The sequence below is a fragment of the Pimephales promelas genome, chromosome 6 (genome assembly GCF_988280905.1).
Source record: "Pimephales promelas chromosome 6, fPimPro1.hap1.1, whole genome shotgun sequence".
In the NCBI taxonomy this organism is placed as follows: domain Eukaryota; kingdom Metazoa; phylum Chordata; class Actinopteri; order Cypriniformes; family Leuciscidae; genus Pimephales; species Pimephales promelas.
Window position 1 is genome coordinate 33,509,057 of NC_142774.1, and position 72,089 is coordinate 33,581,145.

The 72,089-nt window shown below is 37.6% G+C and overlaps 1 long non-coding RNA gene across 1 annotated transcript; it reads left to right on the plus strand.

The window, feature by feature from the left end:
• Positions 1 to 15,578: 15,578 nt before the first annotated feature.
• LOC120481130 (uncharacterized) lies at positions 15,579 to 33,133 on the plus strand. Its single transcript, XR_005623257.2, has 3 exons — positions 15,579 to 15,837; positions 16,575 to 16,705; positions 32,735 to 33,133. It is a non-coding gene; the product is annotated as an uncharacterized LOC120481130 (long non-coding RNA).
• Positions 33,134 to 72,089: the final 38,956 nt, after the last annotated feature.

Consider the following 72,089-nt stretch of genomic DNA (forward strand, 5'->3'; position numbering starts at 1 on the left):
CAATCTAAATTGAACACAAGGGTTAAGTTGTATTCACATGCACGGTTGTGTGTGTCCCTGAGTGCATGACCTTTAAAACAGTAGGGACACAGCGACACACTGCTGTGTTCAGAAATGCATACACACAGCTGATTTCACGCCTCCCTGCATCCCACCAGTGCAAAACCTCCAGTGTGTGCGGGTTTGTGCGTATGAGGGTTTAGAAAGAGTGATACAGTATGTGAAAAATGAATGGGACGGAATGAACAGGTAAAAAAAAAAAGTACAACACAGAAAGAAAGAAATAGGGCATGAGTTGAGTAAAGGGACATGTAAAGACATTGAGAGGTGATGAAATTATTATCTCTCTCTATCTCTCTCTCTCTCTGGTGTGTGTGTGTGTGTGTGTGTGTGTGTGTGTGTGTGTGTGTGTGTGTGTGTGTGTGTGTGTGTGTGTGTGTGTGTGTGTGTGTGTGTGTGAATAATTAAACTGAGGGCCCATGGGGAAGTGGTTAAGGGGTGTTTGCGTTTGGCTAACGCTGCTTTTCCCCCACTGCTACTGTCACACTGCCAGAGTAATTTCACACTGGTTTCCCCTCTCTCGGTCTATCTCTCTGCTGTTACTTTCTGTGTCCTTCATAAGCAGTGTTCTGCAGTCTACCTGCTGAGAGTGCCCACATGTCTTCCACATTTGTTTTCACTTGACTTTTCCTATCAAATAGGATTTCAGAGTTAAAAACTGATCTGCTCTGTTCAGTATTCTGCTTTTATGTGTTCATAGTCAGCATAGCATTAGTCAGCATGTGAATTCTCGTTCTGTGGAAGATGAATATACATTGATTGCTGGTTTCTGTTTATCAGAGAAAAGGATAGAAAGAGAGGGAGACTGGCAAACTTGAACCTCACTTTGCAAAATAATGCTTTCTTGTTCCAAGAGTTCTTACATTTCGATCTCAAATTCACAAAATTGGATTGAAAAATCTACTTGGAATGCAATTCTGACCAGTATTTGTTTCTTCTTTTCTAAAAAGTTCATGTTCATCCCTTTAAAGACATGAGCATATATTATTTAAAAATCATGCAAACACATGTGATTAAGACTTTAGTCATATCCAGTCATATTTATTTATTTTTTATTTTAAATGGAGCTGTTCACTTTATGGAACCTGGCATTTTGAGATCACATGACCACATGGATACCACTGGCTTTTTCTCAGTAACTCACATCCGCTACAAGATAAAATCATTTGTGTAATACATGTATCATTACTGCAAGTAGAGCATTGAACCTAAATTTTACTTAAATATTATTTATATTTATGTAAATTTTAGGGTTTGTGAGGCACACTAACCCGGGAGGAAGCTTGTGTAGTCCATACCAGACATCTTTGTAGTCCTTAACAAGCGATTTCTGACAAAGAAAATATCTCACTTTGCTTTGATCTTTGAGCGTTGTAGCTTTGCAGATGTTGTTTATGCTTGAACAGCAACATTACACACTAAATAAAGGGGAAAAAAGTGAAATCATAATCAACCACCCCTTTGAGCCACCATGTATCATGTCATGGGATGTATGTATGTGTGTGTGTTTACTTGTTTGTTTGTTTATCAGGGTGTATGAAGCACACTTTTTGATTTATATCATGATTTTTCCATCTGAGACAGATTTCTGAATTGTAAAAAGTTGCTCTTATCCTTGGGCAAAATCATGAGTCTTGGATCAGTGTGTGCCAAGCTCACTGAAGGAGGAATTGCCTGGGGGTCGTCGGACGTTTTCAAGCACAGTCCTGCAGTATGACTGTTGCTACGATGGCCGTCTAATGAAGAACAAACTGGAGCACAGCAATTGAATGACTGTCTGTGAGAAAGCAGTCTGTGAATGCTTTTGCAATTTGCTCAGGAGACATTTTTTTTCCCCAAAAAAAACATTTCCGACATTGACATAAAAGCTTGTTTGGGCAACTCGACTTATCCTCGATAATAAAGTCTATCTTCTGGCATAAAAACCCCAGGACTTTAAGACTGATTTTTCACCAAGTTGGCAGAAGCCACAACAAATTGGCGTAGTTGGCAGGATTAAAGATAATCTTCACTACAAAAAAAATGGTTTTATTTTTGATAGACTCTACCTGACACCAGACCCTTCTCAGTTACAAAGCAATTGCAAAGGACAGAAAAAATGAGAGAGAAAGATGAAAATATGCTAGGAAGAATGACTATACAGTCTAATGTCTGTGATGGTTTGCCTGTTGGCTCCACACCCCGTTTGGAGTCCGCAGCAGATGGACGCTATGCTAATTGGTGTCAGATCAATGGGCATACAGCTCTTGAGCAGTTCAGAGCTCAACCCTTCTTCCCCACTGCTCTTCCCCAGCCATGTCCACCCATTGTGGGCCACATGTGGCAGCCAGCCCCCTCCCAGCCCTGGAGCCTGACCCTGCCTAGCAAGTCTTTACTGTTCAGGACACAATGCAACATGAATACAGAGCGCTGGAGAATTGGCCTGCATGCCCTTCCTGTTGGTCGTCAACAGATTGCCCTCCTCTCCCTCTCTTTTTCTCTTTGTAGGGTCCAAAATTTGTTCTTTGGCCTTTCCTGCCTTCCATTCTTTCCTCTCAGCACTCTTTTCATTCTGAGCTCCACCCCTCCCTCTGTTTGTCTCCCCCTGTCTTATCCCTCCGGTCGGAATGAGGCAATCATAGTGTGCAGTGAGGGAATGCAGTTTGAATTATTCAGCCTTGGCATTTTGGAGCTCGGCTAGTTTTCCCTGGCCAACCTGTTTTGTGTGTTTGTTATTATTTGATGGTGCCTGACGCGATGATCCATTATTCATTCCTTTGGAAGGGCACGATGGGCCGTTCATGACAACTCAACCACACAAAGACCTTCTCCTCCTCTAATTGTCACCAATATCCAAGTCCCTGCTACACACATCATCAAACACTAAATTATCAATCTAAATGTATTCTGTTTTGGCTGAGGTTCAGGCTTCATTTGACCATTTTGAGAAGAATTAATCCAGTTGAAACAAATCGTGCAATTCATTTTCAGTGTTATAGCTCAATTATTTGAATGCAGTTAGAGACAAACAGGTATTGTATCAGATGAATCAGCAGGGACAGTTTAGACTTGATGAGAAGTGCACGCTCATATGATTTTTGCTAAACACATTTGAAAAAGATCATATGATATGAATGTAATGTATAGGCCTACAGATGTGTGTATTTTAGCAAAGACTGCCTCATAATTTTAAACCAGAGCCTATAAAAGCGACACACTATGCACTTTTGTGTCAGTGTGATTTTTTTTTAAAAGAAATTAATAGAATTGTTCATTAAAGATGCATTAAATTGATCAAAAGTGACAATACAGTACATAAATTTATATTACAAAAATATAAATAAATGCTGTTCATTTCAAATTTCTAGTCACAAAGACAAAAATAATAAAATGTATTATATTTTCCACAAAAATATTATTAAAAATACAGCACAAATGTTTTCAACGTTGATATAATATGTTCAAAACAGCACATTATAATGATTTCCGAAGGAAAATTTGACATTGAAGATTGGAGTAAAGACGCTTAAAATTCAGCTTTTACCATATCAGAAACAAATCACATTTTACAAGATAAGTTATTTTAAATGTTCATAATAATTAACAACATTACTGTTTCTACTGTATTTCTGATCAAAGCCTTGGTGATTTCATTAAATAAACTGAATCAGAAATGTATGAGGATTGCAAATAAACTGTTCAATATAAAGTGTTCACAATTCACTCCTGAAGAAAAGTAGACATTGCTTTACATAACTTTACATTTAAATTCAGCAGGAACCCAATTTTGCCTTTATATAGTCTTCCTACGCTCGCATAACATTTGGTTTCCCTGTGTGCATTTGGGTCTGATCTTAGAAACTGAGTTTTTAGGCAAATACACTCTCTTTGCTAATGTCCCACAGTCAACATACCGCAGTATGGCTTATTTTACCATCCCACTGTCTATGAATACCAATGACTCCTCTCATCTTTGAGTAAAACCCAGCCGTATGTTTTGTATTAATTAAACACTCTCAATTAATTGTCATTTAAGTCACTAAATTTCAGGAGAGTTGCATATCCCCCACACTTTTTTTGTAAATAATTTGTCGCCTAATTAATAGGCTATTCACGAGGCAAACTGATACATTTTTAATTGCCCGATTAATGTCGTTTAACCACACACATTTAGCTACAACAATGACCTGCATACACAACCCATAACCTAAGTTATTCTCCTGATAACTTTTGAGGACAATGGGAACAGAACTGATCTATGTAAGCTCTTTAAATGACACCAATTAATGTGCCAGCCACAGTTATGAGTGCAATTTAGCTTCAATCTCCTGTTTTCAGTGACTTGGCGGTGTCTTTTGAGTAAAGACACGGCAGGTACAAATCTAATTAAAGCCCACAATCCCTTCCTCTGTACTCTTTAGCTTTTTCACTCAATCATCAGACCGGGGAAGTGAAGGAGAAATAGATCTGTTTGGACATAAATAGACAAGTCTAATAATCAAGATTCATATTTGCGCTTTTCTGTAAGCTGGAAAATAACATTGATATTGAATTTTCAGTGTTCTTTTTTTAGATGCTAATCCCTTTAAAATTGCTTGCTGTCAAAGATTGTCAGAATTCCAGAGTTGCCGGCATTAGCCAATAGTTCTGTCTTGTCGGTGACATCTGTTTAAAAGTGCTTGTTGGCACTTTGTGATTGATGTCCTTGACATACTAGACAGGCTAGTTTAGCTCTTTCTCCCACGAGACATGCACAGCTAGCATGTATCGGCCATATTGTCACAGATGTTAGCTTTAGCTTTGACAGCTTCTCACACTGACTAAAGACAGGCAGCAATACTTTCCGTGCTGTACCCACTAAAAATGACATGTGATTAGTGTCCAAACATTTTAATTAATTCATCTCTACCCTTCCCGATGTTTTATTTTTTTTTGTGTGTGTGATTTTTTATTAGGCCTACACATTTTGCAGCTCTTCTACACCTGCTAGCTTGGCAGTAAAAAAGCTAACTATTAGTTTTTCCGCTAACAAAGTCATTCTATCCTCTATGCTCGGCCAGTTGGCAGTGCTGTTGCTCCTCTCTACCCAGTAAACAGAGTCAGATTTGGGCAGCAGATGAGTCTCTCTGCTGGCCAGATGGTTCTCACTTCCAGCCGTCTGAACACTAGTCTCCGCCAGACCTAGCCATATGAACCCACCTAAATTAAATATGAGCTCTTCCTGGATACAGAGGATCCTCATAACACACTGCTGTCTGAAAGCCAATGCTCAAGCGAAAGAACTCTCTGGAGAGTGTAACAGGAGTTTATTTGCGTTGTGTGTTAAAACCTGGAAGACATACCTGTGTAAATGCACCTGTAAATAAGCCCTATCATCAGCTCAAAGCACTGCGTAGGAGGCCTGCTTTCCTCCGTCTGCTCAAAAAGAACTGCTGGCCGCTATGCCAGAGCTAATTTACCACCACTGCTTGTATTTGTATTTATCAACGCTAACATGCCAGGCTTTTGGATCATAATAACTATGTGTCTAACTGTCACTCAGAATGTGTGATAGAGGTATCCAGCCATAGATTTTCATTTAATTGCATGCAAGAGAGCCTTCTGGACTGCTTTCTTGCGACAATTAGAATTAGCTTTAAATTGCTTGCGTTTATTGAGCACAGATGTATAAAGGTTGACCTTTCAGTGTTTTCAGCCATAATTTTATTTTTGATCGCATCAGATTATTATTAGTTTAGTTTACCCTATAGTGAAAAAAACCCAATACCAAAATGTACAGTATTTAAAATCCATTTATTTCATATACTACAAACCTATTGACATATTTACTGACCTATCGCTTGACAACTACTAATATAAATATTATAATTAAACTTTTTTGCAGTACTTTATTGCAAAATGCACATTTCTTAATATTAAGCCTCACATGTGTTTTAATATCACTATTAGAAGGATAGTGTGATCTCTGTATAATATCAGTGTTTAAATGCAAGATATTTAAAGTCTACCTAAAGTTCCACTTTTGGGGGAGAGAATCAAGGTAGCTATGCCCACAAAGACATATCAATTTGCCATTGACTTTTCATGAATTGTCTATTCTATTCTAATAAAATATATATTCTTTGCACATTTTGTACCTTAACTTTTTGAAGTGTTTTCAATTATTTACTATTTAAACATATATAGATTTATGTTTCTACTTATTGTAGAACCATTTTCAGTAAATATGGAAATCTGCTTTTAATTTAAATTGATCTTGTTTTAAGGATGATTTTATATTTGTTTCTGTAATATAGGATCAAACTACTGAAATATTTGTTTTTTAAGTTGTTTTTTAAAAAGTTGTTCTTTTCCTAGATCCCCTTTTGAAACTTTGGAAGAGACATGTAAAAATTAATAGGGCCTTTTTCTCTGGAGAAAAACCTAAGATGCAGAAGACTTAATTTAGTTGTCTCTTCATTTATGTCACATTTTCATAACTGTCTAGAAGAAACAATTGAGACGTCAAAGCGAGAATGTGGATTTTTCTTAGTCTATGCAGTCTCGTATCTGTTGGGTGTGAAGTCACAAGGTGAAGTAATACCACTTGCTTTTACTCTCCTGTTGGAGCAGATTGAGTCATCTGGTTCTCCCAATCTCTGCAGGCTACAGTGCCTGTGGCAGACCCTATTCTCTATGGCGCGGCATCTGATATACTATCTGCTTATTAGAGCCAGAGCGCCTCTGAATCTGATGTATGTGTGTGTGTGTGTGTGTGTGCATGTTATACCAGTAAGTCTCTGTTTTCAGAGCTGGCACTTGAATGTACAGTGTGACATTGTCTAGTTGAGGCTGACAGATAACACAATGTCTCTCTCCCTCTCTCACTTTCATCATTTTTGTTCCAGACCGACAGCCATTTCCAGCATGTCTACAGTTGTCTTTCTCATTCCCCTCTTCTCTTTTTAATTGAAGGCAGTGCTGTCTGGAGTGTCAGACAATGTGTGGAGCTCCCAACGGCAGCGGGAAAAGCCTGGGATGTCCATGGCACCGTCTGACACTCGGCCCACTGTGGAAATTCTTTATCCCTGCTCCTGCATGTGAGTATGTTTTAAGTCTAAGTTTAAGTGAGTGGCAGTGGGAGGTTTGTAATCTGTGAGATAAGACACGTTATTGTGCTATCTTCAAAGATAAAGACAATCGTGAGTCTGTAAAACAAACATCAAACTTTTTAAAATTGATTGTCAAGTCAAGTTCCCCTGTATGCACTTGATATTAGGAGCACTATTAATGTGGTCTGCAAACTTGCTGCCTATGAAGAGCGTAAGCCCAGACAGAGTCTGCCTGAACTTAAAGTTCCATAGATTTCCACAGACTTGGGACGTTGCACATTTAAATGTTATGCACTTCTCCTTCCCCTTGTGTTTTGTTCAAATACACTCATCTAAAGGATTATTTGGAATAACATACTAATACTGCGTTTGACCCCCTTTCGCCTTCAGAACTGCCTTAATTCTACGTGACATTGATTCAACAAGGTGCTGAAAGCATTCTTTAGAAATGTTGGCTCATATTGATAGAATAGCATCTTGCAGTTGATGGAGATTTGTGGGATGCACATCCAGGGCACGAAGCTCCCGTTTCATCCCAAAGATGCTCTATTGGGTTGAGATCTGGTGACTGTGGGGGCTATTTTAGTACAGTGAACACATTTTCATGTTCAAGAAACCATTTTGAAATGATTTGAGCTTTGTGACATGGTGCATTATCCTGCTGGAAGTAGCCATCACAGGATGGGTACATGGTGACCATAAAGTGATGGACATGGTCAGAAACAATGCTCAGGTAGGTTGTGGCATTTAAACGAATTGGCACTGAGGGGCCTAAGGTGTCCCAAGAAAACATCCCCCACACCATTACACCACCACCACAATCCTGCACAGTGGTAACAAGGCATGATGGATCCATGTTCTCATTCTGTTTACGCCAAATTCGGACTCTACCATCTGAATGTCTCAACAGAAATCAAGACTCATCAGACCAGGCAACATTTTTCCAGTCTTCATCTGTCTAATTTTGGTGAGTTCTTGCAAATTGTAGCCTCTTTTTCTTATTTGTAGTGGAGATGAGTGGTACCCTGTGGGGTCTTTTGATGTTTTAGCCCGTCCGACCTCAAGGTTGTGCGTGTTGTGGGTTCACAAATGCTTACTGCATACCTTGGTTGTATTGAGTGGTTATTTCAGTCAAAGTTGCTCTTCTATCAGCTTGAATCAGTCGGCCCATTCTCCTCTGACCTCTAGCATCAACAAGGCATTTTCGCCCACAGGACGGCCGCATACTGGATGTTTTTCCCTTTTCACACCATTCTTTGTAAACCCTAGAAATGGTTGTGCGTGAAATTCCCAGTAACTGATGCATTAATGAGAAATTGAACAGGTGTTCCTAATAATCCTTTAGGTGAGTGTAAATTCGCTAATACTGTATGATAATGCTTTCAGCTTTTTTTCAGAGTGCAATTATTCTCAGTTCCGTTTAACTGATTGCACCATGTTTAATCCGCAAAAATCCACAGATTTTCCTTCAAAGTCAACATAGAACATGCGAGAAAAGTCCTGCTTATGAGATTTCATGAGGTTAGAATGATGTCTCAGAAGGCATCTGCCTATGGAGACAGCAAGACAGCTCACTAGGTTTTGGAACAGAGCTTGTGTAATCTCATGTTGGCTGGCAAGCAGAAATGTGCTGTAATACTGACAGGTCAGTTAAGTGATCAGTAATTTTCTCTTTTTCTCTCCAGAACAGGAAGAAGAAACAGCCAAATGCACTGCGGTCCAAGTTTAATTGACTGTGTGCTGGAGTTCATTGAAGTTGCTATGGCATATGGAGACACAATTTTTCAGCTTTCTTTTAGTCACGCATATAGACCACCGCTCGTCTCATCCACAGTGGGGGATGCGCGTAAATGTCGAGGTATCTTAGTTCTTTTGTGTGTCTCTGAATATGAACTCCCTTCAAAGTGTTGTAAAGCCACCAGACTGCTCCTTTTTAGGCTGTCCCCGCGGCAGCTATAGCTGGGGTGCGATGTTGGCATCAGGAACACTAACCGAGCCCCTCAACAGCTGAATGGCATCACTGCCCTTAACTTTGCCAAAAAAGGGGGAGGGTAGTGTGTTGCTTGGTAACAGTTCCAGGATATTCAGATGAGGTCTGATATGGCAGTCGGCTGAGGATTGAAGAGCCGAGAAGGGTGTAGAGCTATTTATTCATTTAACCGGCAGCTGCTAACCTTGGATAATTATATGGATTTTGAAATGAGCGGCATTTTCGCATAATCCTTAAGCTCCCTCACCAAGCTAACCATGAACTTGTCACACCGTCACTGGGTTTTATTGTCATTCTGAATAATCTGTTAACCTCTTTTGTCTTGTTCCTCAGAGCTTATACCCTACCTCGTGCATCAATGAAAAACAAAACTAATTCTGGCATTCCAATGAAAATGTCATGAGTGAGTCAGGCCTTAGTCATGGCAAAGCAAATATCAAGTTGGTTAGAATAAAATGTCTGAGTCTAATTAGCCCACGTAAATAAACAGTTGAGTTCCAGACATAATGGCTCAAGAGCGGTGCTAAGTAGTTCACCCAAAAATACAAAATCATTTACTAACCTTTATGTCTTTTCACACCAGTATGAAACACACAAAAAATATGCTTGGTAGAAGAATGTTGGTAACCAAACAGTTTTGGTGACCATTGACTTTTACCAAATGGAGGGAAATGAAATCATATTATCTTCTTTTGAATGCCACATAAAGTTATGAGCAAAAACTCCACTCCACTTTTTTTTTGGAAATAGGCTCATTTTACAACTCCTCCAGAGTTAAACAGTTGAGTTTTACCATTTTTGAATCCATTCAGCCGATTTTCTGATATTTTCTGATATATCTGTAAACAGACATTTTCTGGTCTCATTCACTACCATAGTATATATTTTTTTTTCCTATTTTCATAGTATGGAAGTCAATGAGACCAGAAACTGCCTGGTTACTGATATTATTCCAAATATCAGAAAATCGGCTGAATGGATTTGAAAACGGTAAAACTCGACTGATTAACTCTGAGGGAGTTGTAAAATGAGCCTATTTCCAAAAAGTGGAGTATCCCTTTAATATATATATATATATATATATACACACACACTCACACACACACAAACTTTACCTAAGCTCAAAATGAGGTTAGTTTTTGTTCATAACTTGTAGAACTATTTTTAAAAGCAGATAGTGTATTTCAATTCCCAACAATTAAAAAAGTCATTACTCTTTTTCATTTCTTTACAAATCTGATGGCATTTATATCTTCTGCAGAACACAAAATAATATATTTTGAAGAATGTTTTTGTCCACACAAGAAAGAAAGTAGTGCAAGTTTTGAACAACATGCAGATTAGTAAATTCATTTTTAGGTGAATTTTGCCTTTAACCGGGATATTGAAGGGATGTGCAACAGAAAGCCTAGAAGTTTGTGATCCCTAGACGCAGGGATCTGCTTTGTCAGTATAATAATGTCCAGTAATGATCAGGCCAACAGCAAAGTGCTCCCCTTTCCCTCATCAGCAGTGTGATTTAATTCATTTTGACAGGTCTAATGAGCTCCACACCCACAAGAGGAACAACGCTGATGAGACACAAAGCATCTAATGACTTCCGACCCCTGCTATAGGATTTATGTATACCTGACAGATAATTTCTGTGCTTATCCTCTTTTATTCAGGAAGGCCTTGTGGTGTATATTGTTTTAAAGCATTTGAGATATCTTTTCCCCTCCCACACTATGAGGACTGTTTACAGTAGTTGCAAGTAGTCCCATATAGTCAAACCAGAGGTCAGTAATAGGCATTGCGACACACAAAGAGGTAGCATCAGCATGTGAGCGATAACAGTGGGAGAGTAAAATAAAAATATTTGTTTCATATATTTTTAATATTTTGGTTTAAAATGTAGTGTAACATTTTTCTGGTTTTATTTTTTTAATATTTCAGATGCAGATGGATGTATGAATAGATATAGTAGATGGATGGATGGATAGAGTAGATAGATTTAGAGTAGATGGATGGATGGATGGATGGATGGATGGATGGATGGATGGATGGATGGATGGATGGATGGATGGGTGGATGGATGGGTGGATGGATGCTGGATGGATGGATAGATAAATGATGGATGGATGGATATAGATAGATAGATAGATAGATAGATAGATAGATAGATAGATAGATAGATAGATAGATAGATAGATAGATAGATAGATAGATAGATAGATAGATAGATAGATAGATAGATAGATAGATAGATAGATAGATAGACTTCCTTTCTTATGTGTTGTTTGAATGATCTCTCTCTGCAGAAGAACACAGCTTGTGACACAAATAGTAATAAATCAAGATATTCAACCAATCCTGCATATGATCCTTAACATTCCATACACCAAACACAACCACAGCGACACTCTAAATCACATCATTAAGAGAAGAAGCTCACTCTCAGTTCCCACCACTTGACAACTAGCTCATATATAACAACAAACAAGGCAATACCAGTGCGAATAATGCTGAAAACAGTAAAAAATAAGCAACAGTGAGACAGCAATTTGCATGATTTATTCATGCTGTGGTGTATGCTGTGTGGGATGGAAAAGGAGGGTGATGTGGCACAGTAATTAACAAGAAAAATTAAGCATTTGCTCTTTGTGTCAACAAGGTTGCCGTCTCCTACTTTTGACTATCAACTTAAAGTCTATTCCACCTTGCAGCTTAAAGGTTCCAAGAACCACCCACATACTGCAGACAGGAAGAGTCTGCCATTTGAATGTGGAATATGCATCAAATGGTTTGTGGAAATTGTATTAAAAAGAAAAAGATATGTTTCATTTTGCACATGAAATAAACAACCTTATCCAAATCAGAGACCATTCTGGTATACTTCACCACCAGTTGACATTTTTTTTTAGCATTCCCGTTTTTTGTGCGATAAATCACACTAACACATACACCCCAAAAAGTCCCTCAGAGTTCACTGTAATCCTCCACTTGAGAGCCCAGTGTTTCAGCTTGACTGAGTCCACCTCTGCACACACACACATAACCAGACTCATCCAGTGAAGCACTAATCCATCCGGAAGTTTCCTGGCTGAGGTAGCCTGTACACGCGTCTCTTTATTTTCCAATTTACACGCTTCTCAGTTTATGTTTGCGCTACTGAGGAAGCAGCTACATCTGACAGATGGTGGTGCATAATTTACCCCCCCCCCCCAACCCCCCATATAAGAACTGTGGATGGTCTTAATATTTTACTGAGCTCTGTCGCCCCTAGCGACTGATGTATTTTTCATCGGGCACTGGGCAGACGGACCTTGGGAGCATTCAGGCCGACGTAGCCTCGGGCAGGACCAAGAGCCTCAGAGGACTGAATGAGAGAGAGAGTAAGATATCTAGATGTGCCTTGAGGGGGTAGAAAAGTACAAAGATAACATAGAAGAGTGATAAATCTGGGTAAAAAGGGTGGATAGAATGAAAAAATGAAAGATGAAAGTATATGTGGAGGAAAAGTGTGTCGGGGGGTTCCCTTTAAATAATTAAGGCTGTCCACAAAGCAAGGGGGGCATTGACGTGTTTCCCTTCAACCAGACGAGAGAGAGACTTGCTTTTTCTCTGTGTTCAGACTCTAGGTGTCGTCATCAGTCCAGACATCAGTCACTGCAACACACACAATCACACTCAATATATGAGATTAGAATACAGTATACATGTCAATGCATTGGTGTTTAGTCTACACTTGACTAATGATTAATGATGACATATAATAAGTAATGAAACTTGTAAATCAGACTTGTAAATGAAAAATGTCCAGCTAAAATGTGCATGTGCTGCATGAGCTAATTACATATGCTCATTCCTGAATGAGAAGTTTATTTTTTATTCATTAAGAAATTGATACTTTCTTCAGTATGCATTTAATTGATCAAGCCTTTAAAGATATTTATGTTTCAAAAGATTTCAATCTCAAATAAATCCTGTTTTTCAAACTTCAATGAGTCCTGAAAAAAAAAAAAAAAAAAAAACTTTCAGGCTTTCACATTTTCCACACTTTAAGAAGCACAACCATTTTCAACTTAATTATAACCCAATAAGCACAACCTAATAATAAGAGCGGTTTCTTGAGTACCAAATCAGCATGAGAATAATTTCTTAAAGTCGCAATGTAACGGTAGTTAACATGTCTTTTCTTTGGGATTGTGATGCACTATATCGAAAAAGGAAACAAAATGGATTGGATGGAAGTAGATATGAATGTGAGTTGGAATGTGATATGAATGCGGACAAAATGATTGGAGAAGCCCAGCATACATCACTTCATACAGACTTCACTTGATTGAGTTATGACATTTTGATTAAAAATTACAAGGTCAAAATATAATAATCAAAAGTTTGGAAGCTATTTTTTATGTTTTTAAAAGAAGTCGCTTATGCTCATCAAGCCTGCATTAATTTGATAAAAAAAATACAGAAAATAATATTACTAATATATGACAATATCTAATATTATTATTAAAGATTTCTAATTTAGATAAATGCTGTTATTTTGTAAACTTATTATTCGTCAAAGAATCTTTTTAAAAAAGTATCAGAGGTTATAAAATATATATTAAGCAGAAAAACTGTTTCCACCATTGATAATAAATCAGAATATTAGAATGATTTCTGGAGGATCCTGTGACACTGGAGACTGGAGTAATGGCTGGTGAAAATTCGGCTTTGCACCGAAGAAATAAATTATATTTTGAAGTATACTAAAATAATAAAACCAATATTTTAAAATATATTACTGGTTTTTTTTTTCTGTATTTTTGAAAAAAATATATCATCGAGTGAACATTTTATTAGTGAACATCGAGGGGCCATTAAAATAGAAAAGCCCCCATTTCCCAATCTGTAACTTTTCTGCCTGTTTCCGCCTGAAAAAAAAGTACAGTACAGTGAAAACTGGCCCCAAACCAACCAATTATATCGGGGCACAAAGGACGGCATAATTTTTCTTCACTTGGAAAAGTTTTCAGAAAAACAACATATCAGTTTGGCATGCTGTCACACTACAATCTTCAGTGCAGTGCGGTGAGATTTGGGGATAAGCAACATCCTAGAAAAGCTCAACAATCCACACCATCACATAACACCAAACTAAAAACACTTTGAGCACCTTGTAGCAAGAAATCAATGCACACACATTTTCTTTAAGAGTCTTTTTTATAACAGGCGAAAATGATGATTGTATATTTCACCGAGGTATGCAAACTCACTGCCCCAACACATTCTTATCCTAGGGCATCATATAGTGACGCTTTTGACAATGCGTATACATCCAATACACATGGCACCCTTTAGCGTCAATATAACACGCTTTGGGTTATGGGTAGGGTTAGGGTTAGACCACTAGGAGGCGCCTTCTGGCTATATATCTATATATGTATACATATATATATATATATACATATGCGTTTCATATTGACGCTAAAGGGTGCCATGTGCATTGGATGTACGCATTGTCAAAAGCTTCAGTATATGGCCTTGGAATGAGAACGGGCTTGCCCAGTTTACTGTACTGAGGCAGTATAGCAGCCTTGACAAATGAGAGAGATCGAGTTAACGCCTTCAAAATAAAGATCACCGCCTTATTCAGTAAACATTTATTTCCCCCTTCAAAATTACTACTCTCCTCTAGGCATACTGCATGTGTGTGTGTGTGTGTGTGTGCTTTAGGAGGATTAAGCCAAGATTCAATTAACTCCACTGTGAAATCCAGCACCGGGGGAAATCAGTGTGTCTGAATAAACTCATCATGTCAAATGTCTCCATATAACTGTGGGTAAACAACACACGCACACACACTTTTACAACAGAACTGTAGGTGTCATTGCAGAGAGAACTAAGATCACCTCTCTCATTATGTGGTAATTTGAGTGTAGTGACAGTAGAGGATAGGGAACATTTACACTTTTTAATGAATTTCTAACAAACAAAACTTTTCCTGCTCAGACATGTCTGGGTTGCAGCATTTGGTCCACCTGTTGCATCACTACACATTTGTGTAGTTAATTTAAGAATTGCTTTTCCATTCCTCATTAACCTCACTATATGATAATGCTAATCCTGCAATTCCTGTCTGACATTGGAAGATTACATTCCGAAAATGGAGCTACAGAAAATTAACCTTAATCTTGATAGCAGCATTCGTCGAACTGTTTCATACCTGATTGGTTACCAGCATTCTTCAAAATATTGCCTTTCGAGTTCCAAAGAGGAAAGTGATACAAGAGAGAGTGTGAGTAAATAATTATTGAATGTTTATTTGTATTGATAACATTATTTGTAGGTAGTGTGCAGCAGATATTTAACAACTATTACCATATTTACAAATATTTAACAAATATTACCATATATGTGATACCATCAACAGTCAACAGTTTTCTGATTGGTGTGTTGAGTTGACCGATCAAAGTACCGCGAGAGCGACGTGAATATAGGTCAAACAGGTTCGGGCATCGCGCTCAGGAATCGGGATTCATATCGTCTGTCTGCCATTTCTCACTCAGTAAACGAACAACTCTTTCTAATAGTAGTTCATACGGTGGATGTGTCCGCAATAATTCATCAAAACAGCGCAAGACAAAGTGGAAACTTACTGGCAAATTGTCGACGACCAAACATGCGAATACGATTGATTCTGTTTATTATTTCAACACCTGCGCGTGGAGCTTGTGAAGACCTGTAGGTACATTTCCTATAAAATATAAACAAAACATGACAAGTTTATTATGTTTTGACATGTACATTGGAGTAGCATTAGGCAGACAGTAACGTTACATGAGAACTGAACTAATTTAATATAGCCTACCATGGTCACAAACGCTATACCTCGACAAATGTGTCTGAAAATGTCAATATGGGTCTATGGCCTCTAAAAACAACAGTTTGTTTCTGTGTGTGTAGGAGGCCTGCCTTACTGTACTTGGTTTAGGGAGAATGGCATTGGTTTAACGTTATATTTATGAACGGAGGTCAGATATTGCTTGGGGAGTTATTTTATTATAATAAGAAGTGTCATGAATACAAATGGGGTGGTGGTAATTTGAAATTTACGGAGCAGGTCTGTTAACACCAAGGTTGCAAGGTGAATGCTTACGAGGAAACTCGGATAAAATGAGGTTAGAAAGATGTCACCACTGCTTAACCCAGATTTCTCCAGAGGGACTGTTGACATATATTGGGATGTGCTAAAAAAAGTTTAGACCAATATGTTTTAGTATTATTATGCATTTTGTTTAATATTGAACTTAAGCTGACATGAGCTACAAATTAGCTTGATAATTCTTGTGATTTTATGAAAGCAAGAAAATCTGACCATTTGTACATTGTCAATGTGTGGATTTTGCTTTAATTTGATTAGTAACTTGGAAAATGAATTCTTCTTTATTTTATTAAACTTATTTTTTGTTTTATTCCAGGTATAAATGAAGGAAATCCCATTCAATGTGATCTCTGAGTTTTGAACTCCTACATTGACCATCCAATCCACCGGCAGATCAGCATGCAAAACACAAATGCAGGTGACCGGCATTGACGACCTTTTCAGTCGGTAAGCAACCACATACCTCTATAATACGCCTGATTCGGTTTCAGTTAATACTTTCAATTGGTTTCTGTCGCCGCAGTGACATTTCTATACAGTTACTACAGTATGCCATGGTGTCCAACGTTCAGAGGAGACCAGAACATTTTGATATTCAGCTCTCAGCTCTGATGTACAGGCCTGAAAATGTGTGTGGATGTTCACGGTGCATTGCTTTCTAATCACCGTGACCATGAGTGGTCATTAGGTCGTTTACAACATAACATGGAATTATTGTTCATAGGCAACATAGGTTAATTAGAAGGGCTTTCCATTGTGTGTGTGTGTGTGTGTGTGTGTGTGTGTGTGTGTGTGTGTGTGTGTGTGTGTGCACGCGCGCGCGTGTGACCCACAGGATGTTGAATTGAATTAAATGAAATCACAATAACACAACAGAGGAATTTAGTAGAACACAAGATCAGTTACTGTGTGACTAATTTAAATACAGTAGATTTGTATATGAATTTATAGTTAAATAATTCAGTTTACTGTAGTGAAATGACTTGCAGTGGATTGCAATTGCATTTTTTTCATTCTGTTTACTGCAAGTTTTTGCTCCGTTTTGCTTCATAGATGTGTGTGGTTTTCAAGAGGAAAAATAATAGCAGTAAAGAGGCGAAAAATCCTGTCTAAAAATAAAGTGTCGGCCTGCTTGTTGAAACAAAGGCTTGGATGTGCAGTGATAATGTCCCTGAGATGTGAAATTACATCTGTTTGATTCGTTTTTACCTACATCTCTCTCTCTCATTCTGTCACTCCCCCTCTTCCACTCTCTCTATTGCTTTATTCTTGTGCTATTGCTTTTTAATAGGAAAACACAAAGAAAATGCCCTCTAGATATGCATTTGATGTGGAAGTCGAAAAGATCCTATTATAAGTAACACAGTTTTGTGATATTAGAACACTCCCATGAAAATCAATAGTCCCCTATTGTTTTTGTAAGTGCGTACGCCTCGTTGTGTGCATGTCTGTGGCTGTTTGTGTGTTTACCTCATGGCTGTAGCTAAAGGCCCTTGCAGTCTCTATGTTTATTGCATTTTCACTTCTCTGTTCATTTATGGAAAACTGTGCAGAAAAACTTTTATAGTGGAGCAAAACAGCACGCTTCATTTGTGTGGATATTTGTTTCACACTGTGTAGTTTCTGTAACTCTCTGATTGTTTGAGAAAGCCAAGCAGATCTTTATGCGCAGTGAATACGAAATACGGGTTTTGAGTAGATGAGTGTTGTTTATGTGATTTTTATATGGACAGTACTGTATATGAATTCAAATGTTCAGCCGGTTGCACCTGTAATTTGATTTTAAAAAATAAAAATACAGGAAAAATGGTAATATTTAAAAAAATATATATTACAATTTAATCAAAAATGTAATTTATTTGCAAAACTGAAGAACAACATTATTTGAAATGGAAATCTAAAAAAAAAAAAGAAAAAAAAAGAGAGATTGTCATATTGCATAATAGTTGTGGTTGGAGTCAATTGTTTTATTTGTGATAATGCAATGAAACATACCAAATTCTGCGGACATGATATAACCAACAATATAATAATAACTGATTATAATAATAACTGATTACACTTAGTGTCCGTGCTTTTTCCATTGACATGTTTTGCATATTAAAATAAATCCTGTAGCTATATTTTGGCAAATAATTTTGTCAGATAAATCTAAAACATATTGCTTATATTTTGATAGTTTAATCAAATCCCCTTAGGAGATCTCTTTTGTCCTCAACTTTGTAAGGACTGCAAGCATTATAAGTTGGTTTGATTCATGCACTAAAGTTTACTATAATCTCAGTTCCGCCTGTGTGCCTTTTTGCCCTTGAGCAAGGTACCTTATCACGGGATTCTCTAGTGGGACTTTCCTTGCAGTTTAGAAAAAGAGTTTAGAAACAAGGAATAAATGCACACGATCCTGTGGATCTGTAATGATGACTGACTTGTTTGAGTAGTTGAATCCATATGTGGTGTTTTAAACACAGTGGCACAAACAAAGTATGGTTTAAGAAGACGGGAAGCGTGGTCAATAAATGTACACAGGGTTGATAACAGTAGCAGCAGTCCAAACGCAAACTAATCCAAATCCGTAATCCAAAAATCGTGGTCAAGAACAGGCAGAGAAACATACACGTGGCAAACAAACAGGTTACAGAAACACTCTGTAAAGACAGGGTAAACTGGCAAATAAAGTATTATTATTATTATTATTTTTAAATAAAGAACTGTTGTTTGGATGAGTACAGTGTTTTCTTTATTTAAGAAACTCTATATATAAAGGCAAATGTTTTATGTATTTGAGGTGTGGAGAAGTGTGTCTTAAATAGCATGCGCAAAGCATCTTATTATTTTAAAAAGTGTTGTTTTTTTTGTTTGTTTGTTTTTTCTATTTCCTGAAAGTATCAGTTATGGACATACAAGGTTTGCGGTTTACAGTGGCTATGTGGTCTATTTGCATATATTTTAACAAAAGCATTACAGTCGGCTTACAGTCCACAGCGATGCATTTCAGTTGAGCTTCAATGTGACGTAATGTGTTCACACTAGACATGTTGTTGTCTTCTGCCTGCACTTGGGTTTAATTACATTTCCAAAATCTTACCATCTATATTTTGCTATGATGGTGAGAAAAAAAAGAAAAAAAAGAAATCACTGAAATGAGTTGTACTTCATAGGCATGAATGCATTTGTTTGTTTACCTGTCTATATATATTTTTTGTTTATGTTTACCTATTTATATATATATATATATATATATATATATATATATATATATATATATATATATGAAGAGTTCAGATGCAAAAGCCTCTAAATGCCATTTGAAATTTTCTTCTAAAATGACCATTTTTATCAAGCTTGTATATTTATGTTCAGTAATTTCACTTAAATGACAATTAATAGGTAATCTTCATTGCCATTTAAGTGAAATTACTGAACTTAAATATACAAGCTTGATAAAAATGATCATTTTAGAAGAAAATTTCAAATGGCACTTAGAGGCTTTTGCATCTGAACTCTTCATATATATATATATATATATATATATATATACACACACACACACACATTTTTTTTTTCTTCTGGCAACCCTCTTTTCATGCTGTACTGTACAGAGCTGTACTGAAGAGGCCTGTCTACTGCATTGATTGTAAAGATTTAGTGTTAGGTGTGTGTGTGTGTGAGAGAGAGAGAGAGCGAGAGAGCGAGAGCGAGAAAGCGCGTGCATTATTATATAAAGATCATGTGGATCGTCATGTGCCTGTGTATTTTAAGGTTCAGGTGTAGTTCAACTCTCTGTACGCACTTCACGTTTGTTCTTTATCTCTGCTTCATCAATATGGAAGATCAAATCTAACATCCTAATATCAAAGCTGCACTGGCGCTGTACTGTGTAAGTGTGTGTGTGTGCGTGTGTGGACAAGATCAATAATAAGATCGGCCCTCCTGCCCCATTCTCACAGATATATAGTCAGTCTGTTCAGTCAAGGGGCAGAGATGTGAAATTGAGTGAGTTGACCTCTCAACCCTTACACGCACTCACCACATATTCATTGTTTATATCAGAGGAGCACACAGTAAGCTTTATTTCATTTATTGGCTTATATGTGCGGTTCAGCTGTGAAAGGTGCACTGAAGATGGGATTAAACGTGTTGTAGATCAATGAATCCAGTGTGCTTGGGATATACAGTAATACTACAACAGTTGACTATGGTACTTGCACATTTTTTAAAATACCTGCAATAACTCCGCAGACAGTTAATTACCACATCACATATTTGGGTTTAGATATGCAACTTGGGTTGGATGAGGTAGGTTTGAGTATGGATTTAAGAAACTTCTCTACTTATTTTAGGTTAAGCTTTATTATTTTCCGGCTAACTATATTGAGCTATGAAAACTTTTTATATGAATAAGGACTTTATCGTAAAAACACCAAGTGGTCTTATTGTATTAGTCAAACTTCTCTACTTATTTTAGGTTAAGCTTTATTATTTTCCGGCTAACTATATTGAGCTATGAAAACTTTTTATATGAATAAGGACTTTATCGTAAAAACACCAAGTGGTCTTATTGTATTTGTCAAATACTGCCTTTGTTCAGGTCATGGAAAAGTTCCCCTTCATAAGCCTCTGCATGCACGTGTGTACGAATGTGTTCAGATATCCTTTGTGGCACCACAGTGAATTGATCTGCCTCCAAAAGCATTTGGCAGATAAAGTTGTGTCTAATGTAGACTTCCCCACGAGAGACACGAAACGCTTGCAAAACTGATCCTGAATCAGACACAGTTTGATCTCCAGAGGGCCAGAGAGCAGGTGGAGTGTTATGAAACTGATCTAAGTAGAGCACTGGAGTTGTTTGTTTACAGACAGTGGCCTTGATGGTGGAGCCTTTAATGACTGAATGGGTCATGGAGGTACAGCATTGAATAAAAGGCAGAGATGGATGATGGATAGAGAGTTACAGCAAATGAGAAGAAATGAAGGGAGGAAGGGAAGAGAATATTAAAGTTGTGGAGAGAAAAAAGTAACAAAGTTTGATATATTTATCATCATTCAGGAATGAATGATCCTTGGAGAAGAGGAGGTGGAATTTAGCCATCTCTCTCTCTCTCTCTCTCTCTCTCTCTCTCTCTCTCTCTCTGTCATTATTTGTGATAAACTAGGCTTTTAAAACAACATTTTAAAGGGTAAGTGATTAGATAAATATAAAATATGATAAAGATTCACTCAATTTGAGTTCATAGTAGTTTAGATAAATGTATGTGTAAGGATGTATTAAATACATACATATTGTGTATGTGTAATGATTGTATTAAAAAGTCCCTGTGTAGTCAATAATTGTATCCCTTAACCTATTTAGGCCTAAAACGCCTGCTAAAAAAGGTCTGCTCTTCTGAAAACCCCCTCCCAAAACCTTAAGGTTTCCAGAAATATTTGTCAAAATTTTTCAAAGCCTACTAAAACCTTCTTTTCTCAGGCTCAAGATAAAAACTTTTTTTATCAGATAAAAACATGGAATAAAAAAGCTGACACCACTCAAAATGATGCAGACGCATTTGCTGGGCCTAAAGGTCACTACGCACAGATGCACGATCCGGTCTTAAAAGTAATGTGTGATCCGGTTTTAATGGGTTAAAACTAATTTTTGATCACCAAAATGGCATTTTTTTTTTTTTTTTTCGTGGGGAAAAAATGATTCATCCCTTAAAATAGCTTGAATGTAACTCCACACCCTTGCTTCATTTAGTGTACTCTGATCTTATGAATATGCAAATGAGCCCCACCTCCACTCACTCATACCGGCTCATCTACAAGTCAATGAATCAGAATGGTAATGCAATTTATGTATCGCTCTCTACAACGTCGAACACATAACAGTAAATAATATGATTAGCCTTTTGCTTGACTACGTTATCAAACAGCTAACAATGATTCACAAATAATGTTCCGATTTGCCCTATCAGATTCAGATCATTAGAACATAATTCACCCGCTATATTGTTAAAAGTACACTTTTTTTTTAATACACCGGGATAATCTGGCTTCTCTTGAGACCTTTCTGCTTCAGAGAATAGTTAATAATATGCTTAAACCTGCCCGCACTTTGACGTGATTGATCAAAATATAGTTTAGGACGTAAGAAACATCAGCGATTTCGTGCTTTTTTTTTTTCTGCTATTCAGAAAATACTCCGTAATGGTTTTGGCTTATGAATTTGCTCATGGTTTCTCTTAAAGCATATTAAAAACCCCACATAGACAACATTAAAAACTTGATTTTCATCACAAGGGGTCTTTAAATCTTGGTTAGTGTTTTCTAATCAAATTAGAACATCACATTAGATCACAAAATCACACACACACAAAATCCTTAGTCAGAACCTAATGCACTTCAAAGATTTAACACATCCTTAAATAACTTTCTAAATTGATTGCATGTTCCACTACAAATATGCAGTGTCTAGTTGAGCCGGAGTAGAAGGTTACTCTTTATGCAGAATGACCCGGGTTCAATTGCCATGCTAGAATAAATGAATTGTTTTAATAAATCAAGTAAAATCGCAGCTCTGTGCCAGTGGATGTATTTAAACTAGTGATTTCACTGATTTGATTAACTTGACCTCAAAGCTGTAATGAACTTGCTATTTTTTTTGTTGGCTTCACTTGAACTGTTCTCTTACCACTGTTAAATATCACTACTAGTGTACTATAAATGCATTTGTTCTGCACAAAGTCGACACTGAGATAATTATAGTGATTTAAGTGTATGGACAATCTTTAATTACTAAAGATTTGTAGATTTACTCTTGTAAATGAGTTTCAAACCAGTATTGAAAAGTGACATAAAAGTGATAATTTGACTCATTTCTTTTAGAAACTAGTATTTTTAGTAACTCTGTCTTTATAGTTGTTACCTTGGTGTGAACATGCCTTTATCCTTACTCCTTTTCTTTCTTTTTGAGTGCCAGCCTCTCTTCTGAAGCTCTGAAGCTAGTAGACGCAGTCTGAGTCAGAGGACAAAAAGCAGCAAAACATGTCGTATTTGCTCTCTTCTACTCATGTTTGTTTTTCGCAGTTCCTTGAACTGTGCATCCAAAGAATGTACAAGTATTTGAGGAGAACTTTACATGTGTATTTAGGGCTCACACACACACACACACACATACGCTGCAGTGTGTAGGGGCCATCTGTTGTTGGGCACACTGTTGACGGGTGAATTGCAGAGACACAGCTGTTCGCAACTCTGTGCCACGCAGGGTGGTGCCCGCGCTGAAATCACAAAGCACCATCTCTCTGCCCCCATTGGCTCCCACTGAGCCCATATCATGCCCAAGTCTGTCCAGGGTGCCAGGGGCCTGGCCCTCTACCAGTTTCTACCACCACCTATGACATGTGAGAGAAAAGACCACCGTTAGAGACCCTGGCCCTCAGCCAGACATGCAAACACGCATTGTTTAGCCTCTCTTCCAGAGTGCACAATTAGGGTAGTCTTGCCAAGATTAGCCTTATTTCCACCATTCTGAACTCTTCACCTTTCTATCTGTCCATACGAGTGTGTTTGTTTGGATGCTTATGCCACTCATCATTATAGCTTCTGTTTGGATAAATGCATTCATGTTCATGTCTGCAAAACATTTTTTTCCATTTTTGTGCTGTGAGCAGAATGGGCTTCATAAAGTTTTAAAAACCCATTAACACGATAGTGGTAAAAGCATGTTCTCTCGCTTTCGGTCTCTCACTTTCTGTACTGCAAGTACTATTTGTATTGCTTTGTTTTCCTTATTAAAGTCAGGCTCCCTGTCCTTTAAGTGCGTGTGTGTGTTAGATGAAACAGTTATTCTATTAGTAACTATTACACAAGCTGTACACAATAGCAGTGAGCTCTCTTCTCTTAGGAGACAGGATTTTGTGCTCTGCTTTTATATCTCTGCTGAGACACTATAAGTCGGCTTTTACAAAGACAAGCATGACTGTACTAAATGATTTCAGTTACATAAAAACAAAAAAAGCTTCTCTTTGTTATGCCTAACTAACAGTCTGTGGTTTTGTCAAACTATCTACAATTCTATTTTCTGTCTGTTAATATATATATATATGAAGAGTTCAGATGCAAAAGCCTCTAAATGCCATTTGAAATTTTCTTCTTTAATGATGATTTTTATCAAACTTGTATATTTAAGTTCAGTAATTTTCACTTAAATAACAATTAATAGGTAATTATCATTGCCATTTAAGTGAAATTACTGAACTTAAATATACAAGTTTGATAAAAATCGTCATTAAAGAAGAAAATTTCAAATGGCATTTAGAGGCTTTTGCATCTGAACTCTTCATATATATATACTCACCTAAAGGATTATTAGGAACACCTGTTCAATTTCTCATTAATGCAGTTATCTAATCAACCAATCACATGGCAGTTGCTTCCATGCATTTAGGGGTGTGGGGTCAAGACAATCTTCTGAACTCCAAACATGGAACGAAAGGCGACTTAAGCAATTTTGAGCGTGGCATGGTCGTTGGTGCTAGACGGGCCGGTCTGAGTATTTCACAATCTGCTCAGTAACTGGGATTTTCATGAACAACCATTTCTAGGGTTTACAAAGAATGGTGTGAAAAGGGAAAAACATCCAATATGCGGCAGTCCTGTGGGCGAAAATGCCTTGTTGATGCTAGAGGTCAGAGGAGAATGGGCCGACTGATTCAAGCTGATAGAAGAGCAACTTTGACTGAAATAACCACTCAAATCAACCGAGGTATGCAGTAAGCATTTGTGAAGCCACAACACGCACAACCTTGAGGTGGATGGGCTACAACAGCAGAAGACCCCACCGGGTACCACTCATCTCCACTACAAATCGGAAAAAGAGGCTACAATTTGCAAGAGCTCACCAAAATTGGACAATTGAAGACTGGAAAAATGTTGCCTGGTCTGTTGAGTCTCGATTTCTGTTGAGACATTCAGATGGTAGAGTCAGAATTTGGTGTAAACAGAATGAGAACATGGATCCATCATGCCTTGTTACCACTGTGCAGGCTGGTGGTGGTGGTGTAATGGTGTGGGGATGTTTTCTTGGCACTTTTTAGGCCTGTTAATGCCAATTGGACATTGTTTAAATGCCACGGCCTACCTGAGCATTGTTTCTGACCATTTCCATCCCTTTATTTCCATGTACCCATCCACTGATGGCTACTTCCAACAGGATAATGCACCATGTCACAAAGCTTGAATCATTTCAAATTGGTTTCCTCCTGAACATGACAATGTGTTCACTGAACTAAAATGGCCCCCACAATCACCAATAGAGCATCTTTGGGATGTGTTGGAACGGGAGCTTCATGCCCTGGATGTGCATCCCACAAATCTCCATCAACTGCAAGATGCTATTCTATCAATATGGGCCAACATTTCTAAAGAATGCTTTCAGCACCTTTTTGAATCAATGGCACATTAAGGCAGTTCTGAAGGTGAAAGGGGGTCAAACAAAGTATTAGTATGGTGTTCCTAATAATCCTTTAGGTGAGTGTGTGTGTATATGTATATATATATATATATATATATATATATATATATATATGTATATGTATATATATATATATATATATATATATGTCCATCTTATATATGTCTATCATTTGAATGGTCTATCTGTCTGTCCTTCCGCCCGCCCGCCCGCCCGCCCGCCCGCCTGTCTCTCTGTCTGTGTGTCCTGTGTAGTTTAGATCTTGATATAATTGCAAAGATTTGTTTATCATGCAGTTTTGTGAAACTTTTCATCAGTCTAGACAGTTTGCTGTTGAAATGGAGGGAACAGGTGTTGTGTATGTCTCCTAATTTTGTGACAGGTACAGACTCATTAGAGACTTAGAGAGAGAGAGAGAGATAGAGAGTGGGAGAGGGAGATGCATATAATGAGTCATAGCACAGACAACACACACACACACACACACACACACACACACACACACACACACACCATTCCTCACTACATTGATGCATGCATTTGCACCAACCACATCTACATATTTACATAGACACCAGTACTAATGATCCTCCAGTCTTCCCCTTTAGCAGGGACAGAGAGCGGGTGAACGAGCCAGAGAGAAGGAGGAGGGAGGATGAATCCTCCCTGATAATAAGATGACAACATTTATCCATCTGTTGGTCACTATGTTAATGGTTGTCTCACACCCCTCCCTTCCTGTTTCCTCCTTTTTGTCATGTACTTCATCATTAGCCTTCTTTTCCTCCTCCTCTTCTTGGTGTGATACCAGACATCCTATAATAGCAAACAGTGCATTATCTCTACCCAGGGATTTATAAAACTGTATATCTGTATATATCTCACTCAGTACTGAACCAGTCGGTGTTCGCCCTCAACAGTATTGCCCTGGGGCCCTACACTACACTTCCAGGGCACTGCATATGAGCTCCTGTAATATATATACTTGTACTGAGTTCAATATGTTATGCAGCGCTCCGTTTGAGTCCCAAACATGCCTCTGGAAAAGTGCAAGGGTCACTTAGCATTCATTGTTGTTTCAAAAATTAATCAAGAGACTGAACTGACTCTCCCAATTGATCTTCACAAACCACAATAAAATGCTTTGAAATTAACTATTTTTCAGTTCAGGGGGCCATTAACATCTCTTTCTTTTAAATCCCCATATAGTACATCAAAAGAATGAAAATTCTGTCATCATTTACTCACATCATGCCATTCCAAACTACTGTTTTTAGAGCCCAGTGTTGTTCAACCATCTTTCATTCTACAAAGAAAGCAAGCCATGCCATTTTGGACCAACATGACAGTGAGGAGATTATGACAGAATTGGAATTTTTGGTTTAGTTATAAATGGTCTAACAGGCCAAACTATTGCTTAAAAGTTACATGAAAGATGTTTTTTACTGAATCAAGAATGATTTCCCATATCCTGCCAGTCATTTCAGTTTGATTTAATATCAGTATGATTAACTACTGTCATATTATGCTATATTGACACCTGTATGTCTCCTCCCAGACACTCTGCTCATATTATTCCATATTGTGATGGTTCATTTAAAAATACAACAAAATGCTTCAGACCTAATGGCAGTTAAAAGTGTATTTGTGTGCATTTTAATTATATACTGTTGCTTGGCTATTTCATACCTGTGTCAGACCATAAGTCAAGAGATTCTTTATAAACTTGGAGGTCATGGTCTAAAAGGTACACATTTTTATATTTTTTTTAATTTTTTAATTATTATTAAAAAAATATAAATGAGAAAACTATGAGCTTAAGGGAGGCAAAAGAGGTGCTTTCTCCTTCTGAAACTTAGTGAAACTTGATCTGATAAATATACATTATTCAATCATATTTGGTTGTTTTCTCCTTTTTTTATTTTTATTTTTTTGAGGTACTCTTGCCTCCTTGAAGACCACACCTCTGGGAGAGTGAGGATGGGTGTTTCTAAGCCAGTGAAATGCCACTTGTGTAGTACTGAAATTGCAGAGGATTTGGTCTAGTATGCTCTGGAGAATCAAGCTGCCATCCTCCTCTTTTTCTGACCCTCCCTGAACACTGTTTTGGCAGACATTTCATTTTATTCCACCAATCAAAGAGCTCACAGCAGAGCAGACAAGAGACACAGTGCTTTCTGCATATATTAGTTTCATAATGCCAGTGTCCTTTCATCTTCAAAACACGTAACCCTTTACATCATACACAAGACAGACAACTTGAAGTCAAATACTTTCTGTACCTTCTCTAATACCTATTATGCAGATCTAACAAAACTAGTTAAAGAGAAAGAAAAGAGAGATGGCCAGTGCTGTGTGTGTAATGTCATGCTCCATTTGTTCAACAGAGGGCGCCCAAGCTACATTCATGTCATATCTCCAGCCTCAAAACACTCTGACTCACCCCTCTTCCTCCTCCTCAACTCCTATTAATCCCTTTTCCAACAAACCACCTCTCTTCTGACCTCAGATCAGTTAAGTTGCCTTCTGTCTGTACACATGCAGTGTGGCCATGTGCAGCAGAACGGGCCTGATCCGAGGTCAGAGACGTTTCTTCTGTATGTATACTTCAATGAAGCCTTTAAGAGATTCTGAACTTCAAATACAGAAACATTTTTTGGGTCTAAGGTCCAAGTGAATGTGACCTTTTTACATTTAGCTATGATGACTTTTGGGGCTCAACAGTCAAACACAAACACACACAAACACAACTATACTAATGCACATGACGAATCATACTAGTCTAGCAAATAAACATGCAGCCAGTTGGTTGATGCAATCGCTCACGGATTTATTGATGGATTCCAGCAGGAATGTTTTCAGTTTTCCTATGCCCTTCCAAGCAGGGCGCAAATGAGTTAGGAAAGATCTGTCAGCAACTGCCAAGAGAACACACATTCAATTACTGCATAGTCTTTCATCTTTCATATTTGATTTTAGAATTGATTTTTGCAGCAGAGCTGAAAACTTGAAAAGGACTGCCACAGTCTTAAGTGTTATTCAGAGGTTAACTTCAGTGGTTTCTCATGACATGCTGGTCAATTATTTTTAGCGTTATAACAACTCATTTTATTATAAATTAATCAAATTAACATTGCTGTTTGGGTGTAACTACTAAAAGCAGTAAATCTACAAACATAACAACATTAAGTAGTGTTACATAAGCCAAATTGTTTTACTATATCTCTTCACCAGTTACAAAAAGCTACTTCATCCAACTTTTTGTTATTTAAGAAGCAAAACTATTGTAAAAACACATTTTAACTTAGCCATTTTTAGCCAAAAATTATCCTTAATTTTGAATTAATGTAAAATGCGTTGCGGCAGCATGCTGACATAGGCAAGACGGCTCGCGTGCCTTTCAACTGCAGCAGCCTATCGAGAGAGGCCCTTGACGTCAGATCCAATGGGGGCGTGCCCGCTACGTCACGTCCCGCCGAAACGGGCGTGGCCTGGGGCTGTAAATACAGCTCAATGGGCTGATATAATCAGAGTTTTCATATCTTCAGCGAAGCTCATGCATCACTGGATCCTGAGTGAAGAAGCTGCACCGTCTGAGAACAAGCCTTCTGCAGGACGAGCCTTTGTACCTAAAGCCGCTGGCCTTCATCTCGCCGTCTTCAGTCGCTGCAATAATTTTCGGCGCATATATCCTTTTAACTCTGCTGAGGACTCGCCTGGGATTCTTCTCAGAGACTGCACCCTCACCCGTTGTAGTGGCACACCCACATTCACTCACAGACATGTTAAGCCCCACAGGGTTTGCCCCGCTCGCTCTTTCTCAGCAAACTGTTATAAGGGAGTTGAATGCGGCCAGGCTGCCCGCCATGGGGGCCAAGCGCATAGAATCTGGTCTCTCGACTGAGGTCGTGGAGATCATCCTCCACTCCAGAGCTCCGGCCACTAAGAAATGATATGCCTTGAGGTGGAAGATGTTCACCTCTTGGTGTGGGGAACACCAGTTGGACCCAGTTAACTGCCCGGTGGGTTCAGTGCTAGAATTCCTTCAAGAGCATTTCTCCACAGGGTTCAGCCGGGTCAGGGTTTACTGTGCCGAATCAAACTGTACTGTCCTGTACCGCTCGGGGGACACGAGCCATAAGTTACACTAATTGGATTTCTGTTCAGGCAGTGTGAGCTTTTTTTGTTCGAACTAGCCTCAACTCATGCAGATTGCAATGTGTCAAATGGTGTTTATGGAAAACAAATACATGTCTGGGGTTAGTTTTATAATTGTGTCTTATATACCACATGCTACTGATCCCAAATTAATACTGATGGGAGAATCAACTGTAAAAATATTACTTACAGGTGTTCAGTGTCATTAAAGCCTAATTCTGCACTAATTGTATTTTATCAACTAATATGAAAAACTGAAAGAAAAGCTTTTTATTGCTTTTTATTTTTGCAAATAATAAAGCTGCAATTAACTTAGCATGATCAGAGTGTGTATATATAGAACATACTTTTCTAAACATATTGTAAAGTGGGCTTAACCCTCTGGTGTCTATAATTGTGACGCAACATCATTTAGAAAACTAATCCCGTCTGAATACCTGAATTCGTTTTTTTTTTGTTTTTTTTTTAAGACCACATGTGTCCAGAAAAAAAATACAGCAGGACATCAGCAATGTCACCTCGCAGACTGACCCCAGGCCAAAAAGATATAATTACAGATCATCCAGAGAGAGAGGGAGAATGAAAGAGGGAGAGGAAATTGACAAACTGACATGGAGAGCAAGAGAGATCATTAGGGTCAGCAGCCACATCACCTTCAGAGACCCTTTGGTGACATTTTATATCACAGACCAACAGAGTTTCCTTCTTCCTCAACCCTTTCTTTCTCTCTCTCTCTCTCTCTCTCTCTCTCTCTCTCTCTCTCTCTCTCTCTCTCTCTCTCTCTCTCTCTCTCTCTCTCTCTCTCTCTCTCTCTCTCTCTCTCTCTCTCTCTCTCTCTCTCTCTCTCTCTCTCTCTCTCTCTCTCTCTCTCTCTCTCTCTATTTCAGTTGGAGTTTGCTTAAGACTGCTCTCAGGTCACTTCAATTTGATTTTTTTTTTTTTTTTTTTTTTTTTTTTTTTGGTCCAAGAAGACATTTGGATGGGTTAAACAGAGTAGGACGACTGCCGTTATGAAGCTTGTGTTAAACTTAACCTCAATGGATTTGTCAAGTGCTTTGCATTGAGAACCAGATGTGTGTGTGTGTGTGTGTTTCATATGGTTTGAGGCAGATTTGATGGATAGGTTGTGATGTAGGACCCTTTTGAGTTTTATATTGTATTAATAGAAAGATTGATAACAGTGTTATTTTAGTATTATAGTTTGAAATTAATAAGGTTTTATTTTTTCAGTTATATTCATTTATATGATTTTTTCACTTGTTTTTGCTTCATATTTGGCTTTATTTTTATTTCATTGTCAGTAATTGCAGTACTTCAATTTGATTCTTGACAAGCCTTTTTTAAGTTTTGCATATAATATTGATATTTTATTTTATTATCATCTTTATTTCAATCGACAAACTATATTTAATCCTTAAGTTAGCAGTAACAGCACTGATTGGTAATGGTATTAGGTGACATCACCTGTGGGCAGTATCACCTGTGTATAAACACATTCTGTCATTTACCTCATGTTGATCCAAACATGTTATATTTTCTTTTGTCTGTGGGGGGAAAACTTTCAAAAGCAGAATATTCACGCTGCTATTTTCCATATTATTATTGTCCAAAGGGGCACTGTCAAGTTGGGACGGAGTTAATTTAATCAATTCTCATTTTGAAGAACCATATTGATTCTTAAATCCAAATATTCGATTTTAAGTCTATGCTGCTTTCAGTAGATGAATAAATGAAAATTTGTAGTGTGCCTCCATCCAATAAATTACAAGATTGTTACTTTTGATATGAAAACATGTCTTAGCTTTTAAATTCTGTCCATTTATGAAATTCAAACAATAAGTACCTTTTTGGTGCTCTTTAATATGATGTGACAGACCACTGTAGCGCCTCAGTTCAATTGAAATGCATGTGAACCGATCATCTCTTCTGCTTTACTACTAAAGCATGAAATAAACATGAATGAACATCAGAAGGTATGTTGAAAGATACAGTATACCTTACCGAAGTCCGCGTCATGTTTCATGTAATCGCTCAATCAATGTTTCAACCGTGGAAAGACCTCAATAAAACAGCTTGTAAACAATCTCACCTAATGGTACATTTCCCTCAGCAAATTTATTCAATGTCCAAAAATGTATTAGTCAGCAAGAAAAATCAACTCTAGAGGTGAATATGTTGTTAAATATATGGACTATGTGCATATTCTTTGCATTTTTACTTAACCTGTTCTTCAATATTTTATGTACGTTTGAATAAATACGTCACGTTTTCAAGACAGCCACATTTTAAATGTTTATTACATTTGAGTAACAATGTTTAAAATGTTTAAAAACAAGTAGAGACATAACTGTTATTAAAAAATTATTTATATATAATTACAGCATTAGCTGAGAGAATTTTCATCTTAGAGAAATGTTGTACAGTACCTGTTAGCCCTAAATTAATCGATATGGAATCGAACTGATTTGAATCTCAAGCTTGTGTCCAGCCCTACAAAAATCAACCTAAAACTATCATACATTTGGTCTTATGCGCTATATTTAAGATTTTATGAAGCTATGCAATTAATTTATTTATAAATTTGAACCCGGAATCACAGAATATATTGTTGACTTACTGTATATATGTAATATATAAGTTTGTTTAATATATGTTTCAAGTAAGAAAGTTTGGACAAGCTTGTTTGTTATTCATAAAGCAAATGGCATAAAGTCAAACCAGTTTACTTTCATCACTCTCAAAGACTGAATAAAAAAAAGTGATTTGTAGTTATTTATATCAAGGAAATGTTAATATCTAAAGTCACCTTCAACTTATTTTCTGTTTTGAAGCATGGGGTTTTTTTTGTTTGTTTTTTTTTCTAGATACACACTTTCTGCATCAGAATAATGAGCAAGCTGTCAGAAACCATCAGTTGTCAGTGGCCAGAGTCTGGTGGTCACTTCGCTGCATGCTCACACACACTCAGACCTTCAGGGGCTCTGAAGCCTGAAGCACAATTCGGAGGGGCATCAAAGGCACAAAGCTGTCATGACTATTTAGCTTCATCTCACGACAGACTAACATCCTATTTTCGTCTCTCGCTCTTCATTTTTTCAAATTACATTCAGTGCATATGTGTGTGCGATGATGCGGCTGCATGTATATGTGCTTGTTTCTTAACCTTCAACCACATTTATGTCCCTGGGGTTGAATTGTATTAAAACATTTTTATTTATTTATTTTTTATTTTTTATTTGAAGGTCACATTAAAACTACATTGAAAACTTTTTACCTTTATCATTTATTTTTTGCTTATGTGTAGATTGTGTTTTTTACCCTTGTCCCAGACTCAAAATAATGTTATATTTAAAAAATTTAAAGTAAAGTATTAATAGGTAACATGCTTATATACTGGATACAAAAAACATTTATTTATTTTAACATTGCGAATTTGCAATTGCTGCTATCTATATCACCTATTTTTTAATTAAAATACATATAATATTAAATATGTGAATATAATTGTGTGTGTGTGTATACTATTAATCATAATAGATATAAATAGAGAATAATAAAGATGTCACTAGTGATGCACTGATGTGAAAATTGTGGCCGATACGATATCCGATATTAATATTGCTGTTATGGCCGATACCGATAACCGATATTTATATTGCTGTTTTGGCCGATACCAATATTTACCGATGTCGATATCTCTCTATAGAAGATACATAGCGAGGATTAGGGCTGCACGATATTGGTAAAAAACGTCATTGGGATGTTTTATTTTTATTTTTTTGCAATATATATATTGCGATATAAAAACTATTTCACCAGATGACTTGAATAGCTCTTGGAAAGAATGAATCATTCTATGACTGGGGTGGATTTGTCATGGAGTAAATCCGCATAGAAACTAATAATGGAATGTTAACTAATGCAGTTAACTAGACTTTAATAAATGGAACCTTATTGTAAAGTGTTTCCGCTTTATGTCTCTTGAGTTCAGTGTTGGACAGATCAGTTGTTTTAACCATTCTTTAAAGTGAATCGGTTCAAATGAGTCATTAGTTCGCGAATCTAACGTGTCATTAACAGACCACGGCACATGTTGTGTGATTATCCAGCAGTTTAAGACATCGCACAAGATTTGTCTCAACACAGAAAACATTTCATCACTAGATAGATTTTTTTGTTTATTGAAGTGTTGTTTATATCATCTGAATGTGTGGAAAGCTTTTCAGAGAAGACAAGGCAACGTTATTTTGGCATAATTCACAACCAGCGGTAGTCTTTCACTTTCTCTGCTCGATCTCTGAGTTAAACAAGCAGAGCAGTCAGTCATCTATCGACTCACTCATCGGTCAAGCCAGGCTTTGGTGGGACAAAAATACATCTTAGTAAGGCTGACAGAAAACAGCATGCAAGTCTCCTTGCGCTTGATGTTTAAATTGACAGGACTTGCACTCGTAATGTATGCGCTCGTGCAAAAACAAACATCCCCGCCCGGCCGCCCCCACACTCACATCTACACACACACGTCAAATCCACAGGAATGATTATCGGCCTGTTCACATATGCCCTATTTTGACATCGGAATGTGTAAAATATTGACCATATCGGCCGATATTATATATCGGCGGTCGATATATATCGTGCACCACTAGATGTCACCTTTGCATCTTAAGGGTTACATATCTCAAGTTGACACTTTTTTTCGTTTTGATATTTCCTCTCCTGTGGCTCCTCTCATGTTGAATGTGATTCCTTCTGTTTCAGTCAACCAGAAAGATCTTTGTAACGTTACTTTCATTCAAGCTCAAATGTCAGGTTTCAGTCTCTGGCTGCTTGTTTCAATCAGACACAAATGTCAGGCAGCTTGTTCCTGCTTCCGCCTGTGCCGTTGGAAGCGAGCAGCTGGTTCTGGATTAACCCAAACCCACCGATTCACTCCTTTACACATACGACACACACATTTCTCATGTGATGGGAAACCTCTCTCAAAGTCTCTCGTCTTGGTAGAGCAGCACTCAAAGCAAGGGAGTTGTTTTCTCAGTGCTGTCAGTGTTTTTTTATCTTCCTTTTTACTTTTCATCTAATATCAACATGTCTTTACCTCTCTCTCTTTCACTCTCTTTCAGTCTCTTCAGTCCTCCTTGATGTTCCGCAATTCTTTTGAAGGCATTACAAACAAAATAACAGCAAGCATCTCCCTTTTTCCCCCTCTCCCTTTATCTTTTACAGGGAGCGTTTCCTAAGTTCTTGTTCAATTGACTTAAAATCGAGGCTTGTGTAGCTTTCCTCTTACTGACAGAGTGTGTCCTACACGCTTAGAAACCAGAATCCGAAGCTTTTGTAAATACCATTGACCTTGCTGTAGAAAAGATATGGGACAAAAACAAAGCAGGAGTTGATTTCCAGAAAGTATTCTTTTCATTTCCTTTCTCGCGCTGGTGCTGTCATGTTTTGAATTAATAACTCATGAACAATCTTTGCGTCTTCCATTGCTGAGCTTAATTTGGCATGACAGTATGCGTGTCTTACTGTTATGATGACTACAGCGTTCAGTTCAAAGACATTTTAGAACACTGTTCCATCATTATTGAATAACTACAGGGACAAATGAGTAACACATAATTAATATTCTACTTAAAAACTACTATCAACTAACAAGAAATTCTGATTAACAAATTCGTAAGTAATAGTGTTTAGTCGACTCGAAAGTGGTAGTTCACTATTAGGTAATCAGTAACTACTATTTTTTTTCACTACTAACTACTCAGGTTCCTAATCAATGTGAATAATGCATAATATATAATTAATTATAAAGTGAAGATCATGGTAAACCACTAATGACTCAAGTATTTCCAAATCCTTCAGAAGGAATTACGAATTATTTAGATCAGTATTCTAAAGTGAAAGACATGAGCACTCTATATAAAGACTGAGATCATAGTAAGCTTTTGATTTTTGGGATATTAATAATGTTAATAAAATCATCTAAAGGAACTACTAATTATTGGATCAGTATTCTTAAGTTAAAGCATCATAATGCCCTAGCAATTACTGAAGTCATTGTAAACTTTATTGTAGATTTTTGTAAGGTTTTAAATAGTATAGTATTTCCTTCTGATGGATTTGGTAGCATGAGTTGGTTACTAGGTGGGTTACAATGATCTTCACTTTAGAATACTGAAACATTATTGGCCAACGCTTTTCACTTCATGTTTTTATTCATCAGATTGTTGAATATTTAATAACATATTGTATTTAGTGAAAAAAACTCACAGTTCCAACATTGAAAATAATGAGAAATGTTTCCTGAGCACCAAATCACCATATTAGAACGATTTCAGAAGGATCATGTGACACTGAAGACTGAACAGCAGTTTCCCCCTCATTTGGCCTACAACACATTCATGGTCATCTAGTATGAAATGTTGACTACAAACAGTGAAGTTTTTTTTTCATATTTACGATTCTTTGCAGCCTTTAGTCACTGCCTAAAATACGCTGTTGTATCCTTCACTAGAAACCGAAAGTAACTCACTCCTGCTAAATGTTTGCTCTTTGAATTATGGGACACGGGAATAGTACAAGTCGACACCATAATAACTTAAAGTTTGCTAAGATGTATGTCTTACTAAAGCAAGGCTGTATTTGACTCTGGTATGCGCATTCATAACAGACTGGTATGGCGTGGCCTTGGATGGCAATGCCCAATGCATTATGGGTCCCTATAGTTAGGTAGCACATTTAAAAAAAAAAAAAAAAAAAATCACCTTTCAACTGCAAAGTCAGCCAATTTTGATTGAAACCCCAATATTCGGAATGCACTGATGGCTGAAATCGAGGTTATGTTGGTAGAACTGCTTGCATTCAGATACTTGCATAGATTATGTTTTGGGCCAACACATCAAATGCAATATTTTTCATCAAAACACTTGTTTCAAGTGTTATGCTAAATATAATTGAAATGTATTTAGCAAAATGAGGCTTGCTGTTTTCAATTGAATTCCTCTCTGAGTGTTGGAAATGAGGATATAGATTGTTGTTGTCTCTGAGGACGGTTCTCATGGCTGGAATATGAGATTGGGGAGAGTGGCCCATGCCCGCTTGTCCCTGCTCCACTCTCCCAGTCATCTATTAGCTTTGATTACTCCTGCCTGGGTTGATACGCTCCTGCTCAGTGGATAAGCCTGGCGGAATGCTGATGGTCTCCGTGGTGATTTGTTTGCATGGATTAAATGTCATCTTTGGAAATATGTTATTACAGTCAGGCTCTGGAGACAGAAACACACATGCTCACTTGGATTTTCTCTCACTAACACACTCACACATGTGCAAACAGACTGGCTCACACATATCAAGCTAGAAAATGGCAAGAATACATAAAAACTCACTACACGGGATGCACAGACTTTCTCTAACATATGCTGTCATATTCATTTGGTATTTGGGAGCAAATAATATGCTTGGTGAAAGTGGCAGAAAGGAAACAGAATATTGAGTTCATAGCACAGATTTGTGCAAGTTAGTGCTGGAATTTCTGGCACACGTATGTTGAAATTTAGCACTTTTTAGCCAGCATTTTTTCTTGTGAAGGTAATTGGTCAAGGAAGTATTCCTGGTTAAAATAATAGTTTTTTTTTTCAGTACAATGGGAAAAAAATCAACAAACTCATTAAACTCTGTCAGACTCAACAACACACTGCAAAAGTGGTCCACATGGTTTTATTCCCCAAATTAATGTTTGTAACAATATTAGGCAAAATGATGACTGAAATTGCCATGTTTAGATTTACAATCTTTGGTCTGGAATGAATATGTGAGTAGATGTTGAGAAAATTTTCAATTTTCGTTGAACTTTAAACTCTCTCACAAACTTCAAATATTGAATTTGTTGTATTAAACAAGACAGTTTAGTAAGTTGGCTAATACACAATCAGACAACATTAAAGCTGCCATTTTATTCTTAAATCATATAAAGGATATAGAAAAAATGAAGAAAATTATATAATAAAATGGAAAGTAATAAAGATTTAAAACTAAATTAAAATTTTATAAAAAATGTTACAAGTAAAAAAAAATGCAAATGCACTTTCTTGTGAAATTGTAACTTTTTCTAATACCTTTTATTTTATTTTATTTTATTTTTTGGTGCTGGGTGAAAAGCTATACTGATTTTCCTGCATCCATGTTGAAATTCTTCCCTCCTCTCCTAATGGTACAGATATCGTGAATACTTTCATTGATGCGCAAACTCTCTTTACACGCTTGTTTCCAAGGATGTGATAGCCAATGGCAATTGAATATCTGTATAATCATTTGAAGGATTGGTACACATAAGCTCATTGACACACTTTCCAGTTTCTCCCAAGAGCTCTGCACCTCCTCTGATGAATTCATACCCAGAATCCTCCTCTTTATCTGTGATTACCCAGCAGTTGCTGATTATATTGGGATATCATTGATTACCTCATACCCACTGTCATTATAGCTGCTGTTAATTTCTCCATTTGTTATTTTTTTCATGGCATTACCTTGACTTTGACCTTCGTGTGTTTGTATGTGTGTACAATCAGCTTGCATCTCAGTGAGGACAGCGTGTTTTATCCTCTTTTCTCTGTCACTGTGAGATTCCCCCCCCCCCCTCCTCTCTCTTCTATTGTTATTGAGTGAATTTCCCAAAAACCTTTCTGAAAGAAAGTGATATTATGTCTAAAACTCTCCCTCATGGCCTGCTTGCATGCTCAAAATAGCTTCGTAATACTCTTATTAACTCTTATTGTGTTCACAAAGACACACATACACACATGCAGTCACAATATGGGATCTCAGCAGTGTTGTTTAGGCAGTTTTATGCATATAAAAATTGAACAGTTTTATATGATCATTAAAGGGGTATAGTTCACTGAAATATGAAACTTTGTAATCATATGCTCATGTTGTTTCACTATAATGTTGCTTGTTTCACCATCATGTTAACCTTAAGGGAAAGTTCTAGGAACGATCTGCGAACCAAAAACTAATGTTCCCAGAACCTACATTTTTTTTTTGCTGGGAGATGACTTTTATAGATATTTAGATTGTTTGGACAAAAAACGCTGAGACAGTTTTTCAAATGTGTATTCCACAGAAGAAAGAACGTCATACATGTTTGGAATGGCATGACTATTAGGTAAATGAAGAAATTTAAGTGTATGGTGATTAGGGATGCAACGGTACACGGTAAAATCCCGGACCGTTCGGTCAGCCCTGCACGGGACAATCTACCCTCGTGTCCCGCGGGACTTCGGTTCTGCCATAGAGTTCGTGCTGATCCTTTAACCGTATTTTCCGCACGATAAAAGGCGCACTTAAAAGCCTTTAATCTTCTCAAAAAACAACAGTGTGCCTTATATTCCGAAGCGCCTTACTATATATGGATCAATTAGTTAACAACGCTCCGCGTTATTAAATTCGCCCGCGAACTCGCGCTCCTGTCCAGCTTATGCCCGCTTTGTCGCACGGCCAGTTCAACCTCGTCAGGTTATGTGTGTGTCGCTCACGAGCGCTCACTCTAACAGACACACGAACAGACCGGCGCTGCTCGCGCGTCATAGATGTTCATAAAGCGCTCCCCGTTCACACGGGTCGTCGCATTCAAAACAGCCAACTGTTGTTGTGAGCCGCCGCACATTGAATACTCATATGAGTTAGGCTGCGAATGTAAGTTACGTGCCCGCCCCAGCGCGCTCACGCTTACTAAATAAACGCCTCACCTCCGGCTCCGTAGCCTACTCTCTACATTCCCAGCACATAGTGGATGCATAACGCAAACCCAGTCAAATGTTTGACTGCAGTATATTTTTGCACAAGAATCTCTCAAAAGTGGATTAGTAACATTGCACTTTGTATCCTGAATGCAGTATTTTTTTTTTATTATATTATTTTGCTCTGCTCTTTTTATTCAAACCACAAGCTAATTTATGTTAAAGGTAAAAGTGCACTTTTTCTTTCACATTGATCACTTCATTTACCAGTTATCAAGGTTTGGAATTGGGATCCACTTGAATATTTTAAAGTGTGCTCGTTTACATTTTGTATATCATAAGTGGTATTTGAAGAGGTTGTATTGCGTAGTGTTGTTCAGTACAGACTAGAGTGTTAATTTATTCCATACACATTGATGTTCTTCGTACTGTGACATTCTGTTTATGCTCATAAGAAAAATAAAACATATTTTTGGGATGAAATAGCAGTCTCTTTCTGCACAAAACATGTACCGAAACCGAACCGAGACCGTGGCCCAAAAACCGAGGTACGGACCGTACCGTGGGCTATCTGTACCGTTGCACCCCTAATGGTGATGTGGAATGATCATGATGGATTGTGCAAATGTAAATTGACTATGCATTAAATTGTTAAAAAATACACTTTTGGTAATTAATTGGAACATCATTACATCACAGTGTAAGAGGTAGAGAGAAAAGACAAATAAAGATGAAAAAAGAGATTAGGCCTACTAGACCAGATGAAAAGAGACTTGATGAAACAAGATGACAGAAGATGAGAGATGATAAAGAAGGTGAGAGGAAAATTAGAAAAGATTAGAGGAGAGGAAATGAGACTAGTGAAGATACGATGAGAGGAGATACGAGAAAACAGGAGTTGTGATGTTGCCTTAAAGTGAAACTGGGAAACTCGTACCTCCAAGTCGGGCATTCACTGTTATGATGTCACACATTCCTGTTAGAAACGAAACAAATAAAACTACATCTGAATTCAAAATAATGACAATGTACAGGATGTAACATTAAAATAGCTTCCGCAGGTCTGATATGTATTTTAGATTGTAAATAGCATGTTTTTTTAAAAAAATTATAAATCAGTGATTCTATAAGGTTTCAAATCGACATACCCCTTCCTAACTCTCTAACTCAAATATCATTCAGAATTCCAAATTGTCACTCGTAAATATAACTTCGCTTGGTCATTAACCCTTTCGCGCATATGATTAGACAGGTGTGATCAGTCTTGGCTGGTCCCTGGAGCGTACGATCACACCGGTGTGATTCGAACGGTCAGTGAATCACAATATCAACTGCTAAATTCAAACTTGCTCTCGCGCGTTGGCTGGCGCTGAGCCAGAGACGGATGCACTCAGTGCTGTCATATACAGTATCACAACAGTTGAGTGTTTTCAACCACATGATGTTTATTTTAGGTTTCAGACATTTAAATACACATAAGTACTAGCAAAACAATGATTTTGACTTTGTAAAATACACACTGATGTCTACGGAAACGGCAATAATAATCCTTTCAATTATAATAAGACGACATGTTTTATTCATATCAGATACACATTGTGTAAGTAGCTTAATATTTGTCCCTATTCTTCTCCCAGTTCACCGGCCTCTTACTTTCATGTATTTCGTTAGAAGTGGAGGAATTGACGTTGTAAATCCAACAGATCCGATTCTCTGAACTGTAAAACAAACCAAAATGGCGCCGCCCGTTGTGCATACAGCTCAACTAACGTGATCGTTACAAAGATGTTTTAACAACAACCCATCCACTTGCGCATATTTGACAATCGGAATATCAGTGTTTCATGCTATAGCTAATAGATTTGTGAATATTTTTAAGAAAAAAGGAAAAAATACATAAAAGCAGATCATCATTCATTCAGCTCTGTGTTGTGGTTGTGCTGTGTCAAATGACAAGCAATGGCGCATCACCATGGAAACATTAAAGTGGCAAGTTCTAAATAACGGTCGCCTTGAAAAACTCATGCTGGGGGGTCAGTTAGAATATTTTAAACTTACGTGTGAAAGGGTTCATAAGCTTGGAACTCCTTGCAAAGGAGAGAGATGCTTTCTAGTGGTATATGTGATGGCAGGGCGCAGACAGCAATCGTGGAGCATCGGGATGATTTAGAACACATTTAGGTGAAAAAATTAGTAAAATAAAGTCCTAATTGTGTATTTTGAACTTTTTTTCAGCAAAGTCTGAAAGAAGACATGCTATTGTAGACAGGCCCAAATCTCAAAATTGATCAGTGGGAAAGAAACAAAAAAAAAAACAACAAAAAAAAAAAACAATGTGTTTGCCTTAAGGCAACATTGTTTCTCGCCTTAAGGGCACAAAAGAGTGGAGAAAGAGGAGTGGATAGGAGAGATGACATTAGACATTAGACGATAAGACAAGATGAATTAAAAAGGAAGAGAGAGGAGACCAGATCAGACAAAAAAAGGAAAGGGAGGAGACTAAATGAGTTTAAAGGAAAGGTAGGAGAGTAGATGAGATTATATAAAACTAATGGAGAGGAGAGGAGACTAGATGAAGGAACATGGGCAACCCATGCTCATTGGAAACGTGATTCGGCTACATTTCTGCAAAACATGTCCCTGCATTTTTCCTTTTCACACAAATGATGATTACTGGGGTGGATTATTGATTAATTTAGACTTATTTCCACAGTTCCTTTCACAACAGTGTGTAATGACATCAAAACACATTACCATAGTGAATGATTTGTAAACTACATTTAAAAGTTTGCATAACCAGCTCCATGCCTTACTTTTACGACATATAAAGTTTCCCATTAACTCACCTACAACATATATTTCATAATGACAAAATTATACCCCAGTATAAAATTTCATGATACAATTTCCATGCCATTCGAGTCTGTGTATTGACATCCAACCAGATCTCAAGGCAATTCGTACGTATTGTACATATCTTATGAGATGCCCAATTTGTATGAATTCGTACTGATTACCTACGCCCCTAAACCTACACATCACTTAGAAAAATAGTACGAATTAGCCACCTTGTACTCACTTGTATTCGCACGAATTGGTTGTGAGATCGCGTTGTGAAATGAGGTTTCTTACTGAATTGGTTTCTCACTAAATGTACTTGACCATGCTTCAGTTTTTGATGTCTTGGGAGTGAGAATGGGTTTAAGAAAACTGTATTAAAGTCTTCAATAGAAAGGATTAAACCAGAACTAACCTTTAGATCTAAACCTCTCAGGAAGACTAGCTGCCCAGACCAACATTCACTTGATATACTCATTCACACACAGAGTCAGGCCGCTCAGGGGATCACTTCAGGGCATGAAGCTTGACGGCAATCTTAACTTCCCCATTCCACGGCATATCAAACGGAACTCTGGAAGTGTGTGAGAGTCGTCTGAAGAATTGTCCATTATCACCATGTCCCACCACAGCACATCAAAGTGCTCATTCCCCAGTCCTGACCACAGCTACGACTGCCTCTAAAGGACACTCATCAGCGCTGTCACCCCTTTTATGCAGAACTGACATAGAGCAATGCTGTTTAGCTTCAGTCGCAGAGCATGCTGGGATAGCTGTCCATCTCTTTATATTCAGTAGAGGAGAGGAGGTGAACTCTGCCATCTGGAGCTGGCTAAGGAAGTGCTGCATATTACCACCGGTTACATCATTATACACGGCCGGCACACTCACACATGCCGCCCCAGAATGAGTGTGCTTGCTGAATAAAATTCGCCGTCAATTAGAGGAACCGGGGTAAGTCTCTCAGCTGTACAAATACACAACCAGAGAAAAGGCCTGGGAGAGCGAAGAGAGAGAAAGAGAGAGAGCTTGTGGAAAAGGAAAAGCGGGAAAACACTTGTAAATTGCTCACGAGCTCATGTTCTAAAGGGCGGGTTTGTGTGTACTCGAAATAATTGGGATTTGTTTTTTGTTCGACATGAAAATCAAGCCATCTCATAAACACGTTTTCTCGCTAAAAGTAGCCGGCAATTTATAATGTTTACATCTCTACGCTCACCGCCATCTTTGAAAGAGCACCGATGACGGGGAACTATCCGTGTTTGCTCACTTATTAAAAAGCTGTTGACCTGATGCATGTTGCTCGAGATTAAGATGTGGTCGGGCATGGTAAACAGGAACGTGTTTTAGAATTCTGGAGAACTCCTCCACCCCTGCCGCTCTCTCTCCCTCTCTCTCTCTCTCTCGCACGATCTCTGTTGGGAGCCTATGCAGTTAGCGGTTAAACAGGCACAAAGACACCAAGCTGGCAGAATGTTCAGACAGCGAAGAGCAAGACAGGGGAGGGAGGGAGGTGCGTGGCAGGTGAGGATCGGATTGTAATTGGACCGAGAGGAACAGAGATGGAGTGGTGGGGGAAAAGGGCTACGTAACAGCAGAATACAGCTGTCAGTCATGTTTCAGAGCAGTAAATACAGTTAGGTTCACACACAGTTCTGTTATAAGCAAGTGTGACAACCATATTTTGCAACCAGGGAGCTGACTTGTGTGTTTTTTAATGTGGGGTTTTTGTAACCTATAGAAACAGAGATATTAGGCTGATGGTGACAAATGGTCAAAATGTGCTTTAGTTTTTTAGATATCCCCAGAGGTAGAACTATATATGAAATGGATTCTTGGCTAAAAATATTCTACTGCTAAAATTGTTAAATTAACAAATATTGTCGTCGCCCTATCTATATTACTGCTTATTAAGTAGCAATTTATCACGTTTGGCATTTGGTATGATTTGGAATGTAGAATAAGGTCATGCAGAATAAGGCATTGATATGTGCTTTGTAAGTACTAATGAACAGCCAATATCCTACTAATATGCATGCTGATAACCAACTAATTACTAGTGAGAATTGGACCCTAAAATAAAGTGTTCCCAATTTTTAAATCCCTGTATTGGCAAAGATGAATTTTCAGAAGCTTTTACTCCAGTGTCACATGGTCCTTCAGAAATCATTCTAATATGCTGAATTGGGGCTCAATAAATATTGTTTTATTATTATCAATGATAAAAAACCCACTTGTGGTCCTTAATACATTTTTGCATGATTCTCTGATGAAGAGTCAGTTCAAAATAACCAACATGACATCATGACTTTTGCGTAAACATACACGCCACTTTCGAGTCAAGTGGCGTGTTATCTCTACACATTTTGAGCTATCTGCGTGTATGCGTGTATGTCTACGCCATTAATGTCTGAGTGATTCCGCGTGTCTGTACACGCCGTCAAATGTCCGAGCGAAACGAAGCAAACTGTGGATCTACATCTGGGGAGCGATCTTTTTTTTTTTTTTTCCTAGGATGGTAGGGGAAGACTCATAAATGTTATTAACCACAGTGACGGGTAGGTTTAGGGACGGGGTTTTGGTAAGTCATATATTTATATATATACAGTGATAACGTTAAGTCAACAGCGTTCATAAACACACTGAAAAGCGATTATGTGTGTTGATGGCACACCAAAAATGGAAATACAAATTGGTGTTTCATACACGCGTTACTTCATGAGATCAGTCTGAAATAACAGCATTTGAAATAGATTTTTTTGTAACATTATGAATATCTTCACTGTCACTTCCTAAACAAAAGCTGTAATTATTTCAAATGACTTTCCTGTGTTGTGGAAGGCACTCTTTAATATATACTTTTATAACTGTCACTTTGGTTGCAGGTATTCACAAATTGTAGTATTATTCAAGAAGGGGCTTGACATCGGTTGTTTGGACAGTTTGTAACTGCACAATTCGAGATTCATGCCTGTTAGTAAATATGGTTGTCAATCCCAAACACTGAATTTGTGAATGTTGCCATGGTGGCAGAGAATGAAATTAGGAGAAGATGAATCGAGAGGGAGAAAAAGATAAAACAGGGAAAAAGAGGGAAAGAAATGGGTATTAGCTGCGGATCAGGGTGTTAAGGGGAAAACGCACTAGAGGCAGAAAGGAAAGAAAGAAGGTATTAAGTGGGACTAAGATACTATGAGTGAGAGATGGAGGGAGGAAGAGAGGGAGTGAGGAAATAGGGATGAGGAGGTTGTTTGAATGAGAAAGGTGGCAGAGAGCTGATTTGAGGGCATAAGGATGGGCTTAGCACAGCTGAGCTGTTCGAGCTGCATATCTGAGGCGGAAGAGAGGATTCCTGGAGTTTCACTTTAATTCCATTAACACAAAGCCATCAGAAGCTAGATTGAGGTACCCACCTGAGGAGAACTAAACCTCCTCTGACTAAATCTCTGTGCCACAACCACACGACAGACTAATGCAGCATGTGACTCAACCCTTTCAGTCTTTTACAGAAGTAACCTGTGTTAAGTACAGCTTAAGGTCTAAGGGCCACATTTATTCTTGTTGGTAGGTAAATACCAAAAAACAACACAAAATTTTTAAATTTGGGTTGGCCTACACTTTACAATAATATCCCATTCATTAAAAATAGTTAATGCATTAGCTTAACTGAACTAAAGACAATCGGCTGCATGTTAAAGGTCCTGTATTATGCCCCTTTTCACAAGATGTAAAATAAGTCTCTGATGTCCCCAGAATGTGTATGTGACGTTTCAGCTCAAAATACCCAACAGATCATTTTTTACAGCATGTTTAAATTGTCATTTTTTGGGGCTCAGAAAAAAACACGCCGTTTTAGTGTGTGCCCTTTAAATGCAAATAAGCTGCTGCTGCCGGCACAGGGGGCGGAGTTTCATGAGCTTGCGCTCAGTCTCTCAGGACAATTTCATCTCACGGAATGATGCTAATATCAGAAACTCTCAGTAGCGGTGTTAATTTTGAGTCGGACAATAATGCTACAGAGTCAGAGTGCTGTATAGAGATGGAACAGGTATAGTTTAGTAGTTTACTTGTGGTTATTATAACGTATTTGTCATCTGCTTATTTATTACTAGCCTACAAGTCTGCTGTTTTGGACCAGGTCCGAATGATGATCAAACATACTTCAGAAAATCAAATCACCGTAAGAGCGGAGTAAACACAGTAAGTTACAAGAAGTGCTCAAGTTGAGGGAGCATTCCTATGGGCGTTCTACTGACGTCATTAAAGAAGGAAGTAGAGGGATGTAGTCCAAACGGGCTGTTCGATGTAGGCTACTTCTGTTAAATAAAATATCTCGCTTGGCATTGAACTTTGAGCTTTATAATTTTACAGATATTTTTATACTCTAACAACAACATTACACACTAACTAAAGTTTGAAACATGGGATCACGAAGGGACCTTTAATGTTACTTGAGTGTGATTGTGTATAAGATGTATAAAATGTAATTTACCCTAGCAAGACAAAACCATGCAACCATTTAATTTCAGTTTTGTTTAATGTAATTTCCACCACATTATTAAATATTTTAAGACCATGAACTGAGGAAAACACGGAACTTAAATACACACACCAAACCAATCAATGAAATGTATCACAGGCGCAAATGAAAAAGATGTAAACCAAGGAAACTGAACTAAAATTAATTAGTTCACTAAAACTAAAATGAACAAATCCAACACCAAAACAAAACAAACACAGATAAACCCTGACAAGGCTACAGATATGTTTAAAAGTAATAATACATTTTAGCTAAATGCTAACACTTGTGGTGTCAAGACAGTCTACAGTATGTGTTCAAGTTTGGGATTGGTAAGATTTTTGTTTATTTATTTTAAAGAAGTCTCCTTTCACCAAGACTGCAATTACTTGAACAAAAAATCAGTAATGCATTGTGAAATAATTTAAAAAATAAGTTGTGTGTATTTTAAAATGTATTTTTTTCCTCTGATTGCAATGCTGAATTTTCAGCAGCCATTACTCATTTTTTAAGTGTCACTATATCCTTCGAAAGTCGAATATGCTAATTTGCTGCATAATAATCATTTCTTATTATCAATGTTGAAAACAGTTGTGCTGCTTAATATTTTTGTGGAAACAGAGGAACATTATTTTGACGAATTGAAAGTTCAGTATTTATTTGACATATATATATATATTTTTTAAATGTCTTTACTGTCACTTTTGCAGAATTGAATGCATCTTTGCTGAATAAAAGTATTAATATCTTTCAAAAGAAAAAAAATATTATTGACCCCAAACTTTTGACTGGTATTATATACTGTATGTAGTATGCATGTTGTATTCATTAATGTTTAGCGTGTGTCCTGATGTTCTCTGAATAATGTGTCATAGCACTGAAAAGACTGTGATTACTGGCATGTTTAAAGTGTGTCAATGTGTGTGTGTGTGTCATGTATCTGTACGATAACTCTAAGGGACTGTGAGACCGGTGATCAGAGGTAATCTTAGCTTCTGGCTACACTTTCACTGCTCTGTCAGCTTACAGCCCCCCACTGACTCGACCCTCTTTCTTTCTTCTTCCTTTGTTCTCTCTCTCTCTCGCTCTCTCTCTCTCTCCTGCTCGCTCACTGCCATTTTAGTCGTCCCAATTGAGCAGTGTGCCTCAGCTTCATCTATTTGTCTCTACAGGTATCTTTTTTACGGTCATATTTCATCTTTTTGATGAAGAGCCGTCAGTCACTTTCATAGTTCTATATTTTTACTCTCTCCCTGTCTTTTTCTCTCTGCGTGTGATGGGTGAATTAATCAGCAGTTGCTCTGGGCATAGCCTGAGTTTGACTGGCAGTTCTGTCTGGTCAGCACTCAGAGGACCAGGCTATAACTAACACCTCGGGTCAATACACACTCACAGACACACACATGTTTATAACGTACTCTCTCACACACACTTACAGGTAGCAGTAACTAGCTGGTTTAAGGAACTGCCTGGGGTGCGATCAATACAGGTCACATGCATGGGAAATTACAGGAGATTTTTGTTATACACACATACACATACTTTGGTCCTGTGACATGTTGAAGCTTTCAGCTCTCCCATAATATAGACTCAACTATCTCTTAACTATTTACCTAGGATGTGTTGTATTCTTTAAAAAAAATAATTTAAGACATTTGTAATGTTACAGAATAATTGAATTTCAGGCAAATGATGAATTTTTTCACCAACTTTCTGTTCACCAAGTATAATGAAAAAATGTATCACGGGTTTCAAGATATATAGCAGCACAACTGATTTCTTGAGCACAAAACCAGAATGTTAGAATGATTTCTGAAATATTTTTGAAGGTCACTGAAGGAAAATTCAGCTTAACCATATCAGGAATAAATTATTAATTTTAAATTTGAACAATATCTCACAATATCACTGTTACATTAGTGAGCAAAAGAGATTTTTTCTCAAAAACATTAAACAATTTGTACAAACTGGTATAGTGCAAATTTATGGGTGGTTCTTTGAAACTTGAAATAGTCGTTTTGTCTATTGTTTAAGTGATGGCTGGCAGTAAAGAAAAGTTGTCATTTTAGAATAGTGACACTTGCCAGGAGGCACCAAATATAAACACACACATGGGGTCATTTTACATTTTGCTTTTGATTTGACCACAAACTCCTTAGAGGGCTCGATTCTCAAATTTCTGCTTAGCAGTCATAGGCTGCTTCACATCTGAATGAGTCCTCATCTAAACTCCTACCAGGGAACCACAGAGCAACATGAGAGGAAGAAAGGCACTCTGAACAAAGAGTAGAGAATTGTGGAAACCAGATACACTGTTGAAAGAGACACGAAGAGACTATGCAGAACAAACAGTGCAAGACATAGAAATACCATTGGATAACAGAGAGGTAGAAACACTCCAGAATCAACTTGTTGTTGTTTTTTTAAGCAGGATTTGCGAAATGGGACACAAACGGAATGCTTGATGTCCCCCGGGCCGGGATTCATAAAAATCACAACAACGGGACAAAAATGACGACCAGAATGCACACGAGGGACAGAATGTTCGAACTCAACCAAAACACACATTCATCTACATACACGCACACACTTGGGACGTCGTGTTTGAACACCATCGAACACACTCTCTTCCATAACATACTAATCATCCATTACTATGAAAATGAGAGGGAAGAGCGATTTGCATAAAGCCGTGAAGCCACACAGTGAATTGAAGGATGGCTTGGAAATGAGACGGTGTGCCAGAGGTAGTATATTTACATTTAAAGCATTTAGCTTGCCACTTAGCACACAAGCGTCGCCTGTCAAGACTCTTAACGGTGATTGATAACTGCCGTCATTTGACGCAGGACTTGCATCAGATATGAATCTCCAAGCTGATGCAGCAGAAGCAAATGTTCAGGCCTGTGTAAAGTGACGTTTGTTTGGCACAGATTATCAACTAGTATCCAAATGATTATACACATGTTCCTCGGCCTAAAGAGAGATGCCTTACCGATGATTTCATAAACATCAATTAAGGTGCAAATTGAAACAGACACTTGGTAATAAAGCATGGAACAGCCACATTTCCACTGCAGTTCATCCTTTTGCCGCTAATACTGCAATATGTATCTGTCTGGTTTGCATTAATGCAGCATATAGCGAAGTCAATCACACACAAGAAAATTACTAATCAGCTAACTCTTGGCAAATTGTCCATTCACATTATAGCTCACTCATTTGTTCTCTTTTTTTCATGATCTGATATGACTCACCTGGAATCTGGTTTTCGTTATCCCACATTTTAGCAGCCCTATTTATGATCTAATCTTTTGTAACTAAAGTAAAAAAAAAAAAAAAAAAAAATATATATATATATATATATATATATATATATATATATATATATATGCTTTTAAAATGGGTTTTATTATTTTACCAAGCTGTGAAAATATATCCTGAAATATTAATTGTTATACTTTTAAAATTATGGCCACATTAAAATTATCTCTTACACTTGCCTGCATGTTTAATAGCACACATATATTATGTACCTCTGTTAGTACCTCTGCACTCTGGGTTTATTGCTAAAAATTCAAATTTTGGCACAGAATACAGTACATGAACAATCATATTATATAAGCATAAATTGTGCTTTACAGTTTGTGAAATTATACCTTCTGTGTAATTTGTATTTTTTTTTTATTTACAATTAGCCAATTAGTCTGCTGTTTAGCAGATGCATATCATTTTACCTTTTATACGTATACGTTTCTGTACACACGGGTACTTCCTGGGGTCTTACTGTAGCTAAACTCAAAATCAAACCCTCTGAAAATAGTCTTGGTCAAAATATTTTCTAAATTTATTTAATTTATTCTAAGAATGCATAATATATAATTTTCCAGACAATCTTATTTATTTTTATTTTGCTTGATATTGGATATATGTCCTCCAGTATTGGATATTTCATTATGTTTGCACATTTTCCCTATTTATATTTTGATTGTTTGCTGTCATTTAATGCTAATAGTTAATCTTTAAAAACACACATACACAAAAATTAAGACACTTTTTAAACAATCTTTAGCAAATATTAACATTATTGTACATTTTTCATACAAAACATTATAATATTGTGATGCCTTAATTCAGATTTAAAGCTATTTATTAAATTTCAAAGTGTTAATGTTTGTATTGAGACAGTGCGATTTTGTACATAACATTGAAATAATTGTTGTAAATGATTATCATTTAATATTGGTTTATCCCTATAGTTGCATCCAGTGTTATTTTAGTAGTTGTGGTGGGAGAAAAGAGGGCCGGACTCAATCGTGGTGAAATTACCCCTGAGGGGCCTTTGAGAGACAAAATGGTTGGACTTAGTCCAAGAGCTCCGAGATGCAGGAAAGCCGGGGCTGAAAGTGTGACAACTTGCTGGCAAACTGCAGCCTGGGTTCCTTAAAGATCGCTGGAGCCTACAGGAGAAAAGAACCAGAGAAAACGATAGTCTGGTCTTGGGATATCTCGTCTCCCCCTAAGCTCTTTTCTGTTGCACTTATATCCTCTTCTCCTGATGGCTCTCGGTTGTCTCTCATTCCCTGACTCCGCCTCCTGGCAATTGGATCCACTCCATCTCCATGACAATGCTGACGAGTGCTTTGGGAGCTTGCCACACTCTCCCAATATTTCCTTGGGGATGCCCACCCAGCTAAACAGAAGGAACAACTCCTTGGCAATGTTCTTGGAGGTGGCTTTCCGGAGTGGAACTGCCTCAGGAGACCGGGTGGCATAATCCATTATGACCAAGATGTGTTCATGCCCCCTGGCTGATTTTTGCAACGGACCCACCAGGTCCATCCCGATGCGTTCAAAAGGAACCTCTATAATGGGCAGTGGAATAAAAGGGCTGGGGGGAGGTTTCTGTGGGGAGGTGCATTGACACACTTGCAACTTCTGCAGAAATGTCTCACGTTTGCATTTACTTCTGGCCAGTGGAGCTGATCGCTGACCCACTGGAGAGTTTTCTTGGGACCCAGGTGCCCTGCCAATGGATGAGAGGAAGCCAGGGTCAGGACCATTTCCGCCTTGGGACGCGGCACCACCAGTAGACACTTTTGATCACCCCTCCTGATTGCCACGGAGTAGAGCAGACCATTTTCCACAATGAAGTGTGACGTTGGATGAGGCTGGGGTAAATGCTCTTCTCCATTATTTACTCTGACCTGATCCCAACGGTTCTTAAGGCGCTCGTCTTCTCTCTGCACTCTGGCAAACGAACCTCTTCTCTCTGGCGAACAAACCTGTTGAAACAGATCAGAGTACACATTTAACTAGGAAGCACGTTACTCACCCTCTTGTTACTGTCGATGGCAAGCGTCACTGGCTGTTGCGGAGAATCCCTCTTTGTTCTTCCTTTATAATGTCGGCACCGTCTGGTAGACTGCATTGTGTTAGACAGAAGATGGTCGAATTCAGGCCAGTCATGACCAAGCAGGAGGGATACCGGCAGATCCTGCACTATCCCACATCCATCCTCCAGCTTCCGGGGTCTGCACCAATGGTAACCATTCAGGCTGGGATATACTGGGTGTCTCCATGCACACAGGTGATGGGCATAACAATTCTACCTCTGCCTTTCGTTGGTACAACATCTGGATGTACCAGGCTGACTGAACTGCCAAAATCCAATACCGCCTTCACTGGGCGCCCATCAATCCTCTCCTTTCTGGTGTCCCAGAGGGTATAGCACGGTGCACAATACAACCTGCCAGCCACGCTCGCACTTCTGGTGGGTTGGGATCAGTAGCAGTCATCTGTCACTCTGCACCCTCCGGAGAAATCCTCCGGCTCTCTCACCGATGTCCTGTACTTGGGCCGCCTCCGCTAATTCTACCGCTTGCACCAATTCACTCAGAGACTCTGGATTTCGCATCCCCACAGCCTTCTGGTGAGGAAGAGTTTGAAGCAGCTTGTCCACCACCACTTTTTTAGCGACCTGTAATGCAGTGGGTTGGCCAGTGAGAAGTCATAGATGGGCTAACCTGGAAAGTTGGGCTGCCTGTACTCATACCGGGGAATGAGGGTTGTATGCCCACTCGATGAAATGCTGTCCCGCACACAATGGTGAAAGCCCCACCCGAGCCAATATCTCCTGCTTTAGTGCTGAATAATCTGTAGCCGAAGCGGTGGATAACAAATAGTACGGATGTTGAGCTTCCCCTGTTAGAAAGGGCGCAATAATTCCTGCCTACTCTGTCTTATCTCATCCCTCCCGCTCAGCCACTATTTCGAAAGTGTTGAGGTAGGCCTCTACATCATCAATATCTATTAATTTGTTGAGCAGTTGGTTAGCTGTGGCTCGGGTATTGGGTAGTGGTGTTCTCTGGGCGGCCTTCTAGGCGGAGCAGTAAAATGCAGCAACCCCATTTTCCGACCTTTCCTGACATGTAGCCAGCTCCTCGGCAACCGAGGTGAGACTTCTGCCAGCTGGCGCAAGATGTCCTCCATATTGTATCAGAAATGGAATTCGAGAGAGAGACAGACCTGTAGGATGATTAGAGAGAAAGGGACAAAACAAACTAAAAAAAACAACAATCTAGGTCAGAACCTGTCCTCAATTCTCACTTGCCCCCATTCTCCACCAATTGTGGCGTGAGAAAAGAGGACTGGACTGAATGCATGGTGAAATTACCCCTGAGAGGCCTTTATTGAGTGACAAAAAGTTTGGAGTCAGTGCAAGAACTCCAAGGTGCAGGAGAGCCGTGGCTTCAGTGTGAAGTGAAAGTGTGACAACTTGCTGGCGAACTGCAGCTTGGGTTGCTAGCGCTTCGGTTAAGAATTGCACTAAGGGCTCAGCCCACTGCTCACCCCTCCCTTTCGAAGCTACGGTTGCTAAAATGGGACAGACATATTGTCTTCTGATATATATATTAGTTTAGCTTTATTTCAATTAATGAAACATTTTTTAATTGTTTACAATTACCCCTTTTCCACCCAAAAAGAACTGGTTCGGAACTGGTGCTGGTTCAAAGTTGGTTCGGAGTTGGTTCAACTTGCGAACCCGTTCAGAACCTGTTTGTTTTTCCACTGACTAGAGCGTCCAGGGAACGACGTCGTTAGGTCACTGTGCACGTCACTAGAAAAGCTTGCAAGTACATTGCTTTGGGATTATCTCTAACTCGTGCACCAAGAAAACTTTAAAAACAATTGAAATATGTAAGTATTTTAATCTTTTCGTTTGATGTGTAATCTTTTCTGATAAATTAGGTACCCCTGTCTTGTGTCTTTTTTTCTTTCCATTTGTTTGTTCTATATCATGACAGTTTTCTTCTTTGCTTATGTTTCAAATAAAAAAAATAAATAAATAAAAACGCTTGCGTGTTTCTGCCGTTTCTCCTGGCTTTGCGATGGTCAGAAAAGATGTTTAGAACACATCTAAACCCGCCGCAGCCCCCGACGTAAGCATGGCGTGGTAAAAGAACTGTTCTAGTCCAGCAAAGAGTTGGTGCCGCTTTGGAACCAGTTTTCCCGGCCGAGAACCGGTTCTTTGGCTGTCGAAACACAAAGAACTGGTTCGTGTGCAGGCACCGGCTCCGAACCGGCTCTTACAATGCTTTGGTGGAAAAGGGGCTAATGAAAATAATTGAATACTTGACAATAACAACACTGGTTGTATCAAACTTGGACAGGGAATAAAGAGATTGTTCACCCAAAAATGAAAATTCTGTCATTTACTCACCTTCAAGTTGCTCCAAACCTGTTTGAATTTCTTTGTTCTGCTGAACACAAAAGAAGATATTTTAAAGAATATGGGAAAACAAAGTTGATGGACCTAATTGACTTGATTACTAACATTCTTCAAAATATCTTCTTTTGTGTAAGTAAATGTTGACAGAATTTTCAGTTTTGGATGCACTATCCCTTATAAGTATTTTTGATAAGGTGGGTTGTTTGCAACATGTGTAGTTTGGTAATGTTTGGTAGTTTGGTTTGTGTAGTTCAATGCCCTCTCCCTGACCTCTGCTACAGTGGTTCTTTGTACTGTGTGTTAGATTGAGTAGCCACAAGAGCTGAGAGGTGTGCGAGTATGTTTATACGTTCCAGACAGCCTACTTTACAATTGTGAAGGGTTTCAGATAGAAGCAAGGATGTATATATATGTGTGGTCTTTGCTGAATGACCAGTGGTTTAACAAGCCCATTCATACAATCATGTTAAAGTGATGAGGTGATGAAATGGCTGGACTAATTGCCATTCTGAAGAGAGAGAAAAAAAAACAGAGACAAGAAGCCCTTTCATGGGGCTAAAGAGTTATATTACTGCTTCTGACATTGTGCTTACAAAAATCAATCTCTCTCTTTTGCTTTTTTTTTCCTCTCACACTTTCTCACACCCACACACACATGCTGGTGGTAATTCTGAAGGCCATATGCTTTACATCACTGAAGGCCTCTGTGATTGTGGCCTCTCACTGGTTTTCATTGCTACAAGAACATTTGAAACCCATCAGTGAGACACTAACAAGGCATGGCATGTCTGTTTAGATTAGGTTTGAAGTGACATGATTTAAGACCATCTTTCTTTCATAATTCTCACTCTTATACTCAAGACATTGATACTGGTCTAAGATCAGCCCATACACAAACCGCACTGTCACATGCTGTTCATCAGCCGCTGTCAGAAAAAAACAAAATCATGGATTACAGCACTTCAATACATGATCACAAGAATAGAAATTCCATGTGATATTCCAAAAAAACCCAGTGGCATTCTGGGGGGCCAGATAAGGACCACAGATTACATGGGAATTCCTGTCATGTTTCATTTTAAGGACATGTGCTGTGGTTAGACCTTCTCTTTTATGAACACATACTGTATACTGACCTCCTACAGGAAACTACTTTTTTTTTCTTCTGGAAATTTTCTTTACATTCCAGATGGGGAACAGGGAATTGTACAGATATTTAAGTTCTCTTGGGAAACTTGTAAAGTGCATGCAAACTGGAATTTATATAGTGCAAAATAAAGCAAAACATGTCTCATTCACTCATTCTGCGTTCAAATACAAACATGAACCACTAGTCTTCTTTTTTTAATGAATGTTCATAGTACCTAGCAACCACCCAGAACACACTCAACCACATAACAACACTTAAACACCTTAGCAACTGCAATCCTAAGCCATAATGAGTATTGGAGGAGCAAGCACTACTCACATTTTCTTCAGAAATACATATGTTGATTTTACATTACATAGAGGAAAACAATAAATGCCTGTAACATTTAATGTAACATTAACACTGCCATTCAACAGTCTGCAGTTTCCAATGCTGCATTTACTAAAAAATCAAGATGTTTTTAATAAAGAGAATTTATTTGAAAAAAAAAAAATCGCTTTAGCTTAGTTTAATGCAGCTTAGTTTAATTTCTGAGTATAATTTCTTATCAAAGAAATTAAAGATATTATAGATTTTTTTTTTTTTTTTTGTCAAAGAAATTCTTACCCAAACTGTAGTTTAACTCGAATTTAGGGCAACATATTCCATATTCCCTATAAAACTGGGGCTGTCATTTTTTTAGGTGTGAATGTAGTGTAATTATTAGGAAAATGATAATGTGATTAAAATGTGTGCAATTAATTATTCTCCCTGATCTGTGTAATATAATGTGTTAATACTAACAATATGTCTTGCCACAATATATCGCAATACAAAAATGCAACAAGACGTATCGTGGATGGTGACAATATGTATCATTGATAGTTCCCCAACATAAAAATGACTCTGTGAGAAAAAAATTCTAACAAAAGTTTTAGTGTCAGTGCTACATTAAACTACTATATATAATGTTGATTGTAATGTATAATAATGCCAAATGATTTATATAACTTGACCAGTAAAAAGTGTCCAACATTATTTTAAATATAATATATTAATATTATAATCTAGTCAGAAAAAAGTGCTAGAATATTCGTCTAAAATAATTCTGTATTTTCAACTTCAGAATCATTAATATTTGTATTCTGGTGTCACCATTGTGTTTTGGTTATTTACAGGCACTGAGTCCAAGCCTATTCATTTAAACCCACAAAGTAATATCAAAGTTAGCATTTTAATCATTTTAATTTGTTTTTTTTTGTTTTTTTGTTAACCTTTTATCATACAGGATGTCTTGGAGTATCACAATAATATCGTATCATTAGTTCAGTATCGTGATATGTATCGAATCATGACATGAGGGTATCGTTAGACCCTAGTTAATATATATGAATGTTTTCACAAACTTATAGTATTCATCAAATTTTGTTTCACATTCTACTTTTTTTTCCCCTTTACAGTATTGTTGGTGTTGCACGTGCATTTCATTTCCATCCTGTCCTGCATCAGTTTTAGAAGATAATTATATTGGACACAAACACATGTAACTACTTTTGCAATTAGTGCTCAGCTATTCAGAAAACAATCCAGTATTTCAGAAAATGAACTAATATAATCATCTCCAAAGCTCTGTGATTGAATGAACACACTGTGAACTTAAACTCTAGTCCTGCACAAAGACACTCTGTGTTACTGTTTTTTTTCCCCCAGCATTCCATGCTTCATTGAATCAGTGTGTGCGTGTGTGTGTGTGTGTGTGTGTGTTTTAGAGTGGACTGTGGATCCCCTGTCCTAAGGAGACAGTCTGTAATTAGTTTAATGGTTTTAATGGGGAGCTCATTGGCTATAATCAAAGTTAAACTGTTTGCACATTTTTAGCTTAAACTCTGCTCTGTAATCTACTGACCTGGAGAATGCTTCACAGGTCATTGAGTTGAGTCGGAGTGTGTAATTTTTTTTTTTTTTTTTTTTTTTCAAGGTTTGACTCTATACCGCATTTCCTTAATCACTCAGAAACAAGTTCACCATTAGGGATGCTCCCAGTATTAAAACATTTTCATTTAATGACTAATAACTAATAAGTGGCTTACAGTACAGTATATTCAATTCTGTACTATTTCATATTTATCACAATATGAAGATAGTCATTTTTAAAAAAAAGTGTTACATCAAAATGTACTGCATGTAATTATATAAATGAGCAATGAAGGTCCCATTATAGTGTGAAATCAAAGAGTGAACTGGTGTGATGTCATTTCAACAAACTTATGCCAAAAAGAATTTGGAGTTTGAAACAGCTTGCCTAAGCAAACTTTCCGGAAAAGTTTTCTCCGGCTGGGGAACACGAACTACCATTGGTCTATTGCGATTGCGTAATAGTTCGCTTTGTTCTGAGACTCCATTTTGTGGAAATCTTCACTTAATTTCTTCTGTTCAGTCCATCGAGGTCAGACACAAGTCAAATCATGAAAACATTGGAGATTGAATGTATAGTACAAACTGTAAAAGGTTGATTTTTTTTTTTATGACGTGGATCTAATAAACGTGGGTACGACATGTGCTATGTAGACTGTACAATGATGAAACCTATTGAATCGTAGGCTACGATTCAAGGTAGTAAACAAATAGAGCAAGATGAATCACACTTTGACAATTGTTGTTTTTATGCGCACTGAAAAATAGAGGAGGAAGCGAAAGATGAGATTATGGACGTGGTCATAGCTAGGGAAAAGAGGCCAACTTGGCCAGTTTTGTACTGTAAGTAGAGCTTTAAGTTGTATGGTTTCATGGCATGTCGTTTTGATCAGAATGCCTATGGCTATTCAGTAGACATATAGCAGTAAACACTGTATGATCATTTCGACATGGCTTTCTTCAACGATCATCGTTGAACCTCTCTCACTGTGCGACATGGGACCACCATTTAGGATCCAGAACCTCATAAATCACCACGATTGGTCATCTTTTATCTGGGACTGCCCAAAAACATATAATGTAATGGGCATAACTTAAGAACAAAAATAACTTTGCCTTAAAGGGATACTCCACTTTTTTTGGAAATAGGCTCATTTTACAACTCCCCCAGAGTTAAACAGTCGAGTTTTACCGTTTTTGAATCCATTCAGCCGATTTTCTGATTTTTAGAAGAATATCAGTAACCAGACATGTCTATTGAGCTCTGTAAAATGAGCCTATTTCCAAAAAAAAAAAAAAAAGAAAAAAGTGGAGTATCCCTTTAAAATTGTAAAGATCCAGTATCAATCATTATTTTTGATTCTAATACTCTAAACTCTAAAACTGACCTAAAATCGATATAGGACCAATATATTGTACAGTTGATGCAGCGACCACTGCAAACAAACATTATCAAATAATATTGGGCAAAGATCTTGTGGGCGTGGTTGTCTCGTTGCCTGCTTTGCATAATTCCTTTAGTGAACCGGGTGCTGAAATAACACCAACAAACTGCACTTTAATTTAGCATCATTCATAACCCCCCACAAACCCCCCCTACCCCGACATTGCTGCTATAATCTTTTTTTTTTTGTAAGTGATGTTCTTTATTATCAAATTCTGAAAACAGTCTCTATTGATGCTTCCCTCAGATGCAGTTGAAGCAGCGAAGATCTGTTGCTCTCAGCGGGTGACATTTCACTCTCTCCTTTCATCATACATCATCATTAGTTGAGCTTAAATTGCTGGGATAATGAACCATCTAAACAACATCTAATCTTTTTGCTGTCAGTAATAAAGATAAACATTCTTCATATTAATTTCTGAGGTGGTTGCTCCAGTAAATGACCTACGATGAGGGTAAACATTAAGTTAGTTTTCTCTGTTATACATGATACAATTCACCAGATGATCTCTTTTTGGCTGTGATATATCATGTATGTGTCATGCATCATACATGCACACATTTTTTAGATGTTGCAATTGATTTAAGCATCTGTTTTTGTATTATTCTTATTTAGCATATTCTTCTTTAGCTAATCACTTCGAACAGGCTATTATACAAAATATAATTCTGTTATATTCAACTCAACACTTGCTGTTTATGGATTTGTCAGTCCTCAACTCAATTCATCTCCTCTCTCCCTCTTTTCTTTCTGGGTTTGCTATCCTATCGATCTCCATGTTTCCTTGTTGTAGTTCAATCAGTGGAAAAGGCATTAGGTGCGCTCAGGCTTTCAGATGCTCTTTGATTGTTACCAAGTGGCTTTTTCATCATAAAAACATCTCAAATTATAGACTGGGTAATGAGCCAACGCACACGCACATACATATACACACAGCCATCAACTGTTGGCCTGATTCCACTTAAGCAATCTTGCTTCCTTTGAGCTCATTTCAATAATAAAGTGTGTTTGAATGAGAGATGCTTTTTGCTTGCCAGGCTTCAAGAGGATGAAAGCTACTATGAGGGCTTTTGATAGAAGCTCACCTTCCACAGCATCTTTACTCCACATAAACATAAGATCACCACACTATGGCTTATTTGCTCTGATATCAGCCCCTGTTTGTAAAACCTTAAATAAGCAATTGGTAATGACCTTCATGCAATATATTCTTGTATTAAAGATGTGTTGGCTATTTTAGCAATGCTGCTAGAAAATATGAAAAGCCATTCATTTAACTAAATGCACTATTTAACTATGTCTCAGTAGCAATGTAACTTTGATACATAGCCTATACAGTTTATACCCTAGAAAAAAAAAAAAAAACTATATTAAACTCTATTTAAAATACATTTAGCACTATACTTCAAATCAATTAACATGCATATGACTTAATACTTATACAATTATAATTAAACCTTATTTGGAGTATTAATTTATTGCACAATGCACATTTCTTAAAATTATACCTAAACGTGTGTGTGTATATATATATATATATGTATATATATATATATATATATATATATACACTCACCGGCCACTTTATTAGGTACCCCATGCTAGTAACGGGTTGGACCCCCTTTTGCCTTCAGAACTGCCTCAATTCTTCGTGGCATAGATTCAACAAGGTGCTGGAAGCATTCCTCAGGGAGTTTGGTCCATATTGACATGATGGCATCACACAGTTGCCGCAGATTTGTCGGCTGCACATCCATGATGCGAATCTCCCGTTCCACCACATCCCAAAGATGCTCTATTGGATTGAGATCTGGTGACTGTGGAGGCCATTTGAGTACAGCGAACTCATTGTCATGTTCAAGAAACCAGTCTGAGATGATTCCAGCTTTATGACATGGCGCATTATCCTGCTGAAAGTAGCCATCAGAAGTTGGGTACATTGTGGTCATAAAGGGATGGACATGGTCAGCAACAATACTCAGGTAGGCTGTGGCGTTGCAACGATGCTCAATTGGTACCAAGGGGCCAAAAGAGTGCCAAGAAAATATTCCCCACACCATGACACCACCACCACCAGCCTGAACCGTTGATACAAGGCAGGATGGATCCATGCTTTCATGTTGTAGACGCCAAATTCTGACCCTACCATCCGAATTTCGCAGCAGAAATCGAGACTCATCAGACCAGGCAACGTTTTTCCAATCTTCTATTGTCCAATTTCGATGAGCTTGTGCAAATTGTAGCCTCAGTTTCCTGTTCTTAGCTGAAAGGAGTGGCACCCGGTGTGGTCTTCTGCTGCTGTAGCCCATCTGCCTCAAAGTTCGACGTACTGTGCGTTCAGAGATGCTCTTCTGCCCACCTTGGTTGTAACGGGTGGTTATTTGAGTCACTGTTGCCCTTCTATCAGCTCGAACCAGTCTGGCCATTCTCCTCTGACCTCTGGCATCAACAAGGCATTTCCGCCCACAGAACTGCCGCTCACTGGATGTTTTTTCTTTTTCGGACCATTCTCTGTAAACCCTAGAGATGGTTGTGCGTGAAAATCCCAGTAGATTAGCAGTTTCTGAAATACTCAGACCAGCCCTTCTGGCACCAACAATCATGCCACGTTCAAAGTCACTCAAATCACCTTTCTTCCCCATACTGATGCTCGGTTTGAACTGCAGGAGATTGTCTTGACCATGTCTACATGCCTAAATGCACTGAGTTGCCGCCATGTGATTGGCTGCTTAGAAATTAAGTGTTAACGAGCAGTTGGACAGGTGTACCTAATAAAGTGGCCGGTGAGTGTATATATATATATATATATATATATATATATATATATTAGGGGTGTAACGGTACACAAAAATCACGGTTCGGTACGTACCTCGGTTTTAAAGTCACGGTTCGGTACGTTTTCGATACAGCAAAAAGAAAGAAATGCCAGAGAAATTTCCTATTTGTTTAAAGAAAAAATATTTTTAAATGAGTGCGAGTTTTCCTAGATCTTGAAACTTTCAGGTACTACCTTAAATGTACATATTACCACCTAAAATGGACATATTAGCTCATGAAATTAACATATTACCTCCTGAAATGGACATATTAGCACCTAAAATGTACATATTAACACTTAAAATGTACATATATTTTAAGTGTTAATATGTACATTTTAGGTGGTAATATGTCAATGTCATGAGCTAATATGTCCTTTTCAGGTGGTAATATGTCCATTTTAGGTGCTAATATGTACCACTAAGGTACCAATATGCAGCCTTTGGGTACAAAAGTGTACCTTTTGAAAAGGTACAGCCCCAGTGACAGCTTTTGTACCTTTTTTTTTCTGAGAGTGCATTAAAAATAACATTTAAATATATATTTATTTATATAATATTTTAATTTTGAAGTGCTGGAAAAAGATGTGTGAAGTACTTGAAAGCATTTCACCATTCCAGCCAAACTGGTTCCAGTTAGTGTTACTATATTAAATCCATGGTGAATGTTGCTGGTCTGTGGACGTAAAGTTCATTCACGGCACAATGTTTCTCCTGGTTTCCATGACAGCGCTGTTTGATCTAATAGAGATCTACGGTTAATAACGGAGAAATGTGAACGCTTCTCACTAGATCTCGCAGCGATGTTATTACCTCAGTGGCGAATTCAAATGTTTTCTTTACCGGATCTCTTAGCGCTGTGTAGTAACAGTGTCACTTGATCGAGATCGGCTCGCGCTGCACAGATGTTGCTGGTCCGAACTGATAAACGATCCGTGAAGCACATAACGAGGAGCGCAGTTTCGTTCTGCTTTCATTACGCTTGCCATTTGATGTTGCGCAACGTTGTGTTGGCCGCGTCAGCACGAATTTTGCCGGCAGGAAAAATGGTCCAAGCAATCGTTCGGTTTGTATGCGTACCGAACCGGAAGCCTCGAACCGAAACGGTTCAATACGAATACATGTACCGTTACACCCCTAATATATATATATATATATATATATATATATATATATATATGAAGAGTTCAGATGCAAAAGCCTCTAAATGCCATTTGAAATTTTCTTCTTTAATGATGATTTTTATCAAAATTGTATATTTAAGTTCAGTAATTTCACTTAAATGGCAATGATAATTACCTATTAATTGTTATTTAAGTGAAATTAATGAAATAAAATATACAAGTTTGATAAAAATCATCATTAAAGAAGAAAATTTCAAATGGCATTTAGAGGCTTTTGCATCTGAACTCTTCATATAGACTCTTTTGGTTCAGAAATGTCCCCTTTTGATCCTGAAGAGTAAGTCTAAACACTCTTTCCTGGCTCTCTACAACATTACATCTATATCTATGAAGCTGATGCGTTATATCACATTATCTCTTCTGTTCATAGCTCAGGAGAGGTCATGTAAGTCTGTGGGAGCGCCATGACAAGATTGGAAAGATTTCATTCACACTGTGGGCGCTTCCTCAGGCCAGTGCCTTTATGCCCTCAAAGCGAGGCACTTAACCCCTGTCTGCCGCGGGACTGTGCTGTGTCTCCCCCTTTATCCTCTAATCAACCATCTCTGATAAAAGAAAGAATAATACAGGAAGTGACCGAAAGGCATCTGTGCAGTGGATCTTGCGACAAATTAACTAAATACTCCTCAAACTTTACCTTAAACATCTTAGAGAGGAGTGAAAAAAAAGCTAAGCACAAAATGCTAACCTTGACACTTAACTATAGTCCTTTCGGTATGTGATTAGATTGGACGGAAGCCAGCAGGAAGGAAGACCCCTGCCAACGTTGGCTTTGAGAATCATGACTCTAAACCTTGCTCTATTTAACACCGCCCTGAGCATTTGCTCACATGCCATGAACAGGCAGCCCCTTGTCCACCCTTATTCACCATTTAACAACTGTATGAACCCATCAGAGACAATGTCAGACCAGAACTGTAGTGATTTATGGTCTTAAATATTAATATTAATATTAATATTCAGTATTAATACTGAGTTTTTGGTCACACATCACCCAGGGTGTCAGATGTCTCCTACGGGGCACCAGCCAAGGAATTTCACCTTGACAGTTAAAGAACAATCATGAGGGATTGTTGGCTGAATTAGGATTATATAAATTGGAGGAAGTTCGTCATCTGACCAATCTGAAGGATTTGTGAGATATCATTAACTTGTAGAGCCTCTTACTGTATTATCAACACAAGGAAGACACAATTGTAATAAAAGGATTTTAATAACAAAAGACTAGACAAGAGTAACTAACTACTGAATGGATAAAGTGCAAAAATATTGGTAAATGCAAGTGATTGAGCTAGATGTTACTATAGAAGTTATTATACTTCCTATATACTATAGGAACTATAGTTCCTCTAAAAGTAATAATGTAAACCTTATTCTGAATTCCACAAACAAATTGAGATATTATTTGTTAACTGGCATCAGCTCTGCAAAATCTAATGCAAATTAGATACTCATATACTGACAATTTACACTAATTCCAAAGTCTCTGTAAAGAGGTTTGGTAAAGTATTATGTTTCGCCTGGTGACGTGCTGAGTCCGAGCGGCGATGTCAGAACTCGGAACTGGAACAACTTTGTCCCAGAGAGAACCATTTAATCTCTCCCGAGGAGGAGGGAATTGCAAACAGGCACCTTTCAGATCCAGTGTTTTGATTGGCTGATGCTCTAAGATGTGGCCAGTGTATAGCCTCTCTTTTGCATGAGGTTAATTTGCATAGCTTAAAGTACATGTTTAGAACAATGTCCTTAAGGTTACCAATTTCAGGTTGACCTAGGCATCATGGTCATACCTTAATAAATGCATTGCGTGTCCATTGTGTTTAGAAAATCCATAATTTGTGGCTTCAAGCCACATGGAAAAATCAGTTTGGTAAATCTGAGAGTCTGTGATCATTCACACCTTGGTCTCAGGACTGAGGGACTGGGTGAACAATGGGCAAACGGTGATGGGATCAGTCTGTGACTATTGTGACTATAAACTTTTTTTTAAGTACTTGCTTTGCACTTAATACATCCACCATGTTAGTATTGTCATGTGCCCTTCAGTTTTGCCATTCACTGGCTTTATGGGATTGTGGAGTGTCCATTGGATGTAAAGTCTTGCCGGAGGTAGTATTCACCCCTACTCTAGGTCATTCAGATACTTTTTGCCTACTGTTTTAAGAATATTTTAAATTCAGGCATACTATTCTTTTCACTTTTTCACCTACTACAGTTGTAGGGACATGCATATTCGGATGAAGCCAACGAGTTCAAGATGTTTGACGTGGCAAGACAAACTTTGAGTGTTTCAACCATTATTTTTATGTTTATATGTTTATGCTTATTGGGGGTTTTAGCTTAGCAGCATGCTAATGTCAAACTCTTGTGCTTCATGTTAGTGGTGTTCTGTTTGAGTTGCAGTTGTAGAGCTTTTCAGTTCAGTCACTTTTTTTTAGTCAAGATATTGCCCTAAAAGTCAACTGCCGGCTGTAGGTTTTGGACAAGAGGTAATGTTGCTTTTCTTTCACTGATCAGACATTGCTTTTTCTCAGCACTCAGCAATGGAATGAAGATGGTGATTGAAGCAATCAAGAGGAGGAAATAAATCAAGCTATTATTGACAAAAATTAACACACCACAATACATCATATTCAAATCAAAACACTACATGCATTAAATATTTTGCAATATGAGCATTTTTAAATGCAATTTAAAACCAAACCGAGAGACAAAATCTCCAAATAAATTGGTGTCTCCTAAATGCCAATTAGATACTTGAAGAGTAAATGAAGACTTTTTGTGCAAATTTCAGTGGAGATCTCAATAATGTCACACAATGTTCAGATTTGCCTTTACAATATTTGTTTTCTAAATTACGAGTTACAATTTTTAACAAAGAACGTCTGCGATTTTATTTGCTGATTTAGAAAGGATTGAGATTTCTGTCATATTTACTAAGATCATAATGTCTGTTGTCTGGTTGTAGGCGTTACAGGTAATGAGTTCTGTTCTGTGCTCTGTGCATCACATTGAAATAAATGACTCTTATCATATCTGATATTTAAAATTTTTTTTGGTAATTAAAGGAAGTTTATAGTTTATTCCTGACGTAGTTACTAGGGTGGTCTCTCTCGACAGTCCATGATCAGATTCTGTTTATTGATTTTACTATTATTCTACACAGAAAGTTGGCAAATGGACTAAATCTATTTGGGCAATTCAGGCTATAGTACATGACACAAATTTACCTGTCTGAAATCTGCAATGAAAAGTCATTGATTTTAATATGTTTAATAATTTAAGCTATGCAACGTCAATGTATATTTCTGTATCCTTATTGTATCTGAACAAGTGACTAATTTTTCTCCCAAGGAATTATAAATGTCTGAGACCAAATTGATACAGTGTGATGCCTGAGCTCTCAAAGTGGAACATCTGAGCAATAACTTTTGGGGATGGGGATGATCTGATGTCAGTGCGCTTGAAGACAGTAAGATTGACGTTAATAAGTGATGAAGACCCTATGTGACACACACACATGGGGGTTGGGGTCGATGCTGACCAATGCTTGTGTCTCAGTCCTTCATTCGCCCTGTCTCTGAGCAGTCTGATGCATCGCACACGTACGGCTGACTCACAGGACATTGCTAAGAGGCCGTTTGTGTGCACCCCTCTTCTAGTCCAGGAATATTCAGACTTCCAGAGAGCTCAGACCTCTCCTGTGCAAGTCTCATGAGGCCAAATTACCAGTTAAACATGCTCTGACTTTATCAATGATTCTGGATCTGAAATGCCTCGAGGCACAGAATTCCATTTGTAACTGATGCGTTTGGTCGGAAATCTATGTGGGTACACAGCCAGCCGTCTCGAAGGATGTGCTGATGTTTGCATGAGCAAAAAGGCTCGCCATCTGCTTCCATCTCAAGTGATTTCCCTTACGGATCCGCGTGGAAATGAAATCCAGCATTCATGAAGCACCAGTGTGCTTGTAAAAAGTGAGCCATTAAAGTTTTCAATCTTGGCCACGCCCTCTTTTCTCATATCTCTGAATAGTAAATAGACAGATCTCCATCTGCTTCAGTCATTTTCTGACTTTTATTGGTAGAGTAAAAGTGTTCCATGTGTTCATAAAATGCCAACCTTGTACCCTTACATTTTATACGGGGTTGTATAGCCTGGTGGTTAAAGGTAATTTTATTTCAATTTGATGTTAAGCTCATTTTAATATGCAATTCTGTACCATTTACTGTATATATTTTCCATATAGCATTCTGTCACAATATAACATGCTTTTTTCTTGTTCTTGTTTTACATTGGGAACATTAAAATGAATGTTTCTTGTTTGCTGATTGTCCACTGTTGTGTTATACGTAAATGAAATTTCACTCCAAAAATTGTAAAGCATAAATATGAATATAATTTCTATTCAAATGGCTTATTTTGCATCATAATTTGGAAACTATAATGATACTGATATTTTAGCTGTGCATTCAAATCAAATATGTTATGTGGCATTCAATGAAATCTCTTTTTAAATTATTTATAGGTGAACAATAATAAATATATATATATATATATATATATATATATATATATATATTTGAAAGTCTATTTATTCACCAAAGACTGCATGTATTTGATTTATTAATATTGTGAAATATAACTTCAAAGAACTGTTTTCTATTTAAATTTATTTTAAAATGTATTGCTGTTTTTCCTGTGACAGCAAAGCTCCATTACTTAGTCTTCAGTGTCACAAGATCCTTCAGAACTCATGCTAATATGCTAATTTGCTGTTCAAGAAGAAGCATTTCTTTTTCTCCTTCTTATTCCCATCTTTCTTCTACTCTTTTTCTCCTCCTTTTTCTTTTTCTTCTTCTTAGCTAAAGTGGTTGCGCTGAAAATTAAAATAGAAATATTACATAAAATATATAAATATGAATTGTTTGATATGCAGTAAAACACTCTCAGAAAAAAAGGTACAAAAGCTGTCACTGGGGCTGTACATTTTCAAAAGGTAAACTTTTGTCCATTTTAGGTGCTAATATGTACATTCAGGTGCTAATATGTACATTTTAAGTGCTAATATGTACATTTTAAGTGTTAATATGTACATTTTAGGTGCTAATATGTACATTTTTTGGTGTTAATATACCTTTTAGGTGCTAAAAAGTACATTTTAGGTGTTAATGTGTACATTTTATGTGCTAATAGGTGCATTTTAGGTGCTAATATGTACATTTTAAGTGTTAATATGCACTTTTCAGGAGTTAATATGTCCATTTTAGGTCCTAATATGTACCACTAAGGTACCAATATACAGCCTTTGGGTACAAAAGTGTACCTTTTGAAAAGGTACAGCCCCAGTGAGAGCTTTTGTACCTTTTTTTTTCTGAGAGTGTAGTGTATGTCAATGTTTTATTGCACAAAACAATGCAAGACAGGTGGCGTTACCTGTATCACAAGGCTTTGTTGTAAATTGCAATAGTTTTTTCTTTGTGTTTGTTGAATGATTTTGTATTCATCTAATTCCGTCTTAATCATGAAATCCTTATTAATCCATTTGGGACAGGTCAGTACATGTCATCTGTGAACTTTTAAGGATCTATAATGATTGCAGGCTCAATCCCTACAGAGGTTTTATGAACTATTCACCAAAGAACCATCACCATTTAACAGGGCACCATCACATTATCCCTGGGGTTCTTCCTTGTGTGTGCTGGTTAAAAGAGGCAGCAAAATGACAAATTAGTAAATAATAAAACACCTAAATGTGACCATGCTTGGTTTTGAGTAAAACATGCATTAAAAACTAGGTAAGGGTAGAGGTCAACAGAAAACACTAGGCTTCACTTTGACTGATGTGTTTTAGCGGGCTAATTACATTTTGTTACCCAATTTAAGGACGTGTCTCTCATTGTGCATCCAGCCAACCCAGCGTGATGGAGTGTTTTATGCAAATTTAAACACTCTTAAACCATCTCCTTCTTCAGAAAGTGTGTTTTTATGTGTGTTTTCATTTTGTGCTCCTTTGCCAGAGATTAATGAGAGACGTGATGAATTCAGAGAGAGAGAGAGAGAGAGAGAGAGAGAGAGAGAGTCGCGCATGTTCAAGGAGAGTAATGTTCATTAAAAGCGAAGGAGTGAGACAGAAGATAAAAATGAAAAGAGCATGGCTTCACCCCACCCCGCCTACATTTGATGAATAAGAAAATATGCAGTCAGCAGAGGCTTTAAGAATCAAATGAAATATCAATTTAAAGCTTGTTACACTGAATGCCCCTTAGGTGTGTTCAAGTTTCATCGGTTCCTGCCTGCATTAAAGTTTACCTTATGAAAAAGAGACCAGCCGACCGATGGGGACGGCTCATTAGTGGATTTGTTCATCTCATCATTTGACTTAAAGTGATGCTGGTTACAAAAGGGCTTGATGGTGAATTCCAAATCATTGAAAGCTAAGGACCTGATATTCTGGGGATATTTTGCCTCGATGTTATCTCTTCCTGTCACATGATCCTTCAGAAATCGTTCTAATATACTGATTTGGAGCTCAAGAAACATTTCCTAGTATTATCAATTTATTTTGTCAATTATTTTCCAAAATGGTTTGTAAGCTCTGACCAACTTTACTTTTTTGTCTTTCTATACGTACATACTAGTTTGAATTTTTCAAATTAATTTGTTACTAGATTTACATTCACCGTGCATTACACTTTTGTCCAAAGCTACTTACACTGCATGCAAGGTACAGACCTGTGTACATGTGATTGGTTCAGCCATTCTCTGTAAATGCCATGCTACTGTTTCATTGAGCTACAGGACGAAGTAAATTCAGTTGCAAATTAAAAAAAAAAAAATGTCTCTGCGCATTGAGGAAGCACTTATCTTAAGTGGTCGGCTCTGACCAGCTTGACCAAGATTTCCCAACAGCAAACCAGATCCTTTATCCATCTAGTCTAGCTTTGACCAATTAACTCTTTCCCTGCCAGCAACCGCATTGACCATTTTAAAAAATATTTTGAAAGAATATTATTCCCCAGAATATTTTGTTTTATGAATTTCAGAACATGCAATATATCAAAAGAAAAAGCATGCATCCTATGCATTTAAACAACAACAAACAACTTAATGCATTCTTTTTTATCAACACTTTAATGTGGGTAAGTTTCATAATAATAATGAAAAAAAAGCATTTTTGTGCAAGGATCACGTTTTTGTCAAAGATTACATCCAGTTCAGATTCAGCACAATAATTAAAACACAGATGGAGTAGAGTAGTATGGTGTATATGTGCAGATTTACAGGTTACAGGTACATGACATTGTGGGATGAGTGTGTCTTTCCTCTGTGTGTGAAATAGAGGCAAGTTTAAAAGGATGATTAAAGAGTGGGTGAACACAGCAAAGACATCATGTCGGTCTATGATGTCACTCCCATACGTGGAAACATCATGTCATAGGTGTATGATACACAAGCATGAAATATGAAAATTGCATCATACACCTTCACCATTTCTGTTTCAAAAAGGCACACACACGCACGTCCTAAATTTCAGGCAGTGAGGTGTTATCATTTTCGGGGTTGTTGCAGGCAGCCAGTTGCCATGCTACTGATGAAAGGCTTAGGTATCATCAGGGCTGTGTGTTACTGTGATGTCTGCCTCCTGTTTGAGCCTGTTTGAGCCGGAATGGCCCTGATTACAGCACATAACAGTCTCTCTGAGGAAATTGGAACACATGAGAATTCTGACCTCAGCCCTAATTTAGAGCTCTTGTGGATGCTATAGAACAGGGAAACCCCAGGTGTACAGCCCCTTAGTTATTTTAGAAACAAACACACATTTCAACCTGTTTCTGCTGCAAGTCTCAATTGTGAGATATACAGTAAATATGTGATTAAATCTCATTACCTCCTCCATCCCCAGCTCCCTCGTGTCCAGTCAGGACTTGGCCTTCTCATAATCAGACTCATTTTTCTTGAATTATGTTGTTAAATTATTGATTAACCTAAGGAGGGTTATCACTGCTCTCCCTGCTGTTATTCATGCTATAAGCTTGGCAGGGAGTTCTTGCCCAGAACAGAAACATACCGCCAATCCAAAATCTATTCTCATTGTTAATCATCTTTAAGAAGAGTGGTCGTGACAGAAGTAAGGTTGCGATTGTGATGTGTAGTCATTCTCATGAGAAATGGTCATAATTGTTATATATATATATATATATTCATGAGAAACAATGACAATTATGAGAAATAAGGTTGCCATTGTAAAATATAGTTGCATAAGTAAGTCGTAATTGTGGTCCAGATCACTAGTTCCTGAGTAATTAGTGGTGCATTTGATGATATTTAGAGTAAAAAATGATATATTAATTACTTCTCAGACACATGTTAATGTTGTGATTAGTAATTAATTGGTAGTTCTTAATGATTCATCATAGTTATTAATGAGCCTAATCTCATTCAGTAATTATTGATGACCTAATCTGGAACTGTCTCAGTCCTAAATTTGCTATTACTTGCTGATTAAGCTTGTTTCCATATTAGTTAATAATAGCTATATATTATATAATAGCTGAAGTGATAATATGTAGTACTATTCATTTGTTCTGCATTACTTCCTTACTTATTAATGAAGGACCATTTTTCTAAAGTGTTATTATTATCTTGGAAGACAATTATATCTTCATCTTGAAAAATTTCAGCCAGGATTCAGGCCGCATCATAGCACAGAAACTGCGCTAGTTAATATTAAAAATGATTTACTTTTAGCTTCTGACCAAGGCTGTATCTCAATATTAGTTAATGAAGATAACGCCAGTAGACTATGGAGTGCCACAAGGATCAGTGTTAGGCCCTCTGCTATTCTCAAATTTGTGTATATATATATATATATATATATATATATATATATATATATATATAT